This window comes from Elgaria multicarinata, chromosome 6 (assembly GCF_023053635.1).
Source record: "Elgaria multicarinata webbii isolate HBS135686 ecotype San Diego chromosome 6, rElgMul1.1.pri, whole genome shotgun sequence".
Classification (NCBI taxonomy): Eukaryota; Metazoa; Chordata; class Lepidosauria; order Squamata; family Anguidae; genus Elgaria; species Elgaria multicarinata.
In genome coordinates this window covers 578,160-647,348 of record NC_086176.1, presented here as the reverse complement: position 1 = coordinate 647,348, position 69,189 = coordinate 578,160, and the positions used below count along the sequence as shown (strand labels likewise).

The 69,189-nt window shown below is 43.4% G+C and overlaps 1 protein-coding gene across 1 annotated transcript; it reads left to right on the top strand.

The window, feature by feature from the left end:
- The first annotated feature begins 12,751 nt into the window (after positions 1-12,751).
- MYOZ1 (myozenin 1) lies at positions 12,752-53,530 on the top strand. The gene is made up of 5 exons (XM_063128464.1): positions 12,752-12,865; positions 20,440-20,621; positions 46,580-46,835; positions 49,490-49,655; positions 53,297-53,530. Exons 1-5 carry the CDS (start codon positions 12,790-12,792, stop codon positions 53,526-53,528), a joined length of 912 nt encoding a protein of 303 aa, XP_062984534.1. The 5' UTR covers positions 12,752-12,789; the 3' UTR covers positions 53,529-53,530.
- Positions 53,531-69,189: the final 15,659 nt, after the last annotated feature.

The window sequence follows — 69,189 nt, the reverse complement described above, 5'->3', positions numbered from 1 at the left end:
TCTATGAAATAAATGGATGCAATTGTCATGATTAGGCACATTTTCATTAGTTTCCATACAACCTGCTTGTATCTCTGAAACTCCTTCCTCATTAGGATTGCCATCTATGAAATACAATCCATTTTTCAGCTTTCCCATTCCTCTTAGGAGTCCATGCTTACGAATAAAGCATTTGTCTTTTTCAAAAGACACACAGAAATCCTTTTCTGTCATATTGGAAACTCCTAGAAGGGAAAAATTCAAACTGGGAACAAACAATGCATTCTCAAAGCACTCTTTCAAAAAAGGGAAGAAGCACGTTCCTTCCCCAGATGCTTGGATCTTCGTCCCATCAGCCAGCGCTATAGACTTTTCAGAGAAGTCCCTGAAGTTCCGGAAAAAAACACGTCTATTAGAAATCACGGTAGAACAAGCAGAGTCTATGAGCCAATTGTTGCTCTTTCCTTCCGCTTGCCTGCAGAGCTGACTTCTCACTCCTGCCGTGACTAGCTGCGCTGATTTACTCTTCCCTCAGGGGGTTTCTTCTTTGTTGGGCTCTGATTGTAATCTGACTCTACAATCCTTTTGAATATGCCCCAATTTCTGACATTTGAAGCACCGAAGAAACTTTTTAGGTTTGGACTTTTTCGAAGTTGAAAATGCTGACTCATCTTCCTCCTTCTTCACCAAAGCCTTAACCCCTTCATACCCAGACCATTTTGAAAATGCATCTGGTTTGTCGCCTGAACTGCTTTGGGCTTGCTTTCTTAAATTTTTCTTTTGATGTTCTTCTATCAATCTCCCAGATATTGTATTTAATGCCATGTCCTGGACTCGCAATGCTTCTAACGTTGTCACCAGCACGTCCCAAGACGGTGGTAAACTGGACAAAACCACGTACACTTTCATTTCATCTGTTAAGGGTAAGCCCGCTGCACTTAAACTTTCAAAGCAGTCTCTTAATTTCTGCAAATGAGCTTTTATGTCTTCTCCCTCTTTCATAAGTGTACGGTAAAGCTGTCTTGTTAAGCTTATTCTGGCTCCTGCGGTCTCTCTGACATATACAAGTCTGAGTTTAGTCCAGATAACGTCAACAGTGTATTCTCTGCTTATATAAGACAGTTGATCGTTCCTCATAGACAAAACAATGTGAGCTTTTGCCCTCTCAGCACGACGTCCCCACTCGCGTAATTCTGCTGCATTCAAATCTTCTGCTGGGGCATTTATTACAACTTCCCACAGACCAAGATTTCTTAGGCTCATTTCTATCTTTTTTTTTTTTTAAAAAAATATTATTAAACAATATACAACAAACACAAAAACAACAAATAAAATCACTTAATACATAAACATAAAATTGCCTTAATATCATATATTCAAATTTAACCTATTAAACATATTTATAATAAACATAACAGTGCTCCCACCACCGCGGGATCTCATTCCTGTTTCCAAAAACTCATAGTTTCATCTGTTGGTGGTTTCCCACTTCCTTTAAAGAACACAAACTCTAGGAACTTTTTCCATATACCCTCAAAATCATTCATTTTTACTATACCTCTTTTCATTTTAATATTACATGTCAATTTATCATTTATAGCAATGTCCCACACTTCTTTATACCATTCTTCAATACAATAGTCTCCTTGAATCTTCCAGTTCCTAGCTACAATCAACCTCGCAGCCGTCAGCAGGTTAGTTATCAGTTCTTTCACTTCTTTATTACATTTAAGTTCTTCTTGCAGTGAGAGTAATGCAATCCTTGGTGTAACCTCTACTTTAAATCCCACAATCTGCTAAATTTCAAAGAACACCATCTTCCACAACTTTTGCACATGTTTACACTCCCACCACATATGTAAATACGTTCCTTTTTCACCACAACCCCTCCAACAATCTGCTGAAAGCTGCTTATTAATCTTATTTAATCTGACCGGAGTTAAGTACCACCTCCATACAAGTTTATAGTAATTCTCCTTTATTCTTACTGACATATTTCTCAACACTCTCTGTCTCCATAGTCCTTCCCATCTCTGCTGTCCTATTTGTATCTTCAAATCGGTTTCCCAAACCACTTTCCCGACACTATCCAACACTCCTTTCTCAGCTAATATATTATATAGTTGACTCATTAACCCTTTTGTCCCTGTATTTTGTCCCTTATCCATCTCTTTTTTCTCGATTAATTCCTCAAATTTCGTCCTCTCTCCACACTCTCCATTTTCTCTTTCCCAATTTTTAGTCCATTGTTCCAATTGCCCATAGTTTAACCACGTTAATTTCAAATCTTTTAAAACTTCTTCCAACCTCTCTCTTGTATTCATCCCCCTTAACCCTTCTCTTAACTTCATTTTATTTTTTTCTATTAAAACTTTACTTAGTCTATTCTTTAAATTTTCAGGAAAATTCTTTAGCATTGTCACCGGTGTTAAGGAGGAATTACTTGAAAGCATCTCCTTTTTATATTTATTCCAAAGTTCCCAATGGAACTTCAAAAAGTGATTATCTAAATCATTAAGCCATTTACCCTTCCCTTTTTCCTTAAAAAATACATTCTGCAATTTTAACTCAATATTACCTAATGTATTTTCCTCCATCCATTCTAAGTCCCCTACCCCTAAAATTGCTTCGACAATATGTCTTAACCTGTTTGCTATATAATAATACTCAAGGTTTGGGAGACCCAATCCACCATTCTTTGGGGTTAAATACCATTTACTTTTATTAATCCTTGATTTCTTCTCAGCATTACAGTAATTATTTATAAGATTCTGCCAACTTTTTAACTCTAAATCTGAAATTCTTATTGGTAGCATCCTAAAAAAAAAATTAATCTTAGGTAAAATTTTCATCTTTATTAAAGCTATTCTTCCAAACCAAGAAAGATTCAGTTTCTTATACTTCTTTAACTTTTCTACTATCTCTTTTTTCAATCCATTTAAATTCTCACTTTCCAAATCTTCTAAATTTTTAGTAACCATAATACCCAAATATTTAATTTTCTCTTTACTTTTCAGAACTGAAGCCCTCCCTTCCCATTCCTTTTCTTCCTTTTTGGTATAATTAAACAACATCAATTCCGATTTTGCCCAATTTATTCTTAACCCCGTAACTTCTTCAAATTCTTTCAACTGCTGTTTAATTCTTTCCATTTTACCTATAGGATCTCTAATAGTCATCAATGTGTCATCTGCAAACATATTCAACTTTATTTTATTACTGTTACCTATCTCTTCTATCTCCCCATCTTCTCTTATTGCGTTTGCCAACAATTCCATCACCAATACAAACAGGACTGGTGAGAGTGGGCATCCTTGTCTTGTCCCTCTGGCTAGTCATATCTTATCCGTTATTCCATCATTTACTACCACTACGGCTGTGTTTTTGGAATATAACTGCTCTATTATTGCTCTAATTTAATACCAAATCCCATTTTATTTAACACCAACTTTAAAGTTTGCCAACTCACACAATCAAAAGCCTTGAAAATATCTAACGCTAAAATACCCGCCTTATTCTTTGACTTTTTTATCCCCTGTATTACATTCAAAACTCTGCCTATTAATGTGTGCATCTGTCTACCTGCTATGAAACCACACTGGTCTTCCCCTACATATTTAGCTATAAATTTATTTAACCTTTTAGCCAAAATAGTTGAGAAACTTTTAGCATCTTGATTTATTAACGAAATTGGTCTATATGAATCAGGGAGAGTCAAGTCCTTATCCGGTTTCGGAATTAAAATTATTATAGAATGCTCCCATGACTCTGGAATCTTATCCCCTTCCATTATTGCATTATATAATTTCAACAACATTGGCACTATTAATGTTTTAAATTTTTTATAAAACTCTGGTCCTAGACCATCTACCCCCGGTGATTTCCCTGCTTTAAGCCGGTCTATAACCTCCTCTATTTCACTTTGCAGTATCTTATTGTCCATTATTTCCTTATGCTCTTTTTCTAATCCTTTCTTCAAAAATTTACCCACATATTCTTCCATCTTCTTCGTTTGGGTATCTCTCTCCTTATATAAATCTTCAAAAAATTCCTGAAAATTTTTTATTTTATCATGTGGCAATAATTACCCTGCTTATTCTTTACTAGCCCTATCCCATTTTTAGCTTTTTCCTTTTGTGTGAGCTTGGCAAGCATCTTCGAATTCCTGTTACTATTTTGAAAGTATTCCCTTTTCATATAAATTAAATTCCTCTGGACCTCTTCTAAATTAATATTTTCTAATTCCCTTTTTTTTTGCCTGTAATTCTATTAATTTATATTTTTTCTTAGTTTGCCAATATTCTTTTTCCAACTTTATTATCTCTTTCTCTAAAATAACCTGCCTTGCCTCCTGTTGTCTTTTTAGATTACACATTTCCCTAATACAATTCCCCCTAAACACAGCCTTCATGGTATCCCAGACCACTGCAATTCTTGTTCCCCCCTTTTCATTTATTTCCCATGTTTCTGACAATTCCTTCTGCATTTTCTCAATAACTTTATCGTGTTTAAATATCTTAGTGTTCAATCTCCACCTTAATGCATCTTTATAATCCTTACTAACTGCAAAATCCAAACTTACCAATGCATGATCCGTTACCTTGATTACCCCTAGTTCCATTTCTATCTTAAATGACCATGACATATAATTTTTGTCTGTAAGTAACTCAATAGGGACTCAATAGTGTTCCCAACATTTACTGCCATAATTTCAATTTAACAGGTTGTTTCTGGTTTACAACCCCTTCAGTGGTTTAATTTCTCTTAGGGCCTGACCATCTATCCAGATTCAGATTCCTCAGTGCCCTCTTAAATTCAAACCACTCTTGCCAGTCCTTTTCTGTGTGATTTTCCAGACACCGCTATCTGAAATAGCTTCTGGTTGTCTGTTCCAATGACTTTTTCAAAGATGCTCAGGAATTTAATCTACCACAGCTTAATTTTTCAGTCCTACTGCACTTGCTGAGAAAAACTCGTGCATTATGGCTCAGCTTGGGGTACTGGGCCCATAACCTGTTGAGTTATGGCTTTACAAGCTGTTTAGTTATTGCACAGACTGGGCTTCTGGCATATAACCTTTTGTGTTAAGTTTCTGTCTGGGCCCTTACAGAAACTAGCAGAGATTACAGCGGTTCTCAGCCAAGTCAGCAAAGACATGAATTAAGACAGAGATTTATGTAGGTTAAAATAAACCTTTTTACTGGCAAATAAATATATAATTTAGTTATGGCAATACAGATACAAATACTTACAAACGGTCAGTCAATACAGCTCACATGAGGGACATGGAAGTTATACCTTCTACTTGCACATGAAAATACATTTACTTTTATAGACAACCTGTACAATGATGCAACGCCTTGCAACCCTTAATTGAAAACAATCAGTTAGACAATTATTCAATTATGACACTCAATGTCCAGGTGTAGAGTTGACCTTTAAGTTTCTGCTGAGTCTTCTGTTCCTCCAGATCCTCAGCAATTAACAAATCAATGGAAAACATAACCAGGATCCATTCCAGGATCCAACAATGAGGACATCATAACCTATTAACCTCAGAGGACTGTTAAATCTCTGGGAGATGGGAACTAAGGCTCTGTACTACTTTGTATGGTTGCTGTTTTGTTGGTCTCGGACCGTAATAAAGTGATTGAGATTGATTTTAAAGGAAGCAAAAGCTGAGTGTAGCCGTACAAGTATACTGGATTTTAGGAAAGCTGGTTTTAATAAACTTGGAACTATGATAAGTAAGGTCCCATGGCAAGTGGCCCTAATAAGAAAAAGACTCCAAGATGGGTGGAAGTTTTTTAAAAAGGAAATTTTAAAGGCACAATTACAAACAATTCCAACAAAGAAAAAAGTTAGAAGACAACAGAAAAGGACACCTATAGGAAGTGGAAGGAAGGCCAGGCTACAAAAGGAGAGTACAGACAGGTAGCACAGAAGTGCAGGAATGGCGTCAGGAAGGCTAAAACTTAGAAAGAGCTGAGGCTAATGAGGGATGCTAAAAGCAACCAAAAAAAGCTTTCTTCAGGTATGTGCAAAGTAAAAGACAGGGGAAAGAAATGGTGGTTCAACTGCTTGATGGGGATGGCGAATTGATAACAAATGACAAAGAAAAGGCTGAAATGTTCAATTCCTACTTTGGCTCAATCTTCTCCCAAAATACAAGCTGAAGGCGAAGGATTGCAGTTTGAGATTGATAAACAAATGGTCAAGGAACACCTAATTTCTTCGAACCAGTTCAAATCTCCAGGGCCTGATGAACTACATCCAAAGTAATAAAAGAGCTGGCAGAAGAACTCCCAGAACCACTGTTTATTATCTTTGCAAAATCATGGAAGACTATTTATATTTATTTATTTATTTATTACATTTTTATACTGCCCAATAGCCAAAGCTCCCTGTGAAGACTAGTGAAGTTCTGGATGACTGGAGTAGGGCTAATGTTAGGCCTATCTTCAAAAAGGGCAAAAAGGAGGCACCTGGGAACTATAGACCAGGGGCGGATCTGCACATCGGCCCCAGAGCACATTTATGCGACCCCAGGGCACCCCGAAAACGATAGTCTGTACTTGCCTGTAAAAAGAAACGAGGAAGAGACGCCGATGATGACGCCGCCGACGCCACCCAGGTTCCTGCTCCCCGGCCGGGACAGAGAGCTGGGTGGAGAGCGGAAAAAGCTCTCTACCCCGCCTTCTTCAAAAAGAGCTCTCCGAGCCGACCGGGGAGCAGGAAGCTGGGTGGCGTCGGCGGCGTCATCGGCGGCGTCTCTTCGTTTCTTTTTACAGACAAGTACAGACTATTGTTTTCAGGGTGCGCATAAATGTGCTCAGGGGCCGACGTGCGGATCCGCCCCAGTTAGTCTGACATCAATCCCTGGGAAATTTTGGGAGCAGTTTATTAAGAAGTCAGTCTGTAAGCACCTTGAAAACAATGCAGTGATTATTAGAAGCCAGCATGGATTTGTCAAGAACAAATCCTGCCAGACTAATCTGATCTCATTCTTTGATTGGGTAACCTCCCTCATGGCCTGCAGGAATGTTGAAGTCAATATATCTTGACTTCAACAAAGCTTTTGACAAAGTAATACATGGCATTCTTATCAGCAAACTAGCTAAAAGTGGGCTAGATGGAACTATTAGGTAGATCCACAGTTGGCTACAGAACCAGACTCAAAGGCTGCTTATCAATGGAACCTTCTCAAACTGGGGAGAGGCAACGAGTGGGGTACTGCAGGGCTCAGTCCTGGGCCCAGTGCTCTTCAACATTTTTATTAATGATTTGGATGAGGAGGTGCAGGGAATGTTTATCAAATTTGCAGATGACACAAAATTGGGTGGGACAGCTAATACCCTGGAAGACAGAAACAAACTACAAAGTGATCTTGATAGGCTGGAATGCTGGGCTGAAAACAACAGCAGGAAATTTAATAGGGATAAATGCCAAGTCCTACACCTAGGAAAAAGAAACCAAATTCACAGTTATAAGGTGGGGACACAAGTAAGAAGGATCTTGGAATTGCAAGGTAAGCAAATGCTATTTGGGGTTGCATTAATACACATATAGCTTTCAAACCGCATGAGGTACTGGTTCCCCTCTATTCAGCACTGGTTAGGCCTCATCTTGATTATTGTGGCCAGTTCTGGGCACCGCACTTCAAGAAGGATGCAGACAAGCTGGAGTGTGTTCAGAGGAGGGCAAGGAGTATGATGAGGAGTCTGGAAACAGAGCCCTATGAGGAGAGACTGTAAGACCTGGGCATGTTTAGCCTGGAGAAGAGAAGACTGAGGGAAGACATGATAGCACTCTTCAAGTACTTGAAAGGTTGTCATACAGACGAGGGCCAGAATCTCTTCTCGATCATCCAGAGTTCAGGACACGGAATAACGAGCTCAAGTTACAGGAAGCCAGATTCCAGCTGGACATCAGGAAAAACTTCCTGGCTGTTAGAGCAGTACGACAATAGAACCAATTACCTAGGGGAGGTCGTAGGCTCTCCCACACTAAAGGCCTTCAAGAGGCAGCTGGACAAGCATCTGTCAGATATGCTTTAGTTTGGATTCCTACATGGAGCAGGGGGTTGGACTCGATGGCCTTATAGGCCCCTTCCAGCTCCACTATTCTATGATTCTATGAAGAATGGAACAAATACGACTACAGAACATACTGAACGTGCCAGGTAGGCAGTTTGAATACAAGGAACCCAGGCTAAAAAGAAAAAATTCTTTGGCTCCACCTGGCTGCTAGACACCCACCCTCCTCCCCAGACAATTGTGACCCCTGATTTCACCTAAGGCTGTTTGATACATCCAGAATTGTTAATTAGCTCTACACCCTGAGTGGCCCTTGCTATCCCACCTAATAACTTCTTTTAAAACAACCAAGAACAAATTAATCCTTTGCTTGCACCTTTATTTGGAATGATCCCTTGCTATGGCAATTCCAACATCTCCACTCTTCTGTTATATTTTGTCCAACTGCCAGGTGTTACTGATGTTAAAAGTGGCCTTTTTCACTGTAAATTGTTTTTAATAATCTATCATACACTCAGGATATTATCATTTGGGATTCTTTAAAACAGGAGAAAACATGTTCTACATAACAAATTGCCCCCATGTTTTAAACAATCCTAATTTTTGATCATGATTAAATACAGTGTGATTAAATACACAAGCTCAAATGGAGACTTCATAAACTGATATGATACTATTAATTTATTAAGCTATGATACTGATTTCAAAGTTGAACTAAATTATTTTATTGTTCTAAATAAAAATATAGTTTTGCCTTAGCTGTGGAAAAGCACTCCTTCAATGATGTTAAATGAGGCATTATAATATATGGAATTTAAGCACAATCTTCAACGTTTACCCAGAAGTAAGTCCCATTGATTTCAATGGGACTTACTTCCAAATAAGCAAGTATAAGACTGAAACTTCCAAGTTCTGCATCATTAAGAGTTTGTGATTTTGGATTTATTCATTTATTTAATGGTTGAATTCAAATTTTATGAAAAGAGGATGTTTGCTGCTGCTGCTGCCGCTGCAAGTCTTCAGGTCCTCTTCTGCAAGTGGAACTGACTGCAGAAATGGGGGCGCGGGCGCTTGTGCCTGGAGGGGAGACGGTCAGAACCCTTCTTTGAGTTCTGCTGACCTGCCCTGTTCCATATGGGAAGGGCTGTCACTCAGTGTGATGGAGCACATGCTCTGCATGCAGAAGGCCCCAGCTTTGATCCCTGGCTTCTCCAGGTACAGTGAGGAAAGAATCCTGCCTGAAACCCTGGAGAGCTGCTGCCAGTCAGTGCTGACAATACTGGGCTAGAACAGCCAATGGCCTGACTCAGTATAAGGCAGCTTCCTAGGTTCCCATTCCGGAAATTAGCATTGCTGCTCATTTTGGGATGTTTCTGAAACCACGATTTCTTGTTGCAATAGTGGTTGAGCACCACAGGATACTGTCCCCGGGTTAGCAAGAATTGATGGAACACATTAGATAATATTATCATATTCTTAATATGTGATACTCCCACAGGAAGAATAGTGAGATCAATTCTGGTTGAACTGTACAGAAAAGGTACAGAACAGAACGATGAAAATGTTCAGAGTACAAAAGGAATAGACTGAAGTGATTCAGTGTGCAGTCCTATGTACCCTAAACAGGATCTGGGAGACATAGGATTTTTCAGTGTCTGGGATCCGAGGTTTGAACCAGGTACTCTCCATGCTGACTATGTCTCCATGCTCAGAAACAGAGTGCAGAGATAGGGGAAAGGGGGTGTCCCAGGGGCAGGGAGGGGAGAAGACCATGGGAGAAACCTTTCAGCGCTTTCTATGTGCCCCATGGCCGCTCCACCTCCCAAGCTCCCCAGCTAGACAGGTGAAATCGCCTGTCTAGCCAAAAATGCAGGGTGGCCAGAGCATGGCGGTGAGGGTTGCCTTCCTGCTTCATCTCCCCTGCATCAATTAGTCGTTAGCCTCCAAGTTCGGACGCTGATGACCGTCTCATAGGATTGCGCCCTAAGAATCTGTTGCTGATAAGGTATCATACTGAGGAAGTAATGAAAACAGTGGAGTGTGGTAAAAGCAAATAGAAAACCCTTTTAATACCCTTTCCTATAACAAACTAACCATGAGACACCGAGAGCTACAGTCTTTCAGGACGTCACCCTGAAAACTATACAAAATTAATAGGAGCTATACAAGAACACAATATTCATTGGAACCTGTCTAGAAGAATATCCTGGAGAATTGTGTCACTAGTGAATACATGGGCAGTAGGTTTTAAATAAATACAAGAAAATACTTCCTCATTTGCATGGCATGTTATCAAATACTTATGATTAGTTCATGTCAAGATTGGACAAATGTTAAAGCAGTAGGTATATGCAATTACTTTTCTAGGTTGCTTTGGGTGCTACTATTGCAGAAGTGCAATGAATACGTTTTAGAAATGATACATCAACAAACCAAACTTAGGGTGCAGTGTAGCTGTGAAAACAGAAAAGGGCTCTCTGTCCTCTTAGAGACCAGCAGATTTGCTTATGGCTTCCCGTAGGCCAGGGCACATTTCCCATTTTGAAGTGTGTTGGTGGGAACCGGCACAAATTAGGGAGGGGTGGGGTGGCTGCACCTTCCCCTGCAAATGACTTCCTTCTTCCCCCTCCCTGCTTGCAAGCCCTTTCTCCTCACAGCCCTCTTCTCTTCCTCCATACTCCCTTGCTGTTTCTGCCATGTGCACCACTGCATGGTGAGTGCAGGGGTAGGCAGCAGTGGGAGGAAAGGAAATCATGGTAGCAAGAGGGAGGGAGGGAAAGCTGCAGGGGGGGAGGAAAAGAAAGACCATGGTGGTGGAGCAGTGGTAGATGTGTCGGTGGTGGCAGCGGGGCGGGGGAAGGCTGTGGTAGCAATAGTGGGGAGGAAGGAAGGGGGAGAGAGGACAGCAGTTTCAATGCTTGTTTTATTATGGTTTTAATTTTTGTGAACCGCCCAGAGAGCTTCAGCTATTGGGCAGTATAAAAATGTAATAAATAAATAAATAAATGGGTGTCTCCCAAGAGAGCATCTCATGCAGTTCCCACCCACCGCATGGCCTAAAAGAAGGTGGGTGCAGTACAGTAGTGCTCTCCTATGCTGCTGTCCAGCCACTAGGATCCAGCGGCATCCTGGAAGTAACACAGGGCCATCAGCCATTGGCAGCCTTATCTACCTTTCGATCTTAGGGCAATAGTGTCAAATATTATTTTGCTGCAGTGCTATTGAAACATGATGATTTACTGCAGCTGTAATGTTCTGCATAGTCATGTCATGATATTAATTAAGGATTCAAGCAAACCAATCATTACAACAGGCTGGTGTAAGAATTTTGAAACACATCCAGCAGCTGAGTATGGGTCATACAATGCCTGTTGGTGATGACTGGGGAAATTTTGAAACTGGGCAAAACTGCAAAACACCCAGTCACAATGGAAAACACTCGCAGAGTCTGCAGGACATGTGGGAGTTAGTTCTCAGGTAGGCCTAGAGTTCCTTGGGGCTGGTTTGGTTTGGGGTTCTATCAGCATCTTCAGGAAAGTGTTCTATCAGCCTATGTATGTGTGGATTTTGCTCTTCCGTCTTGGGAGAGCAAATTAGCTGACATCTTTTTTATTTAGGTCAGGAGGGAAAGGGGCCCTCCCATGAGGTAGGACGACTCCCCAGCCTCAGGAAGCAGAACAGGAAAGGCGCTGCCCACTACTGGGAATCCCGGGGCCTGTCTACACACAGTCGTCGGGGTGCCCTGAAGGGGCTTCAGCACGCCCCGAAACTCCTAGTGTAGACACCAGTTCAGAAGAGACGGAGGAAGAGGCAGTGGCGGCGGCAAAAAGTTCCCAGGGCTCAGCGGCTTCTCTGGTGAGTCCTTGCCACCAAGCCCAACTCCCCGCCGGCCTCCTGCTGCTGGCGAAAGAGCCACCCGGGTTGGAGAGCTCGGCAGAAGTGGAAGCCGAGCTCTCAGACCCGGGTCGCTCTTACCCCGGCAGCAGGAGGCCAGCGGGGAGGAGGAGGCGGCAGCAAGGACGCGGCCGGTTCCCCAGCTGCCGCCTCCTCCGTCTCTTCAGCTGCCGTCTACACCATCGTTTTGGGGTCGTACTGGAGGCGCATGCATGCGCCTTCAGTACGACGTGTGGAAGGGCCCCCGGTGCCGCCATCTCATGCCTCTCAGAACACCTGCTGGCCACTCTCCCACTGTGGCAAATGCTGCAACCGGACAGCAGCAGCCATTGTGGCTCTCCAGAGCAGCTCCAGCCGTTGCTCCCCTGCCTTGGAGAATGCACAGGCAGGCTGCTGCTGCTGCTCTGCAGAGCCCAGCTGTTCCCCTGCTGCAGCAAAGGCCACAGCGAGAAAGTTCTTTTTCAGCCCCATGCCTCGCTGTGAAAAAGGGTCCTTCAGGGTGGGGAGGAGGAGGTGGCGGCTCTCTGGGTAGCCCACGCTCCCCCTCCAGCAGCTGCATGTAGTGCCTGCTTGCTCCCCTTCCAACCCCCCCCCCGTAGAGCAGCTCATGCTCTCCACCCCTGGCAGCAGCGCTCAGCAACTCATGCTCTGGCTTTAGTACGCAACAGCTCATGCTTCACCCCAGCAGCAGCGTGCGGTGGCAGCAGCTGAGCCCCCAACCCCTGGCAGCAGCTCGTCCTCCTGCCTCAGGTGGCGAGAAGTCTTGGGCCGGCCCTGGTGCAGAATGAAGGTTGAATGCTCTGTCATGAAAGAGGTATCTAACATGAGCAAGAATTCATTTCCATTGTTCCATTCTCATGCAGAAAACCCCTCGAACAGCATGCCTCTTGCAGGGACCCCTGCCCCCATCAAGAAGAGAAAGCCTACTAAACTCATTTTAGAACTAACTCAAGAAGGTAAGATATATGCGTGCACACAGACACAGACTCCTCTGCCAACAGTTCCTCCTCCTCTGCGTGTCCGTATTGTTTGTGGATTGCCATCTAGAGAACAGAGAAACCCATCTCCAGGAGATGGAGGGGACAGATGGTGGTCAATATGGCCTACTTCTTGGATGGACATATCAGGGTTCTGTTTTCAGGATATCCAAAGAGCCAACTGGGCCACCCCTAAGAGCCAGACTCCAGGTGCTGCTCAGTCATATGTAGTTTGTCCCCAATTTTTTTTCTTGTACAACAAGGGTGGGGAACTTTTTTTTGGCCCTAGAGCAAGACTTCAGGGCCGGGGCACATGCCTGCAGTGGGTGGGGCCACACCGCTGCTGGCATGCAGCCCATGACAAATGCCCACACAGACCCTTCCCATTAATACAATCACAGAGAGCAACTCCACCTGGCCGCTCCTGCTGTAGCAAAGATGGAGTCCAGTATGCCCCTCGCCTTTCCTCATTGAGAAGGACCTTGTGGCTTCAAGGCACTCCAGGCAGCGCAAAACAGTGACCCCCACGGGGGTGGTTCCATGCACCCCTTGTCTTTCTCAATGAGGAAAGGTGAGTGGTGCTGGGAGTTTTGGAGGAGAGGGCTTTCAGGGAGGGGACCTTAGCAGATGGCTGGGTGGGGAGGCCTTGTGGGCTTAATCCATCCCTGCCCCTTTGGCACAAAATGCAGGTGCAGAGACTGCAAGCGAAAGCAGAAGACTGGTGTGTGGGGAGATGAATGGGGCTTAGGAACCCTTTTCTATTCAGCTGTTCCAATGGAAAAAAATATGGGTACCCCTATCTCTTGCTATCACCGATGAAAATCCTTGGAAGTGGAACTACAGCAGCAGACACCATTTTTCTAGATTTACATTGACACATAAAGCAAAGGTGAGCAAGCTGCAGGCCTCAGCCTAAATCCAAACTCTCTCTATGTGCAACCAGGCCAGATATCTGGCAAGAGCCATCGCTTCCTTCCCGGGCAGCTTGCTGGGTGGGAAGGAAGAGGGGGAGAGAGATTGAGAGAGAAAAGGGGAAGACAGAATGTGTGAGAAAAGGAAGTGGCAGTACAAGAAAAAAAGTGACCCCACTCACCTTTGGCTCAGTCTCTGTCCGTTGCTGGCTTCGGCCCCAACTCCCCATTGCCATGTGGGCCCTCGACCGATGATCCCTGAGGGAGGGGGGCAGCCTTCAACAGAAGAAAGGTTGCTTCCCCCCCCCCACACACACAGAAAGAATCTGACAATAACAATGGGCATATTTTGAATCTCTAGTTTCTTGACATTGCCAAGGATGCAGGAGAGTCTTCTTAGCAAGCAACCTGCACCTAATGTCAGGCAGACTGAGGCAGCAGATGCTGAGAAGTAGAAAGCAGAGGAAGTGGTCTGTGTCCTGGGGCCTGTCCTATACCCCCTGCCATAGCTGCCCTCAGGTGCAGAGGAGGACACTGTCCTGTCACAGTGTTGAAAGGAGAAGATGCAACTTTCATAGATGGCTTAACTGGTGCTGCTAGCAAAAGTTGAGGCTGGTGGCTCCAATTTCAGTGGGTCTGTGAATCCGTTCTGGGACTAAGGTTCAGCACATTGGATAGTTTCTTTAGTGTTCTGGCTGAAACCCAGAATGGATTCTCAGGCCCACCAAAATTGGAGCCACCAGCATCCACTGGCTAGGGACAAACCTCTAGCTGGCCCCACAGCCTTTAGGGCCCCCAAATGCAGTTTCCCTACCGCCACCACCGCGCCACCACCACCACCACTGTCCCATCCACTCGCCAGCACTCTACTCATTCTCACACACCCCACATTTCTTCTTTTTCTTCCTTTAACTTCCAGAATTATTTGGGCATGCAGCAGTAGCAGCAGCTGTGCCTGGCACCTTCATTTCTCCAGAAGGCCACGTGGGCCCAGAGGCACACGGGGGAGAGCAACATGCTCGGCATGACTGCAGTTTTTCTCTGCAGCGTGCCCAAACTCTTCTGAAAGTTAAAGAAAGAAAAGTGGCCAGGCAGATGAAAGGTGCTGCTTCTTAGTGAGGGAGGTGAGAGCAAGCATGTGGGGGGGGGGGGGGAGCAAAGAGAAAGGCCTCTAGTGTGGGAGAGCCCACAACCTAGAGTCTTCTCCCTGAATCTCTTCCTCTGAGGACAAGGGGGGCGGATCCTCTGACGAAGAGGATTCAGGGTGCTGGTCCATGAAGTGCTGTGGAATTTCTCTCTCTGTGTGTGTGTGTGTGTGTCTCTCTCTCTCTCCTCACACGCCGCTATTTCTCTTCTTCCTCTTCCCCCATCCTCACCCAGGGGAGAAAGAGCACTGGGTGAGGATGGGGGAAGAGGAAGAAGAGAAATAGCGGCGTGTGAGGAGAGAGAGAGAGAGACACACACACACAGAGAGAGAGAGAAATTTCACAGCACTTCATGGACCAGGACCCTGAATCCTCTTTGTCAGAGGATCCGCCCCCCTTGTCCTCAGAGGAAGAGATTCAGGGAGAAGACTCTAGGTTGTGGGCTCTCCCACACTAGAGGCCTTCAAGAGGCAGCTGGACAACCCTCTGTCAAGGATGCTTTAGGGTGGATTCCTGCATTGAGCAGGGGGTTGGACTTGATGGCCTTGTAGGCCCCTTCCAACTCTGCTATTCTATGATTCTATGACTCAGCTATAGAAAAGGCAGCATGAGGCTTCCACCTGCCCAGGACCCAGTTCTCCAGAAAGACCCCCCGGGGGGCCAACTCCTTTGCGTCCAGAGGAGGTTCATTATCATCCTCAAACTCTGAGGACTCAGACCATGAGGGAAGTAGCATTGCCACAACCACTCCCATGTCATTGAAGCCTGAGAGTGCTAAAACTGACCCGGCCTCTTTAAGGGGCAACACCTTAGTCAGCATGAAGGCGGAGCCCACCAGCCTAACCCCAGCAGCATTGCTATTTAAACTTTGCTACTTGTTGGAGCGACATACAGACAAGCCTGCTTACAGTCTAGCCCCGGCACCACGTGGAGCTTTCCATGGTGCTGATCTCCTTTTGACTTGGTTCCTAAGAAACCTGACCCCCTGCTCCAGATCTGATCTATAGCAGAACTGTGGAACCCACATCACAGAATGCACTGCCTAGAACCGCACACCGAAAGAAAGGAAGGGTGTGGGAGAAGTACAACTGAGTGGGGGGGAGTGCCCAGGAGTACTTGGGGCAGGGGCAGAGGACATCTTGCCGAGGGACCCTCAATCCTAACGACACCAATACATGGAATGGGGTCAGGAGCCATCTTGTCCTTTGCCACAGGCAGCAATGTGTGGTTGCTGTTCCTGACCTCCATAAACCTTCCTTAAAGCCCTGATTCACTGGAACAACTGAATAGTAGCACCTTGCCTGAAATGCTGCATTCAGTATTGCTTGGAGCATTGTCACATGGCCTTCAATGGTGTTTTCACATAGGGTTGCAGCCCATCAGAAGAGCTTAGGACATGAACAGCTGTAGCATTTTAGCTGCCATGAATAATATTAACATTGACACAAATATTTAAGTTGGCCCTAGAACAGCCTTGCCTAACCTGGTGGCCTCTGGAAGTGTTAGACTATAACTCCCATCATCCTCATAACATGAGAGGTGATCCCTTTGATAACCAGATCCTGTCATTCACAGGTTTGAAGGTTAAAATGCACAACTTTCAAGACAGGTTTAATATGGTGGTGATTATATGTACTAGTTGGCAGCAAGAGCCACCACATTTTACACCAACTGAAGCATCCAGGCACTGCTCAGGGGTAGCCCCACATAGAAAGGATTGCCATTGTTTAAGCAGGCCACAGGCCCTCTACGTGGGGCTGCCTTTGGAAAATGTTCAGAAACTCCAACTAGTCCAGAATGCTGCTGCCAGACTGTTGTTTGGGGGCGGTTACAGGAAGACTCCAGGGCTGTCTATACACCCCAAGTACCCCATGGTGGCAGTGGAGTGGTGCTGTGTCATTTATACAACACAGCTGCCCACTTGCACCCGCCATGGGCGTTTCCGGCAAAATTGCATGGAAATTAAAAAACTGGCTTACCATGGCTCTTCCATTGAATGAAAGGTTGCCACCTTCTTTGGGTGGCCTCACTGTGCCTTGAAGCTGGGAGCCTCACTGTAGGTTGAGGGGATGCGCAGGAGGGCCAGCCAGAGGGGGGGCTCCAAGAACTCAATGGCCACTGGTGCTGCCCAGAAAGCCCATGTTCTCCTATGCCATGGGGATGCCCCACCCTGATCCTGCAGCTGCAAAGGGTGCCGTGAAGGCAAACCCTCCCTTATTACGACAGCTTCATTAGCTATCAGTCTTCTTTTAGGCACAATTTAATGTGCGGGTTATAACCTATAAATCCCTGAGACCAAGCTACCTGAAAGACTGCCTTCTCCCCTACAAGCATGCCCAGGTTTTCAGATCTTCAGGAGAGACCCTTGTTTCACTACCACCATCTTCAGAGGCATGTTTGGTGGTGATGTGAGAAGAGGGCCTTCTTGGTGGCTGCTACCATGGTGTGGTCAGCTTCCTCTCAGTTATCCTTCTGCTGCCAGGCAAAGACATTCATTGTCTTTAACTGTGTTTTTAATGTTTTATTATTATTTTATTCAAGTTTTATTTTTAAAATAATGATTTAGTTCCTATAATTGTTAGCTGCCTGAAGTGCCATTTGTGTGGTAAAAAGATGTGCAATGAATTAAATAAATACATTTAACCAAGGCATGGATAAATGCTGCTAAGACGGACAGACTCAGGAAGGATGATAGCTAGAGCACCAAGCGTAATTGTGCAAACAATGCTCCTTGCCACTTCCATCACCTGAAGATTCAGGGACAGCATAGGATCAAGGAGCACTCCCAAGATATGGATCCGACCCTTCAGGGGAGTGCAACCCCTTCCAATTTCTGAGTCAGGTTTTCTACTGACTACCAACACGACTAACTTGTCTAGGTTTAATTACAGCTTGTTCACTCTCATCCATTATCAGACCCAGGCAACATCCAGAGGTTTTGACTGCCTCCTTGGTATTAGGTGACAAAGAGCAATAGAGCTGGATGCCATCGGCATATTCATGGAATCACAGATTTGGACATCATCTAGTCCAACCCCCTGCTCAGTGCAGCTACAGCATCCCTGGCAAATGGATATCCAGCCTCTGCTGATACATCTCTCCAGTGAAGGAGAAGCCTCCACCTCCAGATGGTCCCACTAGTCAACAGCCCTCACTGTGAGGAAGGCTCCTCCTCATGTTTAGCCAAAAATCTGCTCCCCTACAATTTCCACCTTTTCGTCAGAGAACAAGTTTGCTCCATCGTCTGCCTTTCAGATATTTGAAGACTGCTACTGTATGTAGCAGTCTTCAAATAAACACCCTGAGCTCTTTGAACCATGCATATAGGAGTTAGTTTCCAGACCTCTCACCATCTTGGTTGTTCTTTTCTGAATGTGTATGCAAAAAAAGCCAAATGGCAAGGGGTGGAACCCAAAAAGGAGTTCTTGAAGAAAGTGTATTCAGATAAGCCTCAGATAAGCCTCCACGTTTCAGACCCCCAAAACTGGGTCCTTCCTCAGGACAGTCTAAAAACATGATAAAAACATTTACAGTTTAGAAAGAGAGAATAAATACTTAACAGCAAAAAAACAGGGAGAAAATATAATAGGTACTTATAAAGTGGTTAAAAAGAATATTCACCGGTGTTTAAAAAGTACTTAAAGATACATTGAAATTAATGAAAAAAATATTAAGAAGAAAGCAAAATAAAAGAGGGTGGGGAAAAAGGAGGGGGAAACCCATAAGATATGAGAGAGAGAGAGAGAGAGAGAGAGAGAGAGAGAGAGAGAGAGAGAGAGAGAGAGAGAGAGAGAGAGAGAGAGAGAAGTACTGAAGAGAGGAACTGAGACAATAAATAATAAATACAACAGCTTTGGCACAGAAATGCCCAGAAACTGTTTTTCAGCTTAAAGACAAACAGAAAAACAAAAGGTGCAGGCTGGCAAATAGCACAGCACAGAGACCCTCCCATGGCGCAGATTCTTTGGGTTTTGAGCTCAATTAAGAACGAAGACTGTGCGGAAAAAAACCAAATTAAATAGCTATATAACAAGGCAGCCTAAAGGCTTTTTAAAAGCAGACAGTTGGGAGCGAAGCAGGAATGAACGGACCCCGCCACCATCTCCAACCAGAAGTGCACAACTTATTCTTGAAAAACCCATGCTGACTGCTAGTAATCACTGCATTATTTTCTAGATGCTCACAGGCTGACACTTAATCATTTGTTTGAGACTTTTGCCTGCTATTGACATCAGTCTGACTGGTCTGTGGTTTTCTAGATCTTCCCTTTTCGCATCTTGAAGATAGGGACAGCATTTGCCCATCTCTAGTCTTTCATCATCTCACTGTCTGACTGCAACCTGTAGAGACATGGGGACACCGCCCAAGTTCCCAGCAAGAGAAAGCCCATTTTCATCTGTGATTATAAGAGTGAGGGGTTTTCCTAGCAACAACAAGAGAAATCCTGCTATTATCTCTCATCGCTGCTTGGAAATCAGGGCAGAATTTCCCTTGCTAGTGTCACTGAGCAGAGATAAGGGGCAGTGTTTCCCTTGCTAGCAGTAGTGCAAGTGCTGGCTAGGGAAATCCTGCAATGCTGCCACAGGATCAATGGGATGGGGGGTGAGGTTTAACCTCCCCCACCACCACCACCACTGCACTGGCCCCCCACACCTGTGATCTTGCTGCTGGATTGACAGGATGGGGGATGAGAGGTATGTGTGGCCCCTGGCCCCCTGCCAACATGGTATTTGGGGCCAAAAAGTTTTTAAGGCATAGGGGGGCACACTCTCTCTCAGAGGCATGAGCAACCTCTGAAACCCATTAAACAAGCCTACTCTGGTAGCTTTTATTATTCCGTAAGGGCAAAGGTCAAGAACATAGGTAGTGGACCACAAACCTCCAAGCTGTCTTCCTATGTCCTCAGGCTGCGTAAATGGAAAGGTATCCATAACAACCAGGCCAGGCAGTACAGCGGCTGCACTCATCTCTGATCCTATTGCAACTGTGGAGTCCAAGTCAGTGTGGATAAGGAGTAGTTTTTATCTGAAAAATAATTGAAAACTAGTCATGCTACTGAGGCTACAGCAATATCAGCTTCTCCCATGGCTAGATTCCAGTAAAACCCTCACCAGTTACAAAGGTTCAGATGGCTGGCCCTGTGTAAATGTACACTTCCATGCCTATATTTTGTCAAGACAAAGGGAATCTGGTGTAAGGTGGAGGTGTTTACTAAGAAGTATTCACAAAAGAAAGAGTGAGAGGTATGCTTACCTTCTCCAGCACAGGCTGATCCCTCCCGGAAAATTTCACATCTCAGGCCATTTGAGTTCTTCTCGTCTGGCAGAATTATTAAGGGCACAGAATTTCACTTTGGAAAAAGCTCATTTTGCCAGAAATGCTTTATACAGGCACGGTTTCTTGGGCGGTTCTGGTTGCAGTGGTGTTGCGGAATTGAGGAACTGAAAGTTGGGCTCCCGTAGTTGTAACATTGTTCTTATTTATTGTACACTTCCAGTCATGCCACAAGAAGGGTCCAAGCTGAACCTGGGGAAGAAGATCAGCATCCCCAGGGATGTGATGCTAGAAGAACTCTCTCTGCTCACCAACAAGGGATCCAAGATGTTCAAACTTCGCCAGCTGAGGGTAGAGAAATTCATATATGAGAACAACCCAGATATTTTCACCGACAATTCTGTGGTAGGTATAGCAAGCACAGAAATAGATGGTGTGGACCATTCATAGGTGGACAGATGGTTATGCAACATCACACTTAGAAAGACTATGCACCAATAACTTTTCTACTTTCATGTTTCATGCACAAACTTAGGTTAAAAGGGCGTTACGCATGGAACGTTACATATTATGAGAAAAATGGGTTTGTTTGTATAAATCTGAATAGGGGAGCACTTCCCTCATCCATTGGACATGACTAAGGTGGGGGGGGGGGCTCTGGCAGAAGAGCTCCCTTTTGCAGCCCACAGACCTTTCTTGCTGAAGAGGGGACGCTGCTGCTGCATCTCTGCTGGGTCCATTCTGCATCTCTGCTGGGTCCATTCTGTATGCCAGTCAGAGAAAAGGAAAACGGGGCTGAGTGCGTGTCCCTGGCAGGAAACGCCAGATATTGAAAATAATGGACATACAGGAGATTCTACAAGCAGTTTCGCCCTGGCCTCCACGAGGGCCTTGCTCTGGGATGAAGCTCTCAACCCAAGAACCTTTACACCTTGAGGTTGTTTAACAGCATGCACTTGCCATCCTATTTTGGTATATTATGTTTAATGTCCTGTCCCTCAACCTCATCGATACAGTTGCAAAGAAGACTCCTGACTTACAAGTGCAATGAAGAGGTGGAGACTTTTAAGAAATGGAGAGATCGGATGCCCTGGCAAAGGTGCCCAAAGGCATGGCTGGTTGCAGCTCTTGGAAAAGTTCACTTTTGTGGCTATTTAGTCATCAGCAAGTGTATTTACAATGCAACCCCATAGATGTCTAGTCAAAGGTCAGCCCTGTTGAATTCACTGAGGCTTACTGAGCTCTGGGGTTGAGGGAGAGGACATTAATCACAATATACCAAAATAGGATGGCGAGTCCATGCTGTTAAACAACCTCAAGGTGTAAAGGATCTAGCCCAGGGTTGAGAGCTTCATCCCAGAGCAAGGTCAGATCAGTGGGTATAGGAATGTAGCCTTAGAGAGTCATTATGGGGCAGTAAATTAAATCTACTGCCCCATAATGAGGTATGGGAGATCCAGATTCAAATTCCTGTTTTCATGCTAATTTGAGCAGGCAAGTTGGGCACTCTTCCATCCTAGCCCACTCTGCATGAACACCTGAGGGTGACATGGAAAAAAGACATCTTGTAACTCACCTGAGAAATGAGGCTAGAGAGCAGTCACAGATGTTGATAGCCAAACAGAGGTATTGGTAGCCAAACTACATGATATAATAAATATACGCTGTGCAGCTGAACCTCTTTTTCTTTGTTACTCACAAGTAAGCATACAGGGCCCTGATCTGGACTGAAACAACCACAGATAGGTAGAGGAGGTTTAAACTGTCCAACAAGCTGCTTGTCTTCTGAAATCCCTTCTCTCTCCGTGGGACTAAAAAAACAGTGGTGCCAATGGAAAGTTTCTTTCTTTCTTTCTTTCCCCTCACCAAAACCAGCTTTCTGACTCCTTAGTTGGCTAGGTTGCAACTATCCCCAAACTCTTCTGCTTTACACTCCTACCCCAGCACATGTGGTAAGTCAGTAACCAACCATTTATGCTCATTCAAGAAAGAAAAAATGGAGTTAGCATATATCCATGGTTTGCAGACCCGCTACAAGCCATGGTTTCTGATTGTAGCTTGCCAGCTGCCTGCAATTCATGCTATGCTAATTCAGCTTCCTCAATCAAGGTTTGCTATGATGTCTGGTTTCAGCCACTATCAGCAGGTAGTTTCCAAAAACCAATTGCCACTGCAGAACTCCTTTCTCTGAAGAATCAGGAGCCTAGCATGAGATTCCAGGCATCTCAGAAACGTTTGCCATGTACCAGTAAATGCACAAATGTCCATATGGCACCTAAAAATCCAAATGTGATTAAATTTTTTAAAAATATTTTTATTGATTTTTACCTACAACAATACAATTAACAAAGAAAAAGAACATAATACATAACCACAAAATAACATTTATATCATATATTCACGCTTAATCTATTAAACATAATCATACTCAACATAAAAGTGCCCCCCCCACCTCGGGATCTCAATCCTGTTTCCAAAAACTCATAATTTCTTCTGCTGGTGGTTTCCCGCTTCCCTTAGAAAACACAAATACTAGGAACTTTTTCCAAATTCCCTCAAAATCATTCGTTTATAACTATACCTCTTTTCACTTTAATATTACATGTCAATTTGTCATTTAGCAATATCCCACACTTCTTTATACCATTCTTCAATACAATAATCACCTTGAGTCTTCCAGTTCCTAGCTACGATTAACCTTGCAGCTGTCAGTAAATTCGTTATCAATTCCTTAATTTCTTTACTACATTTAAAATCTTCTAGCAGTGAGAGTAATGCAACTCTTGGTGTATCTTCTATTTTCATTCCAACAATCTCCTCAATCTCTAAAAACACCATCTTCCACAGCTTTTGCACATATTTACAATCCCACCACATATGTAAATATGTTCCTTTTTCACCACAGCCCCTCCAACAATCTGCTGAATGTTGATTATTGATCTTGTTTAATCTAACCGGAGTTAGGTACCACCTCCATAAAATTTTATAATAATTCTCCTTTATTCTTACTGACATATTTCTCAACACTCTCTGTCTCCATAGTCCTTCCCAACTCTGCTGTCCTATCTGTATCTTCAAATCTGTCTCCCAGACCGATTTTCCTACACTATCCAACAATCCTTTCTCAATTAATATATTGTACAATTGACTCATTAAACCTTTTGTCACTGTATTTTGTCCCTTATCCATTTCTTTTTTATCAATTAGTTTCTCAAACTTCGTCATTTCTCTACACTCTCCATTTTCTCTTACCCAATTTTTAGTCCATTGTTCCAATTGCCAATAATCTAGCCAAGTTAATTTTCTATCTTTTAAAACCTCTTCCATCTTCTCTCTTGTATTCATCCCTCTTAACCATTCTCTTAATTTCATTTTATTTTTCTCTATTAGAACTTTACTTAATCTATTCTTTAAATCTTCAGGAAAATTCTTTAACATTATCACCGGTGTTAAATGGGAGCTGCTTGGAAGCAACTCCCTTTTATATTTGTTCCAAAGTTCCCAATGGAACTTCAAGAGCTGATTACCTAAATCATCAACCCATTTCCCCCCCCCTCTTTTCTTAAAAAATATTATGCAAATTTAATTCTCTATTACTTGTAGTTTTATCCTCCATCCAATCTAAATCACCTACCCCTAAAATTGCTTCAACAATATGTCTTAACCTATTTGCTACATAATAAGAACTAATGTTTGGGAGTCCCAATCCTCCCTTTCTTTGGCTTAAATACCGTTTGCTTTTATTAATCCTAGATTTCTTCTCCGCATTACAATAATTATTTATAATATTCTGCCAACTTTTTAACTCTGTATCTGAAATTCTTATTGGTAGCATCCTAAAAACAAAATTAATCTTAGGTAAAATCTTCATCTTTATTAATGCTATTCTTCCAAACCATGAAAGGTTCAGTCTTTTATATTTTTTCAATTTTTCTAATATTTCTTTTTTCAAACCACTTAAATTCTCATTTTCTAAATCTTCTAGATTTTTAGTAATCCTAATTCCCAAATATCTAATTTTTTCTTTAATTCTCAATTCTGTAACTTTCCCTTCCCACTCCTTTTCCTCCTTTTTAGTATAATTAAATAACATCAGTTCTGATTTTGCCCAATTTATTCTTAACCCAGTAACTTCTTCAAATTCTTTCAACTTCTGTTTAATTCTTTCCATCTTCCCGACAGGATCTTTAATGGTTAGTAAGGTATCATCTGCAAACATATTCAATTTTATTTTATTACTACTACCTATCCCTTCTATCTCCCCGTCATCTCTTATTACATTTGCCAATAATTCCATAACCAATACAAACAGGACAGGCGAGAGTGGGCAGCCTTGTCTTGTCCCTCTGGCTAGTCGTATCTTATCCGTAACTCCATCATTTACTACCACTATGGCTGTATTTTGGGAGTATAACTGCTCTATTATAGCTTTAAATTTGTTCCCAAATCCCATTTTATTTAGAACCATCTTTAACGCTTGCCAACTCACACAATCAAAAGCCTTAAAAATATCCAACGCTAAAATACCCGCTTTAATCTTTGACTTTTTTATCCCCTGTATTACATTTAAAACTCTACCCACTAAGGTATGCATCTGTCTTCCTGCTATAAAACCACATTGGTCTTCCCCTACACACTTAGCTATAAATTTATTTAATCGTTTAGCCAAAATAGTTGAGAAAATTTTTGCATCTTGATTTATTAACGATATCGGTCTATATGAGTCAGGAAGAGACAAATCCTTATCTGGCTTCGGAATTAAAATTATTATCGAATGCTCCCATGATTCTGGAATCCTCTCACCTTCCAATATAGCGTTATATAATTTCAATAATTTTGGCACTATTAATGGTTTGAAAATTTTGTAATACTCTGGTCCTAGACCATCTGCCCCAGGTGATTTCCCCACTTTCAGCTGCTCTATAACCTCCTCTATTTCACTTTGTGATATAGTTTTGTCCATTACTTCCTTATGCTCTTTTTCTAGTCCCTTCTTCAAGTATTTGTCCACATACACTTCCATCCTCTTCTTTTGGGTGTCTTTTTCCTTATATAAATCTTCAAAAAAATCCTGAATTTTTTTTTATTTTATCCTTCATCATGTGACAATAATTGCCTTGCTTATTTTTTACTGATCCTATTCCATTTTTAGCTTTTTCCTTTTGTGTGAGTTTAGCAAGCATTTTAGAATTCTTATTTCTCTTTTCATATAAATTAAATTCTTCTGAACTTCTTCTAAATTTATATTCTCTAATTCCCTTTTCTTTGCTTGTAGTTCTATTAATTTATGTTTATTTTTGGTTTGCCAATATTCCTTTTCCAACTTTTTTATCTCTTTCTCTAATCTAACCTTCAATACATCCTGTTGTCTTTTTAGGTTACACGTTTCCCTAATACAGATCCCCCTAGTCATAGCCTTCATGGTGTCCCAAACCACTGCCGTCCTTGTTCCTCCCTTTTCATTTATTTCCCAGGTTTCTGACATTTCCTTTTGCATTTTTTCAACCACTTTGGTATGCGTAAATATCTTAGTATTCAATCTCCACCTTAATGCTTCTTTATAATCCTTACTAACTGTAAACTCTAAACTTACCAATGCATGATCTGTTCCTCTAATTACCCCTAATTCCATTCTGCATAGCTTAGTTACAAACTCTCTGGAGACAAAAATATGATCTATTCTAGAATATGTATGATGGACTGGAGAATAGAAAGTAAACCCAGGCTCCGCCCCTCTAAGAACTCTCCAACCATCAACAAAATTCTTTTCTTTAATTAGTTTATTTAAAATAGTAATGTTATTTCTCTTTTCTACATTAGTGGGGTTTGACCTGTCTACTCTATTATCCATAACCATATTAAAATCTCCCACCAAAATAACATATCCCTCCTTAAACTCTTCTATCTTCCCGAATACCTCTTCATAAAATTCTCTTTGTTTATCATTTGGTGCATAAACATTAATCAAAGTATACATTTTCCCTTCAATTTGACCTTTAATCAAGAGATATCTCCCATTCCCACCCTTTTTAATGTTCTCCAATGTGAATCCACTTCTTTTTGAAATCAAAATGGCCACCCCGTGTTTTTTTTTGAAGTCCCCAACGATTTTTCATAATAAACTGACCATTTCAGACGAATTACATTTGTCTCATCATTGCATTGATGCGTTTCCTGCATAAATATAATGTCAGAACCATCTCTATTAAACAATTGTTCAATTCTCCTCCTTTTCACGACCGCCCCCAGACCCTTGACATTGAGCGTTGAGATTCTTATCTTCTTATCCATACTTAATTCTTTGGTAATCTTTCCGATCCCTTGTGCGCTGAGTTTCAAACTTACATACAAAAAAACATAAACCCCCTTTCATAACCCTCCCTCCCACCCCACCAACCAACTCCCCCCCACCCTCCCTCCCATATCTTTCCCCCCCATTAATTCCCCGGGAGTCTAACACTCCGGCCATAATTATTAACCCTTGGGGGGGAAAGTGAGCCAGGAATACAGAACAAGCAAGGCTTCTATTATATTTATACTGCTTATCATCACAATGTTATCCAATTTACATCCCGCCCCCTACTGCGCCTCTTTCTTCATCCTCCTCCTCCTTTGCACCATCGCCGACGTCATCTCGGGGACCCAAACCTAAACTCTCAAGAAGCTCCATGCCTTGCTGTAAGGAAAAAACTTTATAGAATTTCTCCTTATATGAAAAGCGCAGAAAAACTGGATACCCCCAGGCATAGGATATCACTCTTTTCTTCAACTCCGCTGTTATAGGCTTGACGCTGCACCTCCATTCTAAAGTTTGTTGACATAAATCATTATAAACTTGCACTGGAACTCCTTGGAACTTCAGCTCTCCCAGTGATCTCAGCTCCCTCATCAGCTGCTCTTTTTTGAAGTAGTTTGAAAATTTCAGCAGGACATCTCTTGGAGTTGAGCCTCTTCTATAGCCTCCAACCCTGTGAACCTGCTCCACTTCTTCTTCACCAAATTCCAGGGTTGGGACCAATTCTTTAAACCAGCGTGGCAGGATCTTTCTGAGGTCCTCCCCTTTCTTCTCAACAAAATTACGAAGACGAAGTGATGATCTCCTGGATTGATCTTCCAGAGATATCAATCTCTTCTCGTGATCAACAAATTTCACCTCCTGCTGCTCCTGCATCTGTTTCACTTGCTTGACTTGCTTTCCCATCTGGTCTACTTCTGATTTAAGAGACTTTAATTGCTTGTCATTCTTAGCCATCTCTGCAACTAAGTTATCCACACACTTATTTATTTTTCCAACTTCATCCTCAATTTTTGCAAAGATCGCATCCTTCACTCCTTTTAATAGAACAGACATCTCTGGCATCGTGGCTGGCTGTATATCTGGCTCCATGCCAACTCTGGTGGCCATTTTCAGTTCTTTTTGGCTCTGTTCCTGTTCTTTATCTCCGTTCAAATCAGCTAATTTTTGAAGACGAGTGGCTGTATTATTAGACGCGTGTTTTCTTTGCCATTTCGGCTTTGCAAATGGATCTTTCTTAGGTTGCATAAATCCCTTTATTTACGAGCTGTTGCCTTAGTTTCGCTTTTAACAACAACAATTGCCGTGACGCATCTGAGACACCGGCGGGGGATTATTACCGTAATTAAACAGTAATCACCGAAATGGGGCTGACACCATCAATCACTCTCTCCTGACTCTGGCTTTTTTCCAACAAAGTTTCAAGATAAGCGCTCCTTCAGGGACAGTGCTTAAGGAAAGCCTCTTCTCCAAGCCCCCACTTTCTTGCCGCCTAATTGTCCATTTCACGTAACAAAATGATTTATTCTTTTCCTCCCGCCTACAGCGCAAAGCTTCCCATCACTTTCTTTGCCACTCCCAGCCCAATTGCTTTAGATGATAAGATTTTTAGGACCTACCGTCCCGCAGCAACGATTTGCCCTACTGCTCCATTTCTTCGCTGGCTCCGCCCCCCCAAATGTGATTAATTAGAAAGTCTACCTGAAGCATGGAGGAAGGGACAAGACTGATAGCTAATCCAGTGTCTGAGTCACTAGGATGCACTTCTGTGTTTTCAGATGGAAAACTGGTCTCACCCTATTGTATAGATTGTATCTCTTTTTACTCTTAATTTTTCATCTGTGACTTTTTATAATAGATCCCCAGTATCCTTCAAAAGGCTGCTTTTCTTCAGGCTAAGGATCAGAATTAATTTAATCAAATTAATTGTGCACAATCCTATGTGTGTCTACTCAGAAGTAAGTAGCACTGCTTTCAATGTAAATGGGTATAGGCTTGTAGCTATTCCAGGGTGTGTGCAGACTTCAGACTTGTGGGATCATCAAGATCCCCCAACCAAAACCAGGTGTAAAATAGTGGTGCAGGGGTGCAAACATTCACAGGGTGCCTCTGAGCATACGAACTAAACCAAACTTCTTAACTGATGTTGCCATTCTATACGCACTTACTTGGGAGTAAGCTGCATTGAACACAATGAGACGTACTTCTGAGTAAAGATGCATAGGATTCCAAAACAGAAAAAGCAGAACCATTAAAGCATACATTCACACGAGAATTGGGTGGGGACACAAAGACACTTCTCACATTTGCATGTCATGATAAGACACGTTTGCGGAGAATGTCCTGATTGCTCCTGCTGGGCTCCTTTTGCCAGAGGAATCAGAAACCAACAACAGACCCTGGCTCCAGATTCTAGTATGTGTAACTTCTTGGTTTCGCTGCTCCCACTGGTAGGAGGAGCAAAGCAAGAGCAACCAGGCAGCGTGGACCGGCACGCTGCTCATGTGCCAGAATTCACCACAGTTGTGGCTTATTGTTACACATGAACACAACCAACATCAGGACTTGTGTGGGCAACTGCAGGGCTAAGCATGCCAAGAGTAGCCAAGACTGCCAAGCCAGAGCAAGCAGCTTCATGGGGCAACTGGTAACTGCAACACCACCCTCTGCAGTAGTGATGCTGAAACCCAGCAGACAGCAGGCCACAGCTCCCAGGGCGGCTCAGGGAGCAACGTGCCTGGGTCCCCATCCACTGCTAGAGCCCCCCGCTTCAGGAGCCCTGGCGCCCGAGGGACACTGTGAGCAGTGCTCAAGGCATGACGGCCGAGGAGCTGGGTTTCTAGCCATAGGAGGTTGAGCTTAACAACATTTATTTTTGGTTCAGAATTCAGAAGCTGCAGTATCTTTTATTCCTATGAGGGACTCAGGCAGAAAACGTATGCACACTTACATGCGAATAAATACAGTGGGATTCACTAAAAGCTTCATCCCACATACCTGCTTCCCTCAGATTATCCCTGTAGTGCTAAGCTTTCAAAGTTGTTGTTGTTTTTGCTACCAGGTGACAGCGATCCTTTGCATACCAGGAAGCAAGTTTAAGGGGGGAAATGTAAAAAATCATTAAAAAATCAATGGATGACCCAATTCAATTCAAATTTGGTATGCTTAAAGTTCCCCCTAATATCTATTACTGTGCCAATTTTGGTGTCTTTATCTTTAAGGCTTACACAGATGTAAGCATTTCTTTAAAATCCCGCTCCTGCGCCCCAGCGGCGGCTCAGAAGATACGCTCAAAAAGTAGGGGCTAAATGCACAATTAAGGCAGGATGCCTGGGAATACTTCACAATCAAAGCAGATTATAAGGTGGAAAATTTCTGAGTCCTTTGCGTGCAATGCGCAGTGATTGTACAGTATAACGCTGGTGTGATAAAGCTCTTAGAGTTGCAAGGGACCTCAGAGATCTTCTAGTCCAACCCCCTGCTCAATGCAGGCTCTCCAGTGAAAAAAGAGCCACCACTTCCTGAGACAATCTGTTACCCTGCTTAAAAGCTCCAAGTATTAGGAAGTTTATCCTGAAGTTTAATCAAAACCTGCTTGTTATGTTTAGCAACCCCCACCAGCCTCCACTCATTCTGTGCCTTCTCCTTCCTGGCACCATATGTTCCTCCTTCCATACATGGCCATTTTGAGGATCGGCTCATTAGGGTGCTCCCTGCACAACCATACAGGCTTCTTTAAATCCTCCCCCATTTTTCTTCTCATGGGATTGTTTGTGATTATGGCTTCATCATTTCAGTTTTCAGAATATCCTATCCTTCTTGAACTCTTTCTTTCCTTCAGGATTTTTAGCCGTGGGATCTCACCTAACCTTTCCCTGAGCTTTTTGACATTGGCTTTCCTAAAATCCAGGGTAAATATCCAAATAAGCTCAGTTCTCACAGCCATCTCTAACACAAATGCCAAGATGACATAGTCACTTTCCCCTAAGGTTCCTGCCTAGGATGACCCTATGAAAAGGAGGACAGGGCTCCTGTATCTTTAACAATTGCAGAGAAATGGTTATTTCAGCAGGGGTCATTTGTATGCATGCAGCTCCTGGTGAAATTCCCTCTTCATCACAACAGTTAAAGCTGCAGGGGCTCTTCCCTCTTGACCAGATACAAAAGAGGGCAGGGCTCCTGCAGCTTTAACTGTTGCGATGAAGAGGAAATTTCAACAGGAGCTGCATGCATACAAATTCCCTTTTCTAGTCAACTGTTAAAGATACAGGAGCCTGGTCCTCCTTTCCATATGGTCACCCTATTCCTGCCACTTTCACTTCATCTGCTACTTCCTCTGTGTTGGTCAGGGTTAAGTCCAGGACAGCAGAACCCCTTGTTCCTTCTTCCATCTTGTGAGGGATGAAGTCAGCAAGACAAGTAAAGAACTTAGTGGATATTCCATTCTTTGCAGAGTTAGAATACAGCCTGGGTATAGTTATAGTATATGATTGCACTATTGGTGCTACAAGACATATTGCAGATATTTTTACACTTTAAAAAAGGGGTAAAAAATGCTACAGAGGGGAAAGGATTGCTCATGCTCAGTATTAGCCATTAGGTCTCCATTCCATGTGAGAAATCCGGTAGTGCAGTGAGGTCATTTAAAACCCGGGTCTGATGGGAGCCCCTTTGGATGGCCAGGCACAGGACTTCAGTTCTGAAGCACACAGCCAATGTTTCTCTTCCCGCACATCTAACCATCCTTCCATGCTTTAAAGCCATTTCTACATGCCCAATGTTAGAACAACAACAAAGCTGATCGCCAACCCCAATTGAAAACAAACAAACAACAGAACACGTGCAGTATTTATTTATTTATTTATTACATTTCTATACCGCCCAATAGCCAGAGCTCTCTGGGCGGTTCACAAAAATTAAAAACATTCAAAGTATAAACCAACAGTATAAAACCATAATATAAAATGCAATATAAAAGCTCAACCAGATAAAAATACCAGCAATGCAAAATTACAAACTTAAAACACCGAGTTAAAATTTATTTATAGACTGTTAAAATGCTGGGAGAATAAAAAGGTCTTCACCTGGCGTCTAAAAGCATATAATGTAGGTGCCAAGCGAACCTCCTTAGGGAGCTCATTCCACAGCCAGGGTGCCACAGCAGAGAAGGCCCTCCTCCTGGTAGCCACTTGCCTCACTTCCTTTGGCAGAGGCTCACGGAGAAGGACCCCTGAAGATGACCTTAGGGTCCGGGCAAGTACATTCGGGAGGAGGCGTTCCTTCAGATAGCCTGGCCCCAAGCCGTTTAGGGCTTTAAATGTTAATACCAGCACTTTGAATTGGGCCCGGACCTGGACTGTTTTACCTTTTAAACTCACTTAAATAATAGTACCACAGAAATAAAATGGAGTTTCCTTCTGCATCCCTGCTCTCTGGGTGGTCACTGGGTGGGGCACTGTGGGTCTGTGGGCTTTGGCCCCAAATTCCATCCCTTGCTTTACCACTGGAGTAACCATTCAGCATTCAGAGTTTGACATGGAAGTACTGGGAGTGGACAAGGTTGCATTACCCTGGGAACTACAAATGCCAGTTTGAGCATTTGGAAAACACGATTTCTAAATGATTTGACATGATGCCTGGTGGGGGACGGACATCTGACTGTCCTGTAACCACAGAATAAGTATAGAGCATTCCTTACACAATACAATATGCATCTGGCAGTGGGTAAACTTTCCCTGTTTCAATCTAAAGATCCCTTTTTATGAGTGCTGAGGTTGTTGAAGAGCAGCGCCTGTAACTCCAGACGTGTTGTTAATAACATAGACAGTAAGCATTTTGGGAAGCTCTTCATCAAGGGTGTGGAAATAGAAACACACATGGTGGACTCAATCATTCCCTTTAGAGCACTCCAAAAGGAGTTCATGGCATCTTCTCAGCTCAGCAGGGCCCCTCCCCCAGTGACGTCAGGGCCTTGAAATGCCTAGCAGTTCCAAGTCCCTGTGGTGGATCATTTTTCATTGGCGATTCCTCCTAAAGTACATGTAGAAATGCTGGAACTGGAGGGAGCCAAAGTGACCCAGCATCAGGACATTTGCCACAACTGGGACTTTCATGAGAGGTTGCTGAAGGGTGAGCAAGTTGAGTCCTCCCACCGAAACAAAAGGCTTAGTTTGCACCGAGGTTGAAGCCAGGTGCCTCTTAGCCCTGCTTTTTGATGGCTAACTCAAATCCAAAGTAAGTGAAAGTGACAGATTTTAACGTGTACTTCAGTAGACATTTGTAGAACGTCCCCAAAGTTCTACAATGCATCGGAGGACTTTGATTGTACTTTGATTGTACATCACAACAGTTAAAGCTGGAGGTGCCCTGCCCTCTTTTAAATCTCTAGAATAGCTCCTGCAGCTTTAACTGCTGTGATGAAGAGGGAATTTCACCAGGTTCTCCAACACCTGCAGAAATTCCCTTTTCTGTGCAACTGTTAAAGATACAGAAGCCCTGTCCTCCTTTGCATATGATCACCCTACATTTAGCTCTTGTGCCCTAGCTCTATCCCATTGCAAAGGATAATAGTGAATGTGCAAAGTGCAATTCCATCTGTAGCCCACAGCTGAACAGAAATGACTTATTAATACTAGTTGTCTGTCTGGAGGCACCCACTAAAAACCCACATGGAAGTCATGACCCAGCACAAAAAGACGGCACATCTTCAAGTGGAGAATCTGTGCTTTTAAATATGTCACAGGTCAGCAGCTGTGGATGAAGCCAGGACAACTCCCTTTAATAGCTGAGACATGTAATGCCTCAGTCTAGCTCTGACCTTTGCTGTAGCAATGCCTCAGCTGCTCCAGCTACTTGTCTTCATCTGCAATCCTATACACACTTATATAGCAGTAAGTCCCATTGAACCCATTCCAGTTTGGAGCCTTAGGCAGGGTGCAGCGGGTTCCTTAGGCAGCACATTTGGGGGACCATTAAATGGCTGCAAATTATTTAGTTTATGGTGGCAGTGTGGTGGCGATGGTAAGGGCAGCCATTTGGATTTTCTACCTCCAAAATGTCTTGGGCTATTTGTGTCTCAGATTTAATACTGCAGTTATTGGTTTTGTATTGCCTGTGATCTAAGAGAGCTCTGGCTGACAGTTTCTCATGTCACCATTTGCCTCCTTTCAAGGGCAGGTGGATCTGTGGGATTCTATGGCAGAACTACAGATGGGAATGTGGCAGTACAAAGATGAAGAGACAAAATTAAATAGGTTGTTCACAAAGCCTCTTCTATCTAATCTAATAGGACCCCAAATCACTGCATAGGATATTCACCGTATTCAAATGTACGAACCTAAGAACATAAGAGCTGTGCTGGATCACACCAGTACAGCATGCTGTTCCCATAGCGACCAACTGGATATCCTTGGGAAGCCCACAAGCAGGACCATGCAAAGGACTATGATGTTTTCTACTTTATATTCTGCTTTTATTGTGAAGCACTCCGATACATCCTGCTTTGATTGCGCTCTTTCCCCAAATGAAGCAAAGTATTTTGGTGCACGGAAAGCTTCATCCCACATACCCGTTTCCCTCAAATTATCCCCATAGCGTAAAGCTGTCGTTGTTGTTAACTTAAATCACATCCCCAGCGGCAGCACTCCTAAGATCCTTTGCATACCAGGAAAAGGGTTTAAGGGGGGGAAATGTTTAAAAAATCATAAAAAATCAACAGATGACCCAATTCGATTCAAATTTGGCATGCTGAAAGCCCTCCTTAATATCTATTACTGTGCCAATTTACTGTGCCATCAAAACTTACGCAGATGTAAGCATTTGTTTATTTTGTAGTTTAAACATATCAAATCATTCTCCAGCGGCTGCTTGGAGAACAATGGACGCATGGGAGTATTTCACAGTAAAAGCAGATTATAAACTGGAAAACTTCAGAGTCTTTTGCATGCAATTCGCAGAGATTGCACAGGATAACACTGGTGTGATGAAGCTAGGAAAGTCTGGTTCTTCCGGGCATGCGAAAGCACCCCGCTCAAACTGCAACAAGTATTTTCATCTCTTGTTTTGAATCCATGTGTTTTCAAGGGGCGGCAGTGCTGACAAAAGAGAGGATCCTGCCTTTTCTACAGCAGGTGTTTTTAAATTCCTATTCAAATCCTTTCCTCCTCCTGCTTCCTGGCTGCTGGGTCTATTGTACTTTGGATCCTCCACCTTCGCTTCATGACTTGCTTTGGCGGGGCGGGCGGAGGAAGCAAGAGGGGATGCATTGGTAACATCATAGAGGGGGGGCTGCACCTTTCCCTCCTGATTGGAAGTGCCTGACAAGGGGAACACAATGCAACCTCCAGTGGCAGGTGATAGGAGTTTTAGTTCGTTAATCAATTGAACTCTATTGGATGTTTTAAATAGAAATTAAACAAATTGTTACATCTGTTTAAGTTTTAAAGATAAAGAGATCCAAATTGGCACAGTAATAGCTATTAAGGAGTGCTTTCAGCATACCAAATTTGAATCTGATTGGGCTGTCCGTTTATTTTTTAGATTTTTTAAATTTCCTCCCTCAAGGCCTTTGAAGCTTATATTCCACTAGTTCGAAGGAGCGATGGAACTTAGGAGCACAGGAACGCATTTGCGCTCATTCATTCCTTTGATCATGCATTGTTCCCTTGCTCTAAAGTAAATCCCATTGATTTCAATATGCAGTTCATTGGAGGGGGAGGGAGGTTTTCCGGCAGGATGAATGGGGCGCTCTTCCATTCCTTTGAGGGAACAGCATGACTGTTTATAAGGCTGGGATAAATGCTGTAAACCGCCCAGAGAGCTTCGGCTGTGGGGCGGTATATAAATGTAATTAAATAAATAAATAAATAAATAAATAAATAGACAGGGAAACAGGAGCGGCTAAATTTTATATTTACTCAGAAGTAAATCCAATTGATTTCAACTGTTCTTTTCCCCCCTCCCCATTTGTGAAGATCATGACCTGCAAGCGGTGGTAAGGGCTTCCGTGGGGTCCTAAAGGCCCGGCAGCTTCTTCCTCTCCTCCTCCTGCTTCTTCCACACCAGAAGCAAAGTCCCCCACTCCCTCCTGGCAGGGAAACCGCAGCAGCTAATATCTCCCTTTCAACAGCACCGAGTTGCCAACAGTGGACACGCAAAGCCAGGGGGGATTAGGCACCCAAAGACACCCACATCCTGTAAAGAAGGCTCATGGATGGGAGTTAAAAACCAAAAGAAAGGGAGGGGGTAACTGAAGGGGCAGATTGAGGTCCATGTGGCTGGATGAATGCTTTCAATGCAAATAATATATGGGCTAGTGCTCTGCGCTCGTTGTGTCAGCAAAACTCTGTATTTGTAACAGATCTTGTGAAGGGAAATGAGGAAACAGCATGAGTGTTTAGAAGACTGGGAAATACAGAAAGCAAATAAGTATTTCTTTTTATTTTCCTGGGTGGCAAGGGGGGTGGGGTGGGGTGGCTTCTCTCTCTCTCTCTCTCTCTCATCTACTACTCACCCATGTTCAGAAGGACAGGGAGAAAGCGGAGGGCACGGAGTTCAGTAACAAGAAGAGCAAACCCCAGTGCAAGATCCTGTTGTCTGACAAAATGAATGGAAAGAGAGTTGTCCCACTTCAAACAACCAATAAACTGTAGGGGGAGGTACAAAGGAGATCTGGAGGGTGGGGATGCGCTTCTCAAAGGGATCAAAGCAATGCTCTACAACAGAGCTGTAAAGAGGCTTGGTTCATAAAAGCGCACAGGTGTAAGTTCTCAAGCTTTCATATGGTATATAAGCACTATGTAAATAAAGTGGGATAATTCAAGGGGGAACCACAATAAAAGGGTATGTGGGATGAAGGCTAAAGACTCACAAATGTACTGTGGTATAATAAGCTTTCTTGGAAAGTCATCAGATGAGTGTTTTATTGTACACGCACTACTGCCCACTCATGATTTTTGGGGGGGTTCTTTTGATGCCACCGTCAACCTTCTGCTTGTTTTCCCATTGCAAAAAAAGACCCACAAATTCTGACTTCGTTCATCTGTAGCGAAACGTGCCACAATTTCCTGCTGTGTGCAGGAGAAGCAGTGGGATAAAAATGCCCGCAGGGTCATTGTTTACTTCCTCTTCCTTCTCCATGTAAAGAAAGAGGAAGTATTGTGGGATAGAAGCAGGGGGAGGGGAAAGCAATGATGAGGAAACACAATTTCCCCTCTGTCTGATGACGCTCTTGGACTGGAGGCTACTGTACTGAAACTTATTTTGAAAGAAGTTGCTTTTCATGTAACTGGAGAAAAATGGCACTTGCTGAAATAAAGGTACAGGGCTCCTGATGACCTGTGTTGCAGCTGATCCTCCAGGACTAGCTGGATTTTTGCCCTCCTGCTTTAAAACTTTCTGCCTGAGTTTTTTTTTTCTTTTTTCTGAAATAAAATGCCATCCTTTCCCCTGTGCATACATACACTGATGGTGCTATATAAATAAATAAATAATAATAATAATAATAATAAATAGGGGTGTCCTTAGAAGATAGGGTCCTTTAAAACACACACACACACACACACTTATTTCAGAGCATGAGGCAGCTGCCTCAGAGCTCCATCACACCTATTTTCCCCTCTGGTTTGCCTCTGCTTTTTTATCTCCATTTCATAAGTGGGACAAGTGCTCCTCTGTTTCACGATTGTCGCTATAAGGGTGAACTCTCTTTTTACTTGTTTGCTCTCCCGCTGCTATTGTGTCCATCCCACCCCTTCCCCCTCCCCCTCCAGTTCACTGGTTCTTGTTGTTGATGGACATTGTGATCAAATGGCAGCCTCCCCTCTCGCTCATTGGAGCTCCTATGGGAATTAACCAAATGCTTACAGCTCCCTCATTTTTTTTTTAAAATTGAATCTTGGGACCATGAGAGCTCTTAAGCAGGGCTTTAGGTGTGTCAAGTTTGAATCAGTTCGGTTCATCCTTTGATTTTTTAGGAATTTTAGTTTCCCCCTCCTCAAAGTCATTCCTTCCTATTAACACACACATGCACCTCTCTTATTCTGCACAGGGGTGCATTAAGGCAGAATCAGAGGGGTGTATGTGTGTGTGTATGTGTGTTCAATGGAGCTCGTTTATTGCCCAAATTACATCTGCGTAATTTTTACAGATAAAGTGATTAAATTTGGCACCGTAATAGCTCTTGAGGGCTTTAGCCATGTCAAGTTTGAATCAGATCATTCATGGCTTGATTTTTAGGAATTTTAAAAAAGAATTCCCCTCAAGCTGTTCTTCTGATACTCCACCAATGCAAAATTTCACCTGTTTGCATTTGTGGAGGATCTGTTTTCCTTTACTTTAATAATGCACAGCTGTACATCTCCAGTTCATAAAAATAGAAATCTGCTGGGGTCCTTAGGGACGTGGGCTCCTTCCCCCACCCCCTTGCTCTGGCTTTGTTGTCTAGCAATTTACTGACTTAACATTTCATCGGCTGGGCTCCATTTTTGCAGGCAATGAGGGTGGGGTTGGAGCAGTAAAAAGTCCATTCAACAGATTAAGCACAAGTCCATTTGTGACCTGGCATGCTGGGGGAGAACTGCCCCGCCCTCCCCTTTCATCAGCAAGATTCCATTCAAAGCACACTCCCCCCAATAAAGGAAAAAGTGAGGGGACAGCACTATATGGAGGCTTAAGGGTGCATTAAATCCTCTTGGGGAAAATAATCCAGACTTTCCCCACACAAAAATAATATGCAAAATGGAGGAAAAGAGGCAATATAGGTGCAGGACAGAGGCACAACATCTCAGTCCCGTGCTGCAATACCAGATACCAGACATGGTGAGCGTGCATTAAACTGCTGCTGTGATGGAGCTCTCAGACAATTGATTTGGAATGTCATGAAAAAGCAGCGAATTATTCATTATTTATTAATTATTATTGTATTTTCCCCGCCAAGGAGTGGGAGAGAGGAGTTTGTAAGATCTTCTGCCTCAGGGGCCAAAACACTAGCATTGAATAGTTCTATGCACCTTGACTGGGGTTGGGGTGGAAGGTGCCATTTGCTGCTCAGCAAAATATCTTGAAGCCAACCCTGGGCATGGCTATAGAGACCGGTGGGGTAGGGGAAGGAAATTAGGTGGGGCAGAGAAACAACTGGGGATACAGAAAGGTTTGTGGGTAGGGAAACATGCCCAGGATTACATCAAATTTACTGTGTAATCTTAAACCTGTTTACTCAGAAGTAAGTTGTACTGAGTTCAATGGGATTTACTCCCAGATACATGTATGTAGGATTGGAGTCTTCTTCCTTAGTAAATGTGCTCAGAGCTGCAACTTGTCACCCTGAATATAATTCCAATATCTGGATCTAGAGAGAAACCTGGGCTTTGGTAATTTAACAAACAAACAAACAAAAACAAAGGTAGCCATGCTGGTCTGTGAAAAATGGAAACCCAAAATCCACAGTTGGGCAATACCTTTCTTAGAAATTTTGGTTGGTCCTAATAAAGGTACCCATCTACGCATTTTGGTACTGTAAGAGTTGTATGACGATGAGGTTGTTAGAAACTTAATACTGCAACATTTGGTGTAGATTTTAGGAATCCCAAAAATTAGAACCCAAAAATTGGGGGGGGGGGGGAGAGAGAGAAAAAAAGAAAGAAAAAGAAGAGAATTTACACCGAAGTAAGTCTCACTATGTTTGATGGGGGTTTCTCCCAAGTAATTATGTCCGTTTGCAGCTGAACAGCATGGCTAATTATAGTCTTCAATACATTCTCACACTCTCCTTTGCCAGTGTGCCATATCCAGTTTGCAATTAATTGGTAAAATTGGTAAATGTTTAAGGTCTGTGGCACTCAATCCTCTCCGTCTGGATTTGGGCTTGAAAGACCATGGAAAAGTATTGGTGCATGGAGGGCACATTTTAAGCAAGCACAATTTTGGACGCTGCTCAGTTCTGTCCTTAAAGCAATCTAGAGGTTAATTAGAGCTTGCCTTCTTTAAAATTTAAAGTATAGCAATTATTTCCAATCATGCACATTTATTGCATGTGCAAATTTGTGCATTTTTTTTGGTCCTACAGACCTGAGTCCCAGATTTTTTCAGTGCCTAGCACTGCTCCTGCACAGGTAGAGAGCAGTGTTGTACGTTCACACTTCTAGATACTTGCCTCCTACGCCCAGAAACCAGCCCCTGATCTCAGTCTGTGTTTGTGCCACTCCCTGCTCTATATCTGAAGAGAAGCCCTGCCAACCTCAGTGTCTAGCTTAAGGCATCAGAGATGCAGCACTTTTGACTGGGATTCTGTTCAGCCCCTTGTATTTTCTAATATTCAAGGGAAGTTTATCCTCCTTGTTCTTAAAATGGGAAATTTATACTGGTGAGGGAGATTCCCTAGAGACTTGTCAGTTTAGTTTGCTGATGGCTCTGTGCCCAGACTGCAGATTGGATGACCTGTTGCGAAGCCCTGGTGATTGCAGCTGAATACATTGAGTGGAGTGTTAGATAATTCTATACTCCACCTTGTGAGTTTTTCACTTCTTCTTGCCTATATTTAGCTGACCAAACAGCTGGCCTTGGAAGCCTGTTTACAGCCTATAAAACTTCTCATCAGTCAATAGTACTACATGTAACAGACAAGCCAAGTGCTTAACTCTTTAAAAGCAACAACATAGGGTACCGCCAGGCTCCCTTTAGGTATTCATACAAACAGCAGTGGTCAAGCCAGGACCCTGTGGACACTGCAGTTCTGTAATCACATACTTTTGTTTAACAGGATTTGATTAATTGTTGCATCTGTTTTAGGATTTGCACTCGTTACTTATTTGATTTATTAAAAAATGTCTGAACAATATTTATGGGTAAAGACCAAAAGGAGATAACTTAGCCCACAGAATGGTTTGTTGCAGGTAGAAGCAGAAATATACAAAAAGCAAACAAACCTGTATATAGTCGATGGGATACAGAAAGGCACCCCACTGATCAGACAGTTCTGATGCCATTTTTACATTTTTTTTTAATCTGCAAGGCTACCTAAAACTAGGGAGACCCCAGTTCAAATTCCTGTTCAGCCACAACATTCATTGGTGACCTTGGGCCTGTCATTATTTCTTACAGATACCCCAGGGAGTGTGCCATTGACACCAAAATAAACTGATCAGTGTTGCAAACATTAGCTGCTGTACTGATGCTCATTGAAGAATATCAATAATTACATCAGTCCTGTGAAGAAGTTAAGCATATAAACTTGACCAAGAGTCTTTAGTGAGCTGCATAGCTGGGCAGGAATATTAACCTAGGAAGACCATATGAAAAGGAGGACAGGGCTCCTGTATCTTTAACAATTGCAGAGAAATGGGAATTTCAGCAGGGGTCATTTGTATACATGCAGCTCCTGGTGAAATTCACTCTTCATCACAACAGTTAAAGCTGCAGGGGCTTTGCCCTCTTGACCAGATACAAAAGAGGGCAATGCTCCTGCAGCTTTAACTGTTGTGATGAAGAGGAAATTTCACCAGGAGCTGCATGCATACAGATGACACCTGCTGAAATTCTCTTTTCTATTCAACTGTTAAAGATACAGGAGCCCCGTCCTCCTTTCCATAGGGTCACTCTAATTAACCTAGTTCTCTCCTATTCAAATTCAACTTTAATTCCAATCTGGGAAAGGTCTCAGGGGCCACATGCCATCTGTGGGCAGGGTCAAAAGGAGAGTGGTGGGGGTCAAAATATGATTCTTACTATTTTTAAACCTACTCAGAAGACACTCACTCCATGGGCCTGTTCAGGCAACATGTTAAGTCACTGTTAGCTGCAAACCATTCTGCAGCAAATGGTTAGTGAGCATGTTTAAACCATGGTTATGTAGCCACCATGGTTAGGAATGGTTCACATGACATACTAAGCCATAATGTTTAGCTTAGGGTGACCAAACGCCCGGATTTGCCCGGACATGGCCGGAAATCCCACCCCCAAGCGGGATCTGGGGGGAGATTTCAAAATCCCCCCAAATGCCCAGGAAAATCGGGGCCCTGGCCCAGGCCTGCATCCCCCAGCGACGCCCTCCCCTTCTCCTGTGTGCTGGCGCAAGCGCGCGAGCACACAGGAGAAGGGCTGCGTCACTGGGCAGGAGGAGCTGGGAGACCCGTTCTCCGAGAACAGGCCTTGCAGCCCCGCCCCCCAGGGACGCTCTCTCCCCTTCTCCTCTGTGGTGGCGCAAGCGCACCAGCACACAGGAGAAGGGCTGCGTTGCTGGGTGGGAGGAGCTGGGAGACCCGTTCTCTGAGAATGGGCCTCGCAGCCCCCGCCCCCCAGGGACGCTCTCTCCCCTTCTCCTCTGTGGTGGCGCAAGCGCGCCAGCACACAGGAGAGGGCTCTGTCGCTGGGCAGGAGGAGCTGGGAGACCCGTTCTCCGAGAATGGGCCTCGCAGCCCCCGCCCCCCAGGGATGCCTTCCCCTTCTCCTGTGTGCTGGCGCAAGCTGGTTAGGGTGAAGCCACTCATGGCGAGTCGGGTCCATTGGCTCTGAGGTGATTGGGGTGTCTCCCGCCCCTCCCCATTGCCTCAGCACGGAGCGGCCGCCATTGTCAGCTCAGCCAGCAGCTGGAGGAGGAAGCAGGAGCCGAGCGCGGTAGGGGCGGCCAAGCGGTGCTGGGGCGAGAAGGTTGTATCTCGTGTGTTGTGTTGGATGGGGAGAGGAAGGCTGGCAAGCGGGCGGAGGCGTGTAGCGCGCATTGCGTTGGGGTGACTGGCTGGGTGGCGGTGCTGGAGGTAAGTGTCACAATTTTGAAGCTGGAGTCTCCATCTTGTGTGTGTGTGTGTGTGTGTGTGTGTGTCATCCAGCTGAAGCCCTTGGCCCAATTTCCTTTCCCTTCGCAAGGCACGGAGGAACAGCAGTCTGGCGCCACATATGTAAAACACGTAAAACACACACACACCACCACCACCCTCTCTCGCGGGAATCCTCACCACCTTTTATGTACTCAGTCGAGGAGGTGAACTAGAAATCCTCGCTCGCTTCGCCCTTAAAATGTGCCCTGAAAGAGTGTGAAAGAAAATGCAGCCGCATCTGTCACCCCAAACCTCGTTTTTCCTTATTTATTTTGGCTTTGGCATTTTTTAAACCACTTTTAAAAAATCCAAGGAGTGTACCTGGTGGTGGTCACTATTTCATCCACATGACAACCCAGGGAGGTAGCTTGGGAACATAGAAAGCTGCCTTATATTGAGTTAGACCATGGGTCCAGCTAGTCCAGTATTGTGGACACTGATTGGCACAGCTCACCAGTGTTTCAGGCAGATGTTTTCCCAACCTTACCAGGAATTGAACTGGAATCTTCTGCATGCAAAGTAGGTGCTCAGCCACTGAGTCTTGCACATTACATAGGTCAGGCTGAGAAAGAGTGTGTAGCCCACCCAGTAAATTGCATGGCTGAGTTGAAATTGGAACCCAGTTCCTATGGCTTGAGTCCAGTACTGTATCCCAGCCTTCCCCAACCTGGTGCTCTCCAGATGATATTGACATTCACTTCCATTATCCTCAGTCAGCATGGAAAATGGTCAGGGATGTTGGGAGTTCAGCAAAAGAAGCCTGCTGTGTCCATTGCATATCATGGGCTATTAACAGTGTATATTGTAGATTACATTGATCCATCTTTTATAGTATTGTTGTCTTCCTCCTTAGTTATGCACTGTCCTTAGGGACGGACAGCTTGACACACATTCTGGAGCTGCTTAGTTTTTGTAACAAACTAAAGAATTTTTATTTTTGACTTAAGGCTCATCTACACCAAGCAGGATATTCCACTATGAAAGTGGTATATAACATGCAGGATGTACACTATTGCTTTATAGTGGTATTGAAGTGCACTGACAACTGTTGGGGCCCATTGACATGTACCATATACTGCTTTCATAACCGCTTTTATAATGTAATATCCTGCTTGGTATAGATGTGTCATGGGCCCCAACGGTTGTCAGTGCACTTCAGTACCACTATAAAGCAGTAGTGTGGCTCCTGCCTTTTATACACCACTTCCATACCACTTTCATAGTGTTATATCCTGCTTGGTGTAGATGAGCCCTATGTCTTTGAGATTATGGTTATTTTACAGTATGGCTTTCTTTTTATTCTACTAAATTTTTCTGCTTCATTTGTTAATATGAATTTTCTGCTTCATTTGTTAATAATGCTCCTCTTGCTGGTGATGGTGATAATGGATGCTGATTCTAATATTAATAATGCTCCTTCTCTTGCTGGTGGTGATAATGGATGCTGATTCTAATATTAATAATGCTCCTCCTTCAGTTGCTGGTGATGATGATAATGGATACTGATTCTAATATTAATTATGCTCCTTCTCTTGCTGGTGATGATTGCTGGTTGTGGTTGTTTATTATGTTATAAAAATAAAGAAATGGTTTTATATAAGTGTTAATTCTTTTTTTAGTATTTAGTATATTATTATAGTAGTTGTGTGCCTTTGGCACTCATTGGTTGTTATCATTTACTTTTTGTGAACCACCCAGAGAGCTTTGACTATTGGGCAGTATAAAAATGTAATAAATAAATAAACGTGACCGAGGCCACGCCCCCTTGGGGGCCGGACATGTTGAGTTGGCTCCGCCTTGGGGTGGGCATGTTGGGGTGGCCACGCCTCCTGAGGGCAGCCATTTTGTCCTCCTTTTTGGTTTCCAAAATATGGTCACCCTAGTTTAGCTCAAAATGCTTAACCACCATGGCTTAGCAGGTCAGCTGATCAAGGTTAACCACTTAGCAGCAATATCCCAAATATCAAGGCTCTGCATATCTACTTACAAGTAAACATGGGCAAATTGGCCAAGTGAAAACATGGCTTTTAATGGTTGAATTCACTAAGCTGGCACAACTGTTTTAATAGTTTTACTGCTTTTAAATTATATATTGTTTTAACTTGGTTTATGGTTTAATTTGTTTTTAGCTGTGTATATCTACTATTTTATACTGTATGCTTTTATCTGTATGCCGCCCTGAGATCTTATTGATATAGGGCGGGATATAAATGTGTTAAATAAATAAATAAATAAATAAATAAATAATACTCACAAATAAGGAGGACTGAATCACCCAGGCCTGGCCTGCTCTCTCCTGCAGGGAAAAACTCTTCTATCCAATCAGCAGCCTGATTAGAGATGAGAACAGTTCTTCCCAGAACCCCAGTTGGGAAAGCAGCAAAATTCCCAGCAAAAACATTGGGGGAAATGAGATGAGTGGTGGGTGGAGAGAACAGAGAAAAAGTAAGAGGGAGTGGTGTTAAAAGGGGGGCATCTCCACAATGTCAAAAGCTTTGTGGGCCATAATGGAGAGCATTGCACCCTATTGTAGGGTGACCATATGAAAAGGAGGACAGGGCTCCTGTATCTTTAAAGTTGTATAGAAAAGGGAATTTCAGCAAGTGTCATTTGAATGCATGTAGCACCTGGTGAAATTTTGTCTTCATCATAACAGTAAAAGCTGCAGGGGCTCTGCCCTCTTGACCAGATATAAAAGAGGGCTCTTGCAGCTTTAACTATTGCGATGAAGAGGGAATTTCACCAGATGCTGTATGCATACAAATGACAACTGCTGATTGTTAGATTTAGATTGTTAGTTGTTTTTATGCTCTTGATAATTTTAATTTTTGTGAACCGCCCAGAAAGCTTCAGCTATTGGGCAGTATAAAAATGAAATAAATAAATAAATAAATAAATCCCTTTTCTCTACAACTGTTGAGAGCCTCGTGTGGCGCAGAGTGGTAAAGCAGCAGTTTCTGCAGCTGAAACTCTCCCCACGGCCTGAGTTCGATCCCAGTGGAAGCTGGTTTCAGGCAGCCGGCTCAGCCTTCCGTCCTCCCGAGGTCGGTAAAATGAGTATCCAGTTAGCCGGGGAAAGGTAATAACGCCCGGGGAAGGCAACGGCAAACCACCCCGCTATAAGGCCTGCCAAGAAAATGTCAGCGAAAGCTGGCATCCCTCCAAGAGTCAGTAATGACTCAGTGCTTGCACGAGAGGTTCCTTTCCTTCCTACAACTGTTAAAGATACAGGAGCTCTGTCCTCCTTTTCATATGGTCACCCTACCTATTGCACCTCATAACGTGGTGCCATGCTTTAAGGCAAAGAAGAACCAGTGAACTAAGGTATGTACACACTTCCTGGTATTGTGATGTGAGAAATCTACATTGCTTTTTTAGTCTGTTGCAGGGAAGTCTTGGATGCCTTGAAAAATTACCATTGCCCAGTCTCCAAAGTTCTAAAGATGCAGTTCTACAATGATTGAGCAGTCAGAATTAGCCTTTGGGTGTCTAGAAAAACCCCTTGTCTTGTCAGTCCTAGTACTAGACTTCCTGCTCATTTACAGATGTATTTATTGAGGCATGTTGTAGCCTGCCCTGCTCTGTCCTGCACTGGAGGTGATCTGTTTAGAGACCTCACCTCACCCAGTCCTAGTTGAGCATTTCCTCTAACTCCTGTCTGACTTGACCACTTCAAAGGCACTCAGAACACCCACAGTTAAAGTGGATGATGAGTGAAGTTAGTAGCACTTTTTTATATTCACGCCAATACTTCACAGTGAGACTTCACAGACACACTGAAACCTTTAGCCACAAACACTCTACTCCGATTTCCAGAAGTGGTTGTGAAGTTGCTCCTAACAACACCTAAGCAGAAAAATCTAGTTAGCCAAAGGAGAATGTAGCACATTGTCAGCTTGATGCTCATTTAAAAAAGGCATTAGTAAGGTTAGCTAGAATAAAGCATAAACATATGAATTCCCTGCCTCAGATGATGCAGTGGGAGGGAGGGAAAATCGCCCTCCTGCCAGGAAGGCCTGCCTACTCCCCTGACCCCACTCTGCAGTTTCTTGGTCCCTGTTTTACTGATAGTTAGTCGGGGCCATTTGGGGCATTATGTCCAACCCCCTGCTCAGTCCAGGATTCCAGTATAAAGCATCCCTGACATATGGCTGTCAAAGAAGAATTATGGTAGGGGGAAAGAGAGATATGAAATCTGTACCTTGAAATCATTTCAATATTTCCTCTTGTTCTCTTTTCCTCCCTCCTTCTCACCTCAGGATCATTTTCAAAGGTTCATCCCATCTGTTGGAGGACACTATGGAGTTGATTCTCACAGTTATTCACATAGTGCTGGGAGGATGGTGAGTGGAGTCACTGTAGGTCGATATGGGTCAAGTAAACTCCAACATCCCCCCATGCCACCTCCAAAGCCTGGGAGCAAAGGTGGAAGTGGCGGAACTGGACATACTGAGGGATCTGCTGGTACAGGGGGAAGAGCGGATGGTGGAGGCAGTGAGACCACTGATGAAAAAGGCAAGTATTTATGTGCATACAGTGCACCAATAAAAGACTCATCAGCATCTGAACTGTCATCGTCAGAGAGAGGGTGGTGGTGTCCAGCTGAGCAAGAAGCAGTCTGAAACCTGTCTTTTGCAAGACCTTTCTTAAAATGTGGATACCTGTGACAGGTTTCAAACTTTCAATTGTTGAAAGTTTGGCAAAGGACAGATACGTAGACTTTTCTCCACAATTTACTTGTTTTGGCAGCATGCAAATTACACCTTTTAAAACCTCCTGAGAAACCATGATTTCTTTTGCTGGGCTCAGTATTAATCACTATGTATTCATATTCTAAATGTTTTAAAAAAAACCTGTTCTGGTTCAGTGACTCAAACTTTGCATCAAGGAGACATTAGGGGGGCTTCTCTACACCAAGCTTTTATCCTGCGCTTTTACTGAGGCTTCTGATTCCAGATTCTTTGCGAGATTAAGATCGCCTGGTTTACACATGCTTCACCCCGCCCCCAGGGTTTCCTTTCTCTACAAGTTCTATATGTTTCATTGTACAGTCAATAGATGGTGCTGTGCTATAGCTGTAATATAACAGAATTGCAAAATTACACAGAGCTGTTGGAGCACCACACAGAGAAAATAGCATATTTTCCCCATTAAGAAAAAAGCTGGGATAATGGTCACAAAGCACAGGAGAGGCGCTGGAGGTTGATGACATCACATAAAGGACATGCCAGCTACCATGTCCTCAGCTCGTGACCAATCACGAGTGCACAATAAAAGCCTTGTGTAAAGAACCCCTGGAACAGGGGTGTGGAAAGTCGTTCAGCCAAAGGGCTGAATTCCACTCTGGAGAAACTGTCGGAGGCCATATTTGGGTGAGGCCAAACACAAATGGGGCAGGATGAAAATGCCAAAAGCACCAGTATATTTGAGTGTGAAGCTTTTACTACCAGTAGTTAGGACTTAAGAGAGGTATTTCAATCTTTTAGAATGGGGAAGAAATCACACACAAACTTGAAACCACCAAATGTACAGTAGTCAAGGGAAGGACCATTTCTTGGGGACCCTGGAAGGCCAAACTGGGGCCTTGGGAGGGCCTGATTTGGCCTCCAGGTTCTACACCTTTGCATTAGAAAACTATGCAGAGTACAGTAGCATTTTTCAAGCCTTTTTTTTTTTTTTGGTGAACCTATAGGAAACAAGAGATGACTAGAAGCCAAATTCTTTGAAATTGTGGCTTTCAGGGAATAGGGATTCAACCTGTGCTGGATGGGGTTACACTCCCTCTGAAGACTCGCAGTTTGGGGGTACTCTTGGACCTGGCCCAGAATCTGGATGTCCAGGTTTTGGCAGCGGCCAGGAGTGCATTTGCCAGCTGAGGCTAGTGCATCAACTGCGCCTGTTTGTAGAGATGTCTGATCTTGCCACAGTCACCATGCCTTAGTTACATCCCATCTGGACGACTGTAACATGCTAGGTGTGGGTTTGCCTTCAAAAACTGTTCAGATTGAACAAGATAAGTGATCAACATTCAGCAAATTGTTGGAGAGGATGTGGGGAAAAAGGAACGTATTTACATATGTGGTGGCAATGCAAATATGTACAAAGATTATGGAAGATGGTGTTCTCAGAAATTGAAGAAATAGTGGGAATGAAAATAGAACAAACACCAAAAATAGCATTGCTGTCACTATTTGAAGACCAGTCACAGGGAGCACATGGCTCCGTTGTTACAAAAGCTTCAATGGCTTCCAGGCTGTTTCCAGGCTGAATGCAAAGAGCTGGTTATGACCTATAGAGCCTTATGCGGTTTGGGACAAGGCTTTTCCCCTAAGAGCCTGCTTGGATCTTAAGATCCTCCGAAGAGGCCCTTCCTTCTCGACTGCCACCTTCACAGCTGTATTCGGTGGTGACAAAACAGAGGCCCTTCTTGGCAGCTGCTCCCAGGCTGTGGAACTCCCTGCCCCTAAATTCGCTCCCTCTCTGTTGTACTTTTGCCACTAGGCAAAGACCTCCTTATTCAAGCAGGCCTTTGGCATTTAAGCAGCTCTGTTGGTTAGATGCCGTTTTTATTGTTACTGTTGTGTTTTTAATACTGCATTTGTTTTATTATTTTAAACAAGTTTTATTTGTGATTGTCAGCTACCTTGAGTGACATTTTTCTTGGTAGAAAGGCAGGGTACAACTCAAATCAAATTTAAAAAGTAAATAATGTTTTTCATGTGTTTGCTGAAGGTTTTGGTATCAAAAGCAGCATTTAAGCAATTGTGGGGTGGCAAGACTTTTTGACCGGCATCCTCCTCTTGATCCTTGTTGGTTCAGTTTCCTTTTCGTCTGCCCTTATTAGCCATAGTCTTATTCTTTTTCATATCCTCCTTGTCTTCTATTATCCTGGTTTTTGCAAAAAATATTCTGAATTATATAGAGAAAAAAATAATATAATGTGGCACACTGAATAAATAATGTATGTATTGTGTAATCTGATGCAGAATGGTATGACTTGCATAAAGCTGAGTGCAGAGTTTAGGCTTTTGGGGACCGAATTAGCATTAAGCTCTACTGCCACCTTTGCCTTGATTGTTCATAGCTTTCATCACCTCTGGACCCTGGGACTTGTTTTGATGTGTTTCTCTCATTTGAATTAACTTTTCTTCTCTTCCTCTGTATTATAGGTGATAACAAAGGTGGGAGTGGGAAACACATCTCCATTTTTAAGACCTATCTCTCTCCTTGGGAAAGAGCTCTGGGCCTTACTCCACAAGAGAAAAGTGAATTCAGTGTTGATATCTTGTCTTATGACAGCAAAGCCGACCTCTGTCATTACAAATCTTTTAACAGGTAAGGAAAAATGCTTGACAGACTGGTGGAGGCTGACTATGGATGTAAAATAGGGTAGTTGTGAGTAAAATGGCATATCCTGATTTGTCCAGTAGCCTGTTTACTGGCTTGGAAAAGGTAAATAAAATCACCATGTTACTTCCCTTCTGGTGGACCCCATTTTTACAAGGGTTCCCCCCACCAAAAGAAATTGTTGACAGGCTGCTACCAGTCAGGATGAACCTGCTGATAACACCTTAGTCTGTCCAGCTGCCTGGGGAATTCTAAGCCCTTCTGCTCAGGACCCCCTCCCTTCAGCCCATCTCTAAGGGGAAAAAATACAAAGAAATGTGCTGCAAAGTTCAGAAACACAGAATTTAACAAAACCTTATGAGAAGCCCAAGAATGCAAGAGCAGATGCTTTGTAACCCTGAAATCCTTCATGTGGGAAAAGGGTGTTCAGTGAGAAATGCTCTTTTTAAACAATGCAGCCAAATGTCCACATATAAAAAGAATTTATCTGGGAGAAAGTAAAAACAGGAAAACCAAGCAATGGCAATGATGATGTACACAAAGTTCCAAATAAAATAAATAATGTCACTCTAACTTAGCAAGTTCTATATTACCTACTTAAGTAAAGTCTTGGGTTTCAGAGCATATTGCCGAGAGGAAGGTCTAAGAAAGTTTCTTAATAGCCTATGCTGGACAGCTGGAGCACAGAGGGGATCCCCTGCATTTTTGCTTAGAGGGTGACTTTGCCCATCTAAGTGCAGCTCAGTGGGGGTGGGGCAGGGACCTAGAGACCTGACAGGAAGCTGTGTAAAGCAGTTTCCATGATCTCCTCCCCTTCACTGGGACTGCCCCTTTTTTGGCCCTCTCCACAATTAGTTTCCAAGTGTGGAGACATAGCTAGGGCAGAAAGAACCACACCAGCTCAGAGAGGGTGGTTTCTAGCAACTGAGGTCAGAGCTCTGGCTCTGAGCTCATTTCCCAGAAACAGAACAATCCTATGGACCTCTAGACAATGTCTAGTGGCCATAGGACTGCACCCTTAGCCTCTAATTACATGTCATTAGGAAGACAATGGGGAGTGAGCAAACCCTTACTTTTATGTGAACCTGAGTTCAGTAATAGGCAGCTGACTTTTACTTTATCCAATAGTGTGATAATCTCCATTTCCTTTGTCTAGCCAACTTATCTGAATATTACTTTACTTAGTGGCTAGACCTACCTTCGTAAAAACCCTTCACTTGAATTATTAACGAGCTGGCTAGTTCTAACTGAACAAGCCACTGTGTAAAAGAGCTTAAACTTTGGATGTGGGTTAGAGAATGAAAAGTGAGATCCAGCTTATTCGGGCAATTTACCACAAATACCACATGCTCTAGGGGGCACTGCTGAGCTCCATCAGCAGTTGGGGTTTGTCACAATCACATGCTTCATATTAGGGAGGAGACATTCTTTCTTTAAATTGAAGGAGATGAGCTGTTTGGGTATTAGGAAAACTGTGAGTACAAGAGCTAAATATTGAATAGTTGCACATTAACACTTTTACTGTTAGCTCATCATTGCTCCTGAATCCCTGCTCCCTGGTAGGCCTGAAGAGGGCCTTGATTCCCGGCACGATGTGACTGAACTTTGGCTCCTAAAGGCACACTGATCCATTCCTGAACCCCCTGTAGAATAGCATGTTGGTTCCTTCCTGATTCTAGAAGGAAGATAAATGATATAGGGAGCACACAGAAAGGAAGAAGGAAAGTGATAGGGAGTCACTGTGGGACTGAGGGAATTTGTGTGCAAGAGAGCAGTAGCAGAGGGGAGGGGAGTGTATATTGGATGTATATGGAAAGACGGGTTTTCCCCCCCACATTGGGGGCCCATTAGGACTATGAGGCATAGCTTTTCCTCAGTCAGCTGGAAACAAAATTGAAACAGTGATTCCACATGGAACTTAATACAGCACTATATTATCTGGCAATGCCTGTCCCTATGGCCAAGGAAGTAAGTCCCATTCAGCAAAGGTCCTCCGCAACTTTAATTAGAAACCTCTTCCTCGCAGCTTTAGCTTCCAGTTGCTTCCAGTTCAGCATAGTGCAGTATTTGAAATGAATTGCCCAATGTTTGGTCAATTCCTGTTTCCCATGGTGGAACTTTAATTCTTGGTTTCTTTTTCTTTTCCAATAAGGTGTAATTAAGGAGTAATTCATCACTAAACCCATGCTGAGCTGACCAGGAAGCAATTAGAGATAGAAGCCACAATGAAGATGGTTCTAATTAAAGATACAACAAGCCTCAATAAAAAAATACTTTTAAAATTAAAGATACAACAAACTTTGGTTCTGAATAGCCTCAGTAATGCTTTGCCAGTCCACATGGTGCTGTGGCTAATGTAGAAGCAACTTGCCACAATTTTTTTATCAGTGTATTTACTTTTCTTGTGGGGCAGATAAATTAGGGTGACCATCTGAAAAGGAGGACAGGGCTCCTGTATCTTTAACAGTTGTATTGAAAGGGGAATGTCAGAAGGTGTCATTTGTATATACCATATGGGGAACCTGGTGAAATTTCCTCTTCATCACAGCAGTTAAAGCTGCAGGTGCCCTGCCCTCTTTTAAATCTGGTCACTCTAGTATAGCTCCTGCACTTTAACTGTTTTGATGAAGAGGGAATTTTTGTGAACTGCCCAGAGAGCTTCGGCTATTGGGCGGTATAAAAATGTAATAAATAAATAAATAAATACAAATGACACCTGCTGAAATTCTCTTTTAAATCCAACTGTTAAAGATACAGGAGCCCTGTCCTCCTTTTCATAGGGTCACCCTAAGATAAATAGTTCTCTCAGAGGCCTGGCGTATCACAATCGTTTGCAGCCTCTTCTCTGTGGAAAACAATCTAGCACAAGCAGACTGTAATGGTACCAGGTTGCACACTGTTGTACAAGGGGATTAGCTAAACCTTCTTACAGCCATTCATAATTAGGGATGGGCAGATGTGACTCCTACATGTCATATAGGAGACATGGTTGAAGTGGAACAGGAATCCTACCTGACACAACCACTTCCCATTTTAAAATGAATAAAGTCCAAATCATTTAACATTATGGTCGTGCACAGAATTTATGAATTGTAGTTATATATTACATATAACGGTTTATTATTTTCTGATAATAAATTTTATATAAAATTTAATACTTTGGGATGATATCTGTGAACCAGATCTCAGCATGCTTCTTATTGATGATTTAGTCTCTGTATTAATTTCATAGAATAGTAGAATTGGAAGGCGCCTATAAGGCCATCAAGTCCAACCCCCAATAGAGAATTTATCCATCTCTATTTTGGGGAGGTTTTTGTTTTTGTTTTAAATTGCACGTTTTTTCTCTGAAGCTATTCTTTTTGGGAGAGGGGAATGGAAGGGGATGCTTAATTCTTTGTCTCCACCCCAAATCATACACACCCAGATGCTTCTCCCTGTTCAATCCCAGGTTTAAACATGCATTTTTAATGGATATATGGCAAGTCAAATTAAGGATCTACTTTATTTGTATAGTTCAAGGATGGTTGGTTTTGTCAGAAGTACATACATGAAGTGGCAGGACAACTATCCCAGATGCTGAGACTAGCATTTCCATAAATCTTGATATCTGATTCTACTTCTCCTAGGACTGCAGTGCCTTATGGGGGATATGAGAAGGCAGCCAAGCTGATGACCTTTCAGATGCCTGAATTTGATGCTGGCCCTTTGGTACCTGAACCTGTCATTGTGTATAATCAAGAAGTCACCAACAGACCCTCGTTCAACAGGACCCCAGTACCCTGGCTGGGGTCAGGGGAACCTAACGAATACACCATTGAGGTGAACGTACCAGCGGCAGGGGAAACAGAAGAATTATAGAACCACCCAACTGCATGTCTGTTATAAGGAGCTGAAAAATGCAGAGATTCCTCATCTTTGCCCTTAGAAGAGCCAGAACATTGGTTCTAATGTAACTTTGCTGAAGATACATTAGAGGTAGAAGAAGGAAAGCACTAATGTAGGAAGGAAGAGAGAGAGAGAGAGAGAGAGAGAGGAGAGAGGGAGAAATGGCTTCTGTATTTGCCCTCCAAGACAAAAATAAATAAATAAATAAATAAATACAGCCTTAGGATGTTTATAAAGATACTAAATACTGCCTGCCTGCTCTGTACCAAGTTTGACCCTGTTCTGTCATTTGGCAAAAACAAATAAAGCATCTAGAAAGAAAGAAAACCAGTCTCTTCAGTCTTTGTGAAAATGTAACAAGTTTTATTTATTTATTGAAAACATATACCTTGCCTTCCTGAATAAAGCTCAGGGCACGATAATTTGGAGAAGCTGTGAAATTGGTTCAGCTACAATTGGAAAATTCCTAACAAGACAAAAAGAACTGCCATTCCATTGTTGCCATGATCCAGGAATGGCAAAGGTATCGGTGGCTTTAGCACATAAAGACTGGCACCTGCAGCCAGCTGGTTTCACATAGAAACCCAATAGGCCAGCTTTTAATGTTGTGAAGTTTTTACTAAACTATGCTGCTCACCTGCTTAACAGTGCAAGAAGCAAATTACATGGCGCCTACAAATATTTCCTTTAGAGCCTTCCTGTTTGGACTGGTCACAATCACAAGGCGCTTCCACACAAAGTGCGTCTTTAAGCTCCATCCGACGAGCGTTTTCTTGCATGCTCGTCACTGGGCACTCGCAAATTACTCACATGACGTCGTCTGCGTCTCGCACGTCTTCCGCCCCTTTTGGCCATTATTGTGCCGCAAAAAAACCCTCATTAAGTCTGGTTGCTGCTCTTTCCTTCCGGACTAAATGGGGCTAATTACTTCCTGTTTTCAAGAAGTGACGTCACAGCGGCGACAGAGTAGCGACGGGAGCCGCATGTTTGACCTAGATGTGATGGGTCTTGGTTCGCTGCGTAGCGGTCAAAGACTCTCAAGACACAATTTCTCTCATCTTGGAAAAAAATTATTACGAGCAGCCTGCAGTGCTGCAAGGTGGCAATCCCTAGAGGATCTGAAGGACTGCCCACTAATTGCAGGCAAAGCTAACATACTTATAGGGTCAGTTCCCCTTAGAAACAACGACAGAACCTTCCCACCAATCATAATACACTTTTGCAATATAGTAACCAATGATAGGCAAGGCATTTATGCATGTACAGAGTGCAAATAATTCTAAGACTAAAAACTAGAAAAACTATGCATAGATGTATTGAAATCTGCACCTGTTTGCTTTTGCGGTTAGCTGGCTCCTCACTCCACCCTCCAATTGTTTTCGTCGAAACGCAGTCTTGCGACGTGTCAGTTCAACATTGGCTGTTAGATGTGGGAGTGGTTGCAGTCTTAATATCTGTTAGTTACACTGAAAGCATGAATCTTATGATTTATAATGAAAAGGCCAAAGCATATATTTTCCTATACCTGTGGGCATAGGTAAGCAGACCACCCATCTTGATTTCCTCAACAGGCTTTACACTTGATACTCTCCTGTTCAGTGATAACAGGGTGCAGCTGCATGTGTTGGAGCCTCACTAACTGAAAATGGCATGGCAGCCACTTTGAGGAGACAGAGGTTCTTCAAGGCGGGATGCCCTCCCTCTCAGGGTTTGTCACACTTGCAAGCGCTACAAATCAATTGCCTTTCTCTTGGATTTAAAAATCTTCTGCTGTTTGCTGGAGTGAAACACACTGAAGATTTGTCCAACCACTACCACCCCACACTTTGCCTCATTGTTCCATTTGTTCCCTCCAGAGAAAAAGGAAATGGTCTGTTCTCACGTTAACACTAGGAAGTCCACCTTTACTCCTATTTTCTATAATTTGCCCTTTTTTAACCCCACCTTGTGTCCTTACTTAATACGCTCAGGCTGCAACATGTGCTGCCTTGGAGTAAGCCCATTTAGTTTAATAGGGTTTACGTTTAAGCAGACATGCACGGGACTGTGCTGTTAGTCATGTAAACTGTATAAGTTTATCGGAGAACTTCTACACTGGAAAACATCCAAGCAACTACCAACTGGCAATATCAAGAGGTGCTTTTATAGGTAAGCTAAACCTGCTCATATAATTCAAAACTGACAGGATGGTAGATTAACTCTATATTATTCATTGGCTTACTGCTGAAAGCAAGTATGCTTGGTAACTCTGCAAGTACATCATTCTCCCTGCCAGTGTAAAAACATGGTACTGGAGAAGAATGAGACCCAAATTAGGTACACTGCCAGCTTTGCCCTAGAGCTGGAGATAATATCAAGTATTATTATTCAGTGGCCCTGTTCAGACAACACCATTAACCATTTTGTGGTTAAGCAGCATGGTTAACAGTGGCCCCATTCAGAAGACAATTTAAACCACGGCTTTAACCATGGTGGTTAAGCCAGAAAGCCGTTCAAATGACACGCTAAAACATGCTGCTTAACCACAAAATGGTTAACGGAATGCTTAACGATGACATCTGACACACATTTCCCCTAACCATCTGCTCTGTTAACCACGTTGTGGTTAGGCTCACTAACCATGTTGTGCAACATGGTTAGCAGCACTAATAGGGTGACCAGAGGGCCAGGAAAACCCTGGAGACCTCTGGAAAAATGGGGAACTCTGGGGCAATTTACCAGGGGTGGGGGGAAGGCATGCACATCTTCTGTGTCTTCTGGAGGAGCTCAGATCAGCTACACCATTGGCGTAGCTGATCTGAGCACTTCCTGGAGACATAGAAGACGCGCATGCACGCATGTGCTCTCCCCGCCTCACACAAATTGAAAGGGCTTGTGGGTATTGGGAGAAGTGTGGGTCACATGCATGCTCCAAAAAGAATGATGGCTGGCCAGCCGCCATGGCAGCTCAGAGGAGGACCAGCAGCAGCAGCCAGAGCAGCCACCCACCTGCAGCGCCCCAGCACAGCGCCTGGACCCACACTTGACTGCATGGGTAAACTGGGTGCTTCTGGGGGGGGGGGGGGGCGGAAAAGGTAGTTTTCGCTTTGCCTGCCACAATCTGCAAAAACCATTCTGAAAATATTATTGTGGTTTTAATGTCCTTAGCTACACTTATGGAAAGGTGGGATATTAATATGTAAAGTAAAGAAGCTTTTTTTAGATGGTATTGTTTTAGTGCTTGTGGATTTTTCTGGGGCTGAATGATGTATGATGGTTTGGGATTTTTACTGGGATTGAAGCTTGTGGATTTTGTAATGTTTAAGTTGTTTTATGTTTTAATTGTAATATTCTATTGGCATTTGTAATATACTGTGCGAGGTTTGTAAGCTGTTTTAAGCCCACCCCAAATCTTTATTAAATTAAAGCTTCTGTGTGTGTGGTGGTGGTGGGGGGGGGCTAAGGGTTCCAATGGGAAACCAGCAGGAAGCAATGGGGGGGTATTGGGAAGGTTCGTGTGCTGTGCCTGAGAAGAGTTATTATTAAATGGATATTGTTGCTTTTATACTTTTGGTGGTTTTAAATTTTGTATATCTGTTTTTAATGTTAATTGTTTTTAACTTTTGTAAACGACCCAGAGAGCTTCGGCTATGGGGTGGTATATAAATGAAATAAATAAATACAGAGGAGAGGTTTGTGAGTGGTCCAGAGAGGAGGAGTTGAGATGGATCTTGAAATAGAGGGAGTGTGGCTGTTCATGTTCTTGTATTGAGGAGAAGGGAGGTGTGTGTGTGTTGGTATACAAGCATGGACATATAATGGGTACACAGGGTATTTGCTTGTGTGTGGATGGACAGATGGATCTGGGGTGTGTGTGTGTGTGTGTGTGTGTGTGTGTGTGAGAGAGAGAGAGAGAGAGAGAGAGAGGGAGAGACTCCTGAGAACACAAGTATAGCATTGCACTGTTCAATTTACTTAAATTCTATCGCAGTGAAGAAGTATCATGAAAAGCAGTAAAAATACTAATGGCCCTGTACACACCTTCAATCAAGGCTAATTAATTTATAGCAGGATGGGCTGTCATAAGAAAGAACTAATTTATTAACAGTGTAATCCTATATTTGTCTGAACAAAAGTAAGAACCATTGATTACAACGGAACTTGCTCTTCAGATTGCAACCTAAATATGCTTGAAGTAGCCAGTGAATGGACTGATACATGCACACAAGTCTAAGGGCTGGGTAATCTATTTTATAAGGTGGGAATAAAATATTAAGGACTACATCTTTTACTCTTAGGTGCTCAAAAATAAACTCTGAGCCAGTGATTATGTTTAAACAAACAAACCCAAATCCATATTTGAATCCTTTATTCATTCTAGTGTGATACGATGAATTAAAGCCACAATCCTATGCATGTTTAGACAGAAAAATGTCCTTTAGCTCTTAGAATCCCCTCGCCAGCATGGCTAGCTGGGTTGTGCTGAGAATTGTTGGTCTTTTTTTTCTTTTTAAACATGCATAGGATTGCACTTTAAGTGGGTTTAAAATGTGAAACTCCTCACATGCATGGAATATATAGTATCAGGAATGTAGTACCTGTCGGTGTGGAAGGCATACTTTTCATTTGAAGTGAAACAATGCATTTTAAGATATAAAGGGGCCTCTAAGACTGTTACATCCAGCATCAAACATTGTTTAATAACACCATTGCAAGCTAGTACCTGATTATGAAGAGAGAGGTACCCAGCCAGTTACTACATTCTGCCATTACAGGCCACGAGTGGAGGAGCTGGTGGACTGGCTGCTGACATATTCAGTGGAGTGCCAGAGGCCTTCTTTACCTGGTGCTTCTTCCAAGCTGCCCAGGCCCCTTATCTGGGTCAAGGGGGCAGAAGCGGTCCTGCAGCAAAAAGGGTTGAGAGCAGCAATGTTTGGACTAGGGCAAAGTAATCTGTGGGTGAGTACCGTGGTTTGGCTTGATTTGCTTGTGTCTGGATCTCCTTGGCTCTGAAAGCATCTTTCTGGACTGTACCTGCTGTTACATGATACACGAGGCAAGGTTATGGTGGGTGTATAGTCCTCCTTAACAGGAGGGCTTTGCACTTCCTAGAGAAAGGCAAACTGATCAGGTATGCTTCAGGGTGAATTCCTGCATTAAGCAGGAGTTTGGAGTCGATGGCCTTATAGGTCCCTTCCAACTCTACTATTCTATGATTCTATGATGTGAAGAGAAGCATGTGTTAGTTTATTAACAAGGACTATCTGCTTGGTTCTAAGTATTTGGCATGTTACTTCTCTTGTATTTGTTTCATGACACTTAAGCCAAGTCTGATGCAGGTTTGGAAGCAAATTCCACTGTATTCAGTGAAACTTAATTCTGGATAAATGTCACTATGTATTTCAGAAAAGTGAAGTATATTTTAAAAACACTTGATCTGAGTGAAGCATGAAGTGTATGGTCATTGGGAACAATCAGGTTGCTTTCCTCACATTTTTTATTTCTGAGTAGTGTTGAATGATTTATTTGTTTAAATTTGATATGTTTGCTGTCCTAACATTTGATATATGTGCATCCTTACAGTTATGTAGGCTGCAATCCTTTGCCCAGTTACCTGGAAGTAAATCCAATACAATAAACACAATTGAACTTACTTCTGAGTAGGATTATGCAGCACTGACTAGTCATTCATACAAAGTTAACCAGAATTAACATGAATTGCTAGAGCGGCCAGGCCTAGTTAGGCAACTCTGTACTGGAAGCTGTTTGCCTTAAACCCTTAACCACGGCCCCTTAACCACAGACATGTGTCAGACAAAACTTTTAGCCATGCTAGGGGGTGACCCTATTTGGGAAACCAAAAAGGAGGACAAAGGAGGCTTTCCCACCCCAACATGCCCAGCCCCTGAGGAGGCGTGCCCATCCTGACATAACCGCCCCCCAGGGATTTAATACTGTCTGTATATTAAATATCTAATTTGTGGCTTGTGGTGTAGAGGAAGGTAACCCTATGAAAAGAAGAACAGGGCTCCAGTATCTTTAATAGTTGCATAGAAAAGGAATTTTCAGCAGGTGTCATTTCTATGCATGCAGCGCCTGGTGAAATCCCCTCATCATCACAACAGTTCAAGTTGCAGCAGCTATACTAGAGAGACCTGGTACAAAAGAGGGCAGCAAAAAGAACTACCACAAAGAAATTTGTACAGTAACTAAAATACATGTTAACTTCAGATACATGTTCTTTATTTCAGTGATTTTAACATCAACGCATCATGTAGAACAGGTTTGTCTTAATTGTGAACTGTAGAATCAGACATGTGACCAAGGCCACGCCCCCTGGGGGGCGGTTATGTCAGGATGGGCCCGCCTCCTCAGGGGCTGGGCATGTTGGGGTGGGAAAGCCTCCTTTGTCCTCCTTTTTGGTTTCCCAAATAGGGTCACCCTAGCATGGCTAAAAGTTTTGTCTGACACATGTCTGTGGTTAAGGGTTTAAGGCAAACAGCTTCCAGTACAGAGTTGCCTAACTAGGCCTGGCTGCTCTAGCAAGCGGGATCTATGGCTGCTCTGGACCGCTGATTGCTACGCTTGCTGCAGCTGCCATTTTGTGTCCCGCATTAGCTTTCTGGAGTTATTTTTGCTCTTCTTAGCAGAGCACGCTTACAGTAGAGCTTTTTAAATCCCCGCTTGCAATTTCCCCATATGAAGCATCGGTTTCTCCTACCGCGCTGAAGTGCCATTACACCCCTCAGGTTCTGATTACTGTGGCAGTGCTGCCTGATGAGGCAGCTAGCGCAGCTGTCCCGGAAGGCTTCTGCCTCCCCTGTGATGACTGTAGAGGTCTAGCAGGCACAGCAACGCAGAAAGCAAAGGAACCACTCACTAAATGGGCCGATGCATGCATGTAATGGCTGATTTCATTGGTGCCTGCACTAAAATGACAGACATAACTGCCAGGGCTCGTAGCGCTAGGGCTGCTGGGATACAGGGTGGATCGCTTGGAGGAATCACATGCTCTGCTAACCTTTCATATGGGTGACCCTATGAAAAGGAGGACAAGGCTCCTGTATCTTTAGAAAAGGGAATTTCAGCAGGTGTCATTTGTATATGGAGAACCTGGCGAAATTCCCTCTTCATCACAGCAGTTAAAGCTGCAGGAGCTGGACTAGAGTGACCAGATTTAAAAGAGGGCAGGGCACCTGCAGCTTTAACCGTTGTGATGAAGAGGGAATTTCACCAGGTTCCCCATATATAGAAATGCCACCTGCTGAAATTTCCTTTTCAATACAACTGTTAAAGATACAGGACTCCTGTCCTCCTTTTCATAGGGTCACTCTAACTAACCACTTTGTGGTTAATGTGTGGTTTATTTATTTATTAAATTTTATTTATTTATTAAATTTATATACCGCCCCATAGCCGAAGCTCTCTGGGTGGTTTACAAAAGTTACAAACAGAGAACATTTAAAAAAGTATACAAAATTTAAAACCATCAAAAAATATAAAAACAACAGTATAAAACAGTATCCATTTTAAACAGCAACAGTTCTGGGGTCCATTAAAAAACAAACAAAATTAGCATATGTTGTTAAATGCTGTTAAATGCCTGGGAGAAGAGAAAGGCCTTGACCTGGCGCCGAAAAGATAACAATGTTGGCACCAGGCGGGCCTCATCGGGGAGATCATTCCATAATTGGGGGGCCACCACTGAAAAGGCTCTCTCCCTTGTTGCCATCCTCCGAGCTTCCCTCGGAGTAGGCACTTGGAGAAGAACCTTAGGTGTTGAGCGCAGTGTACAGGTAGGTTCATGTTGGGAGAGGCGTTCTGTCAGGTATTGAGGTCCCAAGCCAGCACCTTGAATTGGGCTTGGAAACATATAGGCAGCTAATGCAAGCAGGCCAGAAACAGTGTTATATGTTCGAACCTTCTGGTTCCAGTTATCAATCTGGCTGCTGCATTTTGCACAAGCTGCAGCTTTCGAACCGTCTTCAAAGGCTGCCCCACGTAGAGGGCATTGCAGTAATCTAATTTGGAGGTTACCAGAGCATGGACGACTGAAGCTAGGTTATCCTTGTCCAGATAGGGGCGTAGCTGGGCTACCAAACGGAGTTGGTAGAAGGCACTCTGTGCCACCGAGGCCACCTGGGCCTCAAGTGACAGGGATGGTTCTAGGAGAACATCCAAGCTACAAACCTGCTCTTTCAGGGGGAGTGCAACCCCATCTAGAACAGGTTGAACACCCACCATCCGGCCAGAAGAACCACCCACCAGCAGCATCTCAGTCTTGTCTGGATTGAGTTTAAGTTTATTAGCCCTCATCCAGTCCATTGTCACAGCCAGGCACCGGTTCAGCACATCCACAGCCTCACTTGATGAAGATGAAAAGGAGAAGGAGAGCTGTGTGTCATCAGCGTACTGATGACAACGCACTCCAAAACTCTGGATGACCGCACCCAACGGTTTCATATACTTTACATGTTAAACAGCAAGGGGGACAAGACTGACCCCTGCAGAATCCCATATGGAGAATCCATGGGGCTGAGCAATGTTCCCCAAGCACCACCTTCTGGAACCACCCCGTCAAGTAGAAGTGGAACCACTGCAATGCAGTACCTCCCACTCTCAACTCAGCCAGACGTTCCAGAAGGATACCATGGTCGATGGTATCAAAAGCTGCTGAGAGATCAAGGAGAATCAACAGAGTCACACTCCCCCGTCTTTCTCCTAACATATGTCATCATACAGAGCGACCAAGGCTGTTTCTGTGCCAAAACCAGGCCTGAACCCCGACTGAAATGGATCCAGATAATCAGCCTCATCCAAGAGTGTCTGGAGCTTAACCACAAAAGGGTTAGTGTCGTCTGCAACCATTCCGCATGTGGTTAGCTTTAACCACAGCTGAACATGGTTAAGCTAACCACAAAGCCCAGAGCATTGTCTGAACCGGGCCTCACTAACCACATTATGCAGCATGGTTAGCAGCACAAAATTTGGTTTAAGGTGTTGTCTGACACACACCTGTGGTTAACGGGCCAAAACCATAGAGCTTCCAGTACAGAACGGCCGAAATTGCCCCAACTGCTCTAGCCTATGGGCTCGATCGCTGCTCCAGCCTGCTGCTTGGTTGCAACGGGCGCTGCGGCTGCCATTTCACTTAGTTGGCCCCAGTTTTTGTGCGGTTAATGTTGCCTTTTGGAAATACACCTTTTTTTACTGTGACGGCGCAGCAGAAGACAGACCACTCCCCACTTTTACTGTGCTGTGACGGCGCAGCAGAAGACAGACCACTCCCCACTTGCTCCCTGTCAAGCAAGCAGAAGGAGGACGAGTAGTAATAGCAGCTGGTGAGAATGCCAGTAAGGGGGGTGATGGAGGGTTCCTTGCACAGGGGCCCTCAAAAACGGCATAGAGCTCATCTTGACAATGGTGCGTTGGCGCCATGAGCCCCCAAACCCCTGCCTTTGCTCTCCTTCACATTAGCCCCATACGAAGGCGCGAAGGCGAGGGTTTGCATGAGAGGAGGAATGCCCGTGCATTGGGGTGCCCACGACTCCTCTTCTCCCTTTTTTGGGGTGTTTTTTACCTTTTCTTTGGAGGAGGCGCCACACCTGTGCACTGGGGCGTTGGCACTTCCTTGCATCCCAAGTTTTTAAAAATCATTTTTTGGCTTTTCCCCATGTTGTAGAAGCGCGGAGGTGGGCCAGCAACCAATCAGTGTTCACCATCTCCCCAGACATGCCTCCGGAGCAAGGAAAACAGACGGCAGAGGCCATCGTCACCTCGCACCAAGTGGAAAAGGTCGGGGTAAGTCCCCAACTTTTAAAAATTGGAGCTTCGAGGGAAAGCCCTGGGGTGGCTTCGCAATGGTGGCTGCGTCATCTAAATGACCTAGGGCCAGTGCGGATCCACCCCGGGGTAAACCTGTCAAGATGGGCCCCAGGTGTGAAAACCAACAGCACAACACTACACTCAATGGACAGTATCCAATGGTAGACCTACTTACAGTAGGCCCATTCACTTCAATATATAGCAATAAATATATGAATCCAGCAGCAAAGGGCAGGCAGGACTAATTAAAATCCATGTGTCTGTTGGAAAAGTTGACGCCACTTCTAAAATTATAATTAATGAAGCCAGCTGGGCCTCTCTAGGAAGGGACTTCTATGATGAAATAGTGGAGACCTCACCTCTGTAAGGAGAACACAGAGCAGCTGATCTTGCCCATATCTCAGAGAAGTAGTTAATGCTTCCCTGAGGGAGTTACAATCCCATCCTCTTTGAAGAATACATAGTTGGATCGTTGCCTAAGAAATCCTCCTCTGATCCCTCTTGTAAATTTGGTCCTTTTCAACCTCAGAACCTACACCAAATTGGGTCTGAAACACCCCAGTGGGTAACCAGTGCTAATCCAAACAGCCGAACATTTAATCCCAGCTGACAAGCATCACCACAGACATGATTGTAATTCAGAATCTATTTATTGTAAAAATTGCAAAATTAAACAAGTGGCATGGTGGTTATATAAGTATACAATCTCTCTCTGTGTGGTTACAAGAAAAGAGAATGAAATGCAAATACAAGATTAAGTAAAAGAATTGCAGTTGCTAAAGCAAGTATTACAAACTTAGCTAATAAAATAACAGCTTGAACTTCTAGCATTGTTATGACTCCTCCTTATCCGCTTTTGTTTACTATTTGTGGTTTAAAGCTAAACTAAAACATTTTCGGCTATATTAAAACATAGTTAACCCTCCCTATTCTTCCTCCTGCATATTATTTGAATCTAAAAGCTATGCTGAAGTTCCACTGGGCATGTGAAGAATAAAAGCAGAAGTCAGAGAACTTCTAAGACTTGGGAATAATTTCAAGTTCCAGCTTCAGAAAATAAGCACAAGTCCTAAAGTCTAAAAATACTCAAAGTCCCAACTTTCAAGGAAATACTTTATGCTTTTAGTCCCAAAGTCTAAAAGCATAAATAGATTCACAGTTACCCAACTCCATCAAATCTAAGAGGAAGTTGAAGAGAAAATCAAAAATAAAATAATAATAATAAAAAAATCTGCCTTCCAGCTCTGGTACCTGTGCTTTAATACACTTGTTCTGGCCCAAAGATGGGGGTCAATGAGTGATGAGACTACTATCTCCCAATCACAATTGGCATGAATAAGTGATTAGACCACCTATTCACCAATCAGAAGTTAGGGGTCTCCCCCTTCCCAATATCTCATGTGTTATACTCATGGGGTCTAGAATACATGGCTGCCATCTGGGCATCTTATCTTGATTGGCGTATTTAATGCCAAGGACATCTTCTTCAAACTCGTGTTCCTCTTCGGACATATTAGGTCATATCCCAGGTGTCACATTTGCTCAGTATTACTACTTCCCACGCCCAACTTCGAGTGAGGACATTTCTTATCAGCAGGTGCACACCACAAGATTTCAAAACAATTTTTCCCTCCTAGTGGACATCTGAGCTCAGCTCTCTCCCAACACTGTGGCCTTGAACCTCTAAGAAGCCTCTTGTAAAAGTCCACTGTGGGGGGGTTTCCCTTTCTTCAAAGACAATCCTGCATGTTTTAGCTAAAGTCTTAATTAATGGTATAACATCAATTAGCATAGAATCAAACTTCAAGGTCTTCATGTCCATGGCTCAGGGGTCTGGAATATACCTCTAATGGTATTTCAGATATGAGTCTGGGGTCTTTTTAGGGGATGTTCTTGTAAATCTCCCCAAAACCCTCACTCAAGCCACACCATTCCAGATTAAATCATCCATATTTCACTTGAAGTAGCCTTCCTCATGCAGCATAATTTATTTATTTATTTATTTATTTATTTATCATATTTATACCCCGCTCCTCAGCCAAAAAAGGCTCTCGGAGCGGCTTACACTTAGCAAAAAAGACAGTCCCTGCCCTCAGGCTTACAGTCTAATAAAGACATGACACACAAGGAAAAGGAGTTCAGGAGGGAAGAGGTAAAGAGAGAGAGAAATTAAGTGGACTGGAGAAAGGGCTGATGGGATTGTCCTGCTGGAGGGGAGTCCAACTGGAGCAGGCCCCAATGTTTCCTCAGCCTGTTCCTGTCCCCTCGGTCCTTCTTCTTCCCCACAGGACCAAGATGGCAGTTTGCCCTGTGGGGGTGGGGGAAGAGTCCAACAGGAGCAGGCCCTGATGTTTCCTCGGCCTGCTCCTGTCCCCACGGTCTTTCTTCTTCCCCACAGGGCCAAGATGGCAGTTTGCCCTGTGGGGGTGGGGGAAGAGTCCAACAGAAGCAGGCCCCAATGTTTCCTCGGCCTGCTCCTGTCCCCTCGGTCTTTTTTCTTCCCCACAGGGCCAAGATGGCAGTTTGCCCTGTGGGGGTGGGGGAAGAGTCCAACAGGAGCAGGCCCCGATGTTTCCTCGGCCTGCTCCTGTCCCCTCAGTCTTTTTTCTTCCCCACAGGGCCAAGATGGCAGTTTGCCCTGTGGGGGTGGGGGAAGAGTCCAACAGGAGCAGGTCCCGATGTTTCCTCAGCCTGCTCCTATCCCCTCAGTCTTTTTTCTTCCCCACAGGGCCAAGATGGCAGTTTGCCCTGTGGGGGTGGGGGAAGAGTCCAACAGGAGCAGGCCCCGATGTTTCCTCGGCCTGCTCCTGTCCCCTCAGTCTTTTTTCTTCCCCACAGGGCCAAGATGGCAGTTTAATTTAATTTAATTTAACCCTTTTAGCACCAGATTAACACCTCTGACCAGAGGTTAGTCTTCAATATGCCATTTTGAGGCAAAGGAAGCTCTATTCACAGATTACTCATGTGTAGGGCAATCCTATCGTGATGTATGTATGTGTGCATATAGCTTTAAAGGATTATGCAAGTTTTAATTTTTGTAGGAGACCTGGGTAGGACCTCCCCCCTCTCTTTTAGGGCAAACGGCATTGGAACATAGATAGTGTGCCAATTTGCCATGCAGGTCCCCAGAAGTGAAATTTTTCTCATGTATCGTAGTAATAAAGAACCCTATTGTGAAGGTACCTGAATGTATTATGTGTTGCCTACAGAGTGGAGCCTAGGAGAGGACTGCAAGCTGAGCAGGTCATACCCCACCCCCACCCACCCCACATTAATCAGGGTAGATAAAAATCAATGCTTTACAAAAAAGGCAACACTGGATTTTTAAATCTTAAACTGGAATTTTTATTTTTAAAAACTCAAGCAAAATACATTTCTCTCACTTAAAAAAACAGCATAGCTACAATTAAATCCCATCAGAAACATGCTAGCCCTACACTTACGGTTTCATAAAAATGAAGTGCCTACCAGTCAAGCACAGGCCTTCATTTCAATTTTTATCTCATGAAAACAGCACAGTCTAGCCTAACTACCAGCTCTTGCTTCTTGAAAGTTCTAGGCTTTCAGATCAAAGACTACCACATATCTAAAGACACTTCAAAGTGATCTTGATAGGCTGGAGCACTGGGCTGAAAACAACAGAATGAAATTTAATAGGGATAAATGCCAAAAGAAATAGGAGGATATTTGGCTCAGCAATATATAAACAAGAAGGATCTTGGAATTGTTGTAGATCACAAACTGGATATGAGCCAACAGTGTGATGTAGCTGCAAAAAAAGCAAATGCTATTTTGGGCTGCATTAATAGAACTATAGCTTCCAAATCATGTGAGGTACTGGTTCCCCTCCATTTGGCACTAGTTAGGCCTCATCTTGAGTATTGTGTCCAGTTCTGGGCACCACAGTTCAAGATGGATGCAGACAAGCTGAAGGATGTTCAGAGGAGGGCAATGAGGATGATCACGGTTCTGGAAACAAAGCCCCATGAAGAGATACTGAAAGAACTGGGCATGTTTAGCCTTGAGACGAGAAGATTGAGGGGAGGCATGAAAGCACTCTTGAAATACTTGAAAGGTTGTCACACAGAGGAGTGCCAGGATCTCTTCTCGATCTCCCAGAGACACGGAATAATGGGCTCAAGTCACAGGAAGCCAGATTCCGGCCAGACATCAGGAAAAACCTCCCGACTGTTAGAGCAGAACAACAATGGAACCAGTAACCTGGGGAGGTTTGGGCTCTCCCACACTAGAGGCATTCAAGAGGCAGCTGGACAACCATCCGTCAGGTATGCTTTAGGGTGGGTTCCTGCATTGAGCAGGGGGTTGGATTCAATGATCTTATAAGCCCCTTCCAACTCTACTATTCTATGATTTTATGATTCTATGACATACATTTCTTGCTCCTCAGCCTTCTCCTTTGATTCCTTTCCTTCATCATCCATTATTTTTGATCCAAATAAACTAGAAATGTTTCAGGGCTGGGAACAGGCTGCTCTGTACAGACTGAAAGACTTATTTGTGGATTTGTGCCCTAGATCTGGTGAACAACTCAGAGATAAGCTTCAGGACAGAAACACAAATTGGTTTCAAGTTTATCAGGTTTCTTCCTTTATAGCAAAGCCTCAAGTGAAAGCAGAAGGTCGTTCGCCCACTGACTTTGAATCTATCCTTGCAAAAACAAAGTTAGACACTAACGGGTTAGTTTCAAAACTATATAATATGCTAATTAACATCAAATATGTACCCTCTGAAGGTGTCAGAGCAGCTTGGGAAAGAGACTTGGGCAAACCTATTGATATTTCTAGTTGGAACGGGATTTGGACAAGAGCCCTGTTTATTCTGTTTCTGCCAAAATAAAGGACAACTCTATCAAACTAGTCAATCGATGGTACCTTACCCAGTGAAATTAAGTCATATTAGTAGGTCAACATCCTTGAAATGGAGAGGATGTGATGAAATTGGCACCTACTTTCATATGTGGTGGCTTTGTGACTTGGTAAACCAGTTCTGGAGAAATATTTGCAAAGAGGCTGAAAAGATTACTCAACTAAAAATTAACTTCTCCCCACAATTAGCTAATAGCTTTTTTTGAAGGGAAAAAAACAAAAAAACTGGCACATAAAGAACTCCTTACTTTCATGTGTGTTGCTGCTAGAATGATAATAATAAGCATTTTCATGGAAAAAAGAACAATCGACATCCCTTAATATATGGAGAAATAAACTCTGGTCTCTGGCATTGATGGAAAAGCTAACAAAACAGGTTAAGCAGTATAGATCTGAGACAAATATTAATAATTTCTATGGTATCTAGGAGTTATTTATTAATTATGTTAATATCAATAAGGACATTACTATACCTCCATCAACTCACAGAACATGCTGTAAAGATCTGCTAGGAGAATAGTTCGGGGGGGAATTGTTTTGATGTATTTTCCTCTAGCTCTGAATATATACAGTTACCATCAGTCCACTGAGTGTCACCTGATTAATATGATTAAGGACATCCCGTGTTGGATTATCGTGTAATGTTTGATGTGATTGGATGTTACATCTTTTTGTTATAGATGTAAAATTCAATAAAAAAAATAAAAAAAGAAAAACTGCTACAAGCAGAATGAACAGAAGTTTCCTGCTAATGAAAAATGATGTGCTGTTCAAAAGAACACCCTTCTGGACTTTCTAGCTGTCGTAACTCTACAGGAATGAGGAAGACTATCACTATTCTAGAATTTTAAGAAGGTACAAGTTAACAAGGGTCTTTTACTTGGTGGTGTTGCTACCTTCATCTAGAATGAGATTCCATTTATACCTGTTTCACAGCTTACACC

Bases quoted from the DNA above. Each gene is read 5' to 3' on its own strand.
- MYOZ1 (XM_063128464.1), top strand. From the start codon at position 12,790: ATGCCTCTTGCAGGGACCCCTGCCCCCATCAAGAAGAGAAAGCCTACT. The intron at 20,622-46,579 runs GTAGGTATAGCA...TTCTCACCTCAG, and splicing joins TTTTCACCGACAATTCTGTG to GATCATTTTCAAAGGTTCAT. The intron at 46,836-49,489 runs GCAAGTATTTAT...TCTGTATTATAG, and splicing joins TGAGACCACTGATGAAAAAG to GTGATAACAAAGGTGGGAGT.